This window comes from Chaetodon trifascialis, chromosome 3 (assembly GCF_039877785.1).
Source record: "Chaetodon trifascialis isolate fChaTrf1 chromosome 3, fChaTrf1.hap1, whole genome shotgun sequence".
Classification (NCBI taxonomy): domain Eukaryota; kingdom Metazoa; phylum Chordata; class Actinopteri; order Chaetodontiformes; family Chaetodontidae; genus Chaetodon; species Chaetodon trifascialis.
The window spans coordinates 9264990-9337078 of record NC_092058.1 but is presented as its reverse complement, the minus strand read 5'-3'; the positions used below and the strand labels follow the sequence as shown (position 1 = coordinate 9337078).

The window sequence follows — 72089 nt, the reverse complement described above, 5'->3', positions numbered from 1 at the left end:
CTCGGGGCCAGACCTGTAACCCTGAACGCAGCCTTCACAAACAGGCCCTGAGAACACAGAAAACCCACAAGCTCAGGTTCTGTCTCTCTCCTTCCTCCCCCCTGACTCCCACTCTCTCTCGCTCTCTCTTCATTATATCACTGTGCTCTGCTGCTGTAAAATGACCCATAGTTCAACCTTTTTTCTGTCCACCGGCCAGTTTTCATATCACTTCCCACCGCTTTTGTTTATCAACAACACAATGTCACCTGGTTCATTCTGATGTGCCTATTTGGTGTTGCTATGAGCTAAATTTAGAACACCTGGGAATTATATTCCTGTGATGCAACGCTGAAAACCTGATCTATTTGTTGTTGAATTTAAGAAATTCTTGAAAACTTAAAAGACGTGAAAACTCAAGGCAAAAATCACTCTCATTCAATCTCAAATGCTCTGCAGCTTTTTTTCAAGGTGTTTTAGAAATCAGCCGTAACACCTGAATATCATTTTACATCACACAGTGGTATTCTGTTATGTCTCTGATATAATTAATGCCTTTTGTGACGGAAAGTGTGGAATGTATGTCCTCTAGGCAGTCTACTTGTCAAAGGACATGAATTTCTCTCTCTCTCTCTCTCTCTCTCTCTCTCTCTCTCTCTCTCTCTCTCTCTCTCTCTCTCTCTCTCTCTCTCTCCCCATGCACCATGGTTGACCCTCTGCAGACCTTAGGGCGAGTATTTGACTCTGCATCGCATGAGAACACTGCAGCTTTTCCACCCTGATTAAAGCCACTGCCAGAGTGAGTCAGAGCCAGACTTACTCTGTGTGTCTACACCCTCCCTCTCTGCCCTGAAAACTCCTCGTCTTTCTTTCAAGAAACATCTAAAATGGGTTAAGATATACTATCAGCTGGGCCGCCCAGTCAGGTTCACTTAGCAGGAACATGAGGAACTGTATTCACAGTGTTCCACGAGGAACTCGGGAACACCTGAGGCAGCAGAGAGGAATTCTTAATGTCACAAATGAATATGCAAATATCACCGAATGTCATAACACATGCCTTAGTCATGCTGTGATCCAAGAGCAGCCAGGATGCCAGGCAGCTATCGTTGCACCAGCGATGCCTGCAAGAACACAAGCCTCGCCATGAACAAGTGAGAAATGAGAGCTTTCAGCCAGAAACGTGCACGTGTGGGATTTGCAAAGATCGTTTCGACATTCAGGAAATCAGAAAAAAAAAACAACTGAAAAATAGCTTGTCAAAGAGCAAAAGTGTGAGAGACAAAGCAAAAAAGACAAGCAAGAAAAAGACAGAGAACTGGTCCAGCATACCCCCCCCCCTCCAGTAAAAAACGACTAAGACTCTCACCCATGTCACGAGCCTCTGGCAAAACAGATTCATCACCATCACCATCAGTGTATCCCCTCGGGACCTCTCTGTCCCGTTTCCCATTACCCTGAATACAGGCCTTCCTGTTCCAGTTGCTTCATGGTGGCAACTTTCAACCTGAAATGTAAAATAGCATCATTAATCGACTGGAGAACCGCAGTGCACCAGATTGTGTAACACTGACAGGTCTGAGCACCGCGATCTGGGGACACACCTGCACTAACTGTCTGTTTGAGGTTCCTGAGAGTAATGAAGAACAGAATGACTAACGCATCTAACCATTAATATGTTTGACTGCTTAATTGCTGGGTTTAATATCGAACATTAAAATACATTGTGTGGAAAATCAGTCTGTTGGGATGCTGCCATTTTCATTACACTGCCAAGCAGCGAAAGATCAGAAAGATCGTGGTTAAGGTTAATAATGAAAATCATTTGCCGGGCTGTGACAGGACACAGACTGCAGTCTCCTGCATGAAAGTCAGATGTACTACACACCCATCCACACCCTTAACAGTCCACATCACTGCATAAAGGTCACACGACTTCCTGTATTGTCAAAGAGCGTCAGCATTAGATGTAAATCCTAAGGTGCAGAATCATCTACTATGGGTGTAATTCCTTCGATCCTGGGCTGGGTGTTAAGTTTCTATCAGGTTAATGTAAACACACTGCAGGTTGTGTTTGGGATTTAAACTTCTTCTGAGGACACACTCTTTATTTTATGATAAAAAAACTTCATACACACGAAGAAATGTTAGTTATCTACACCAACGGTCACCTGATTTAAGATTTTGTGGACATGTTTCTTTACGGCTCTGCTTATTGTCATATTTGATTCACTCGCTGTCTCCATTCAGTCCGTCATGTGTCTGAATGTCATCACCTTGGCAAAGAAACACTGCTGTGTTTGTTTCTGTCGGTTGCGGCTGCAGGTTTCTATAAATCTTCTGATGCTCTCAGCGGCCACTTTGCAGGAACATCGTGTGGGAACGTTCAAGGGTTAATGCAGAAAGAAAGAAAGTTAAGTGGGCATGTTTTCATTCTGTCTGTGTTGCAATATGCACGGTTGCAGTGACAAGGGCGCACGCACGCACGCACGCACACACACACACCATGGCTTGCACACACAATCACAAACATGTACACACTCTCTCTCACATGTGGATGGAAGTAATTAGAGTAGAACAAAGCTGAAAAATTAAAGTGGGGAGGAAATGTTGAAAACACGAGTTTGGTAAATGACCTCATAAACACCCAGTCTGCTTTCTCTCTCTCTCTCTCTCTCTCTCTCTCTCTCTCTCTCTCTCTCTCTCTCTCTCTCTCTCTCCCCCCCTTCTGTCGCTGTTTTACAACAATTTCAGTTTGTTTTTCCTCCGTTTTGTTGTGAGATGTAAATGAAGGACATCAAAAGACTCTCCCTCCAACCCTTCTTGTATCCCCCCGCCTCTCTCTCTCTCTCTCTCTCTCTCTCTCTCTCTCTCTCTCTCCCACTGTCAGTCCTGCTTGGCCGCTTACTCTCTTCATCTGGTCCTCATATGGGCTTCATTCCCCCCTACTGCAATCCAGCCCAAAACTATTTCCTCTTTCAATTTCCAGGGGAAGTTGTTAAATGGTTTCTGAACCAAACAAGCCTTTTTTTCCCTCTCTCTCTCTCTCTCTCTCTCTCTCTCTCTCTCTCTCTCCCTCCCTCCCTCCCTCCCTCTCCCTCTTTTCTTTCTCGGCTACTTTTTGTACAGCAACTCATGCAGGGCCCACAATCAGCCTTGTGTTGTTTAGTATGCAATAATGAACTACCAAGCAATAAAGCTGGAGGAGAAGAAATAAACATCTCCACGCTGAAATAATAACAAATATGGGGAAACTTCCCATTAAGAATTCTATTCGTCCACATAAATACATTCAGTAGGAATGCTGACAAGGAAATAGACTCATTGCCAGAGTGAAAACTGAACTGTTAAGTAGTTGGAGCATCCTATGTTGCGCTCAAGCTCGCACACACACATGTACACACAGCCTCTTTGTCCCGAGTATGCAGTCAGGCGGGAAGGCGAGCTATAGCCACAGGGCCGGAGAAGCATGCTCATCTGAAGGACAAACGCTAACCAGGCAGACTTCCCTCATTGCCCTCCATCCCTCTCCCTCTTTTCCACCCTGCTGTCCGCCTGCTCTGTGCCCTCTAACCTTGCTACCAGTACGGAGAACAGTGAAAGAGGGGATCTATAAATCCACCCCCTCCGCCGCACTCCTCTCCATCCCCCCATTTGTCGGTGGCAGAGGCGAGGCGAGGCTGGAGGTGGTGTGTAGCAGGTCTTCAGAGTAAGCTGTGATGACAGGTGTCACTGAGTCTCATGGGCGGACCTGTGACGAGTGTCCTGCTCACTTACAATCCTCACTTTGGCGCTTTTCACAAGTCACGAACTGATGAGTGCCAAAAGAGGTGGTACGAGGATTCATTCGCCCGATTTGTGTTCCCTTAACGCTGGTGTGTGTTTGCGTGTGCGTCGGACGCATGCATGAGCACGCGCAGATGGAAGCGCATGCGTGCCCATGATGCAAAGCGTCTGAAGGCCCTCCATCCCCGCACAGGCGAGCTCAGATGCAGCGTATGTGCACGAATCCACACACATATGCGCACACATACACACGCAAACACACTCCCTCGAGCCTGGCACTACACACACGCCGGCTGCCAAGCCAGTTTAGTGTAGTCCGGGAGAGCTGCTCTGTCTCAGGGCAGGGACACTGCAAACAAAGCCTGTAGCTCCTCCATGCAGTGGGTAAATTAGATGTGCCGGAGGAACAGAGAGAAGAAACTCACAGGCACGTCTGTCTTGTTTAACGTGATGTACAAAACAGCTTTGCCGGGTGCAGAGAGGTTGTTCACACTCCTTAAAGTCTTGGTCCGATGATAAATGACGACCAAACAACTTCAATTAGGGTAGTTTGTGTTTCTAAGTGTACTGTGCGCGGCCTGGTGTTGGCTTTTCCGAAAGCAGTACAATCGGCTCCGTGAACCAAATTAATTGCAAAAAATGCAGCTTTGACTTGCTGTTGCCGCTGCTTTAGGAGGCAGACGTCGCTTGTTCTGTCAGGTTGTGTTGCTGTCATGTGAGATCACAGGACTTTCATGCTTTTTTTTTCACACTTAGCATGTGATGCAGGAGGGAAGGGTAGACGGAGGCGAACCGAATTCAGAAACAACAATCAACTCGCGCCCAGGCCAATCGAAAAGATTCTGTTTTTTCTAAAGAGAATGCTATTTCTATTTAAGATTTATAAACTAAGAAACAGCCCAATTTGCTGTAAGCATGAACAAGGTATTCCCTTTCTCAGATTTTAATAGGTGAATCTGATGCAGGATCAGCTGTTGAGGGCCAACCTCTGCATTTTTTCCTCTCCTAAGGGCCCCTGTGCTCCCAGTGATGTGATCACGGCAGGACAAGGGGACAAATACAGCCTGGGAGGAGCTGACCATTCATCAGATCATGGCAATTACTGCATTTCCATTTCACTTGGACCCCAGCAGGGATACACATACTCATGAAGACCCTCTTTTGTACCTGGAGCAGGGGCTGCCCTGCCTTCTTTTATCCTGCAGCCTCGGTTCGAGGAGGCTAATGAGCACAGGCCCGCTACCTCTATTCTCCAGGAGGGCAACTCCCATTCATCCAGCGGCCCCTCTGTGAAATCCCATGTATTTACCAAAGGCCAAGCCTACAGTCAGTCAGTATACACACCACTCCTCTGTGCTCGCTCTCCCCGCTGCGGCGCACAAACCGTCAAAGCCCAGTTCCACCTTTTCACACTGTGCCGGGCTCAAAGGGAGGCTGGCGGGGGATGTGGAAAAGAGCTGTGTTTGCTTAAACATGTCTTTAAAAAGCGAGGGGGGAACTTGTTAAACGCAGGCCAGAGTGGCTCAGCGGCACACACCAAACACATGGAGGAGTGAAGCAGCAGCGCCGAGGCTGCTGCTGCTGCTGCCGCTGAAGGCCTTTTAGGTATCACTGCCACTCAGGCGCTTCATAAAGCCACTTTAAATGTCACCAGAGCTCTTTAACACAGATCTGTGTGTGCGTGAGTGTGCGCGCGTGCGTGACTGTGTGAGATATAATGATGAGTTGCATGTGCAGTCTGAAATTAAATGAACGTGATCTCCATCATTATTATGATTATCATAATAATAATTATTGTTGTTATTAAATCATGGTTCAGTGAACTACGTGAAAAATGTTTTTGTGGGTGTTTAGCATTTATCATTGAGTCTGTTTCTTCCCCTTCTCTTTTTCTTTGTTTTATACACTTTTATTTTTTTAATCAAGACTTGATATGAAATATGTTTCCCCACAGCTTATTTCTGTGGTTGTCTCATGCCATATGTTTGTTAACTATTAAAAAGGCCATATTTATTCATGTATTTATTTAGTTATTTGATAATCAAATGCACGTTTTTTTCTCACTGCCACTGATGACTTATGAAGTGAAGTGAACCCAGTATTTTATGGCCTTCTCAATCTGTGCAACATTTTCTTGCAATTTCCAAGAATAACTGACTTTGAGTTAATACAGCCAGTGACATTTTCACCATTCACTGAATGCAATTAATTTATGCCTCTGCAAAATGCCGAGCGAGTATTTACCAGCTGTGTTTTGCATAATATCCATGCAGTAAATTCTAATTTAGCCTATTTTTGTTCCAGAATTTCAACAGTGGCACAAGAGTTGTTTTTTTTTTCCTTTTTTCCAACTTTTTTTTTTTTTTTTTTGCTTCTAGTGTTTTTCTACCCAAATAAAAACATCAGCAGCTTCTAACTCTGTTTGACAGATTCACTGAAGATATTCATTTAGATTACATCTTCCTTCACTTTGAAACCCTCCTCTTTGTGTTGATGCAGCCTATGAGAGTAAACATGTGTTTAGTTATTTTGCATGTCTAACAGCGGAAGGTTTTCACGGTTGACTTTGTGCAGCAGTGCAGGAAGACGCAGCCTTGTCCCGTTTGTCACGCCTGGACTCTGTCACAGACTTGTCACAGCTTTGATCTGCGGCTGCTCAAGTGCCTCACAGGAACCTCCCGAATTAGGTTAATTTGCACTAATAACGAGGGTATTTTTAATGTCCTAATGAGGGCTGTTGACGTAGACATCGAGTGTTCATTGTCTCAAAATAATTAACGACGGGCCTGTCTGATATGCGTCATGTATGAGTGTTTGGAGAAAGGAAAGAAATAATTGATAACTGTGGAGTGTTTTCTATAATAGCCCGTGCGTTAGGAACATCTAATGTCCTTTTGCGTCTTATTGGTGACTTTTTGAGCTTGTTTGTGATTGTTTGACTAATTGCTAAAGATAATCCGTACAATTAAAAATTAGTCCGATTATAGGATTTTTTTTTATTTTATTTTATTTTTTTAACTATAGACCCACGCAACAAGAGTAAATCCATGCAATTCGTGCAGATATGCAGATTTTACACGGTGGATCTATAGCGTGTCTGCAAATCATTTTGCCTGCCCACTGTCGCTAACCATCTCCACGCACGCTCAGGACGCTCAAGAGGACATTTGCATTTATGCAGATTAAATTAATCTGTTGATCTCCGTGTCTGTCTAATGAAGAAGGCGCCGTGGTGTGTGGATATGAATGTCTGCATGCATGAGGAGGACGGGTTAATTAGGGAAACTGCGCCTGGGCCTCCCCTAAAAGGTCACACTTTGCCAAAGGCTTGAATACATTCTCTGCTCTTGACGTGCCACAAAGTGACAAGCGCAATGACAGATTTTTTTTTTTTTTTTTTTTTTTTTTACTTTTATTCAAGCAAAACAAAAAAAAAAGAAAAGAAAGAAAGAGAGATGTTGATGATGAAGGATGTTCAGTGGGTTAATTTTCTATACTTTATGTGTTCTAGTCTCATTAATACATAGCCCATGGAGAGTTCAACTTACTTCATTACTTCCATTCACTCAGGCTTATAATGTGTATTATTGACGAAGTCCACTCATTTGGACACACAGCCACAGTCTGCCTCAGATTTCACACTCTTTGTCTCATTTGGGACAGTTACTGCACATGTTGTGAATATTGTCATTCAGGACAAGTGTTGAAAACAAGACACTCTTTTTTTTTTCTTTTTTTTCAGAGTGCACTGAACTCATCACAAGACTCCAACATGGGTGTGAAACATTTTCCTTGCTTCATATTTTCTTTGGCTGTCACTTCCCACTCTAGCTGCGTGGCCTGATGGTTATTGCTTCCTTGTCTCATCAAATTATTCAAATACAACCTACCTAACAGCCACGGCCACCGGCTGACACGCACAATCCGCACATATTTGCGTGGCTTACTGCAGAGAGGAGGACGGCACAAAGGAATGGAAGCTCGCATGGACTCAGCAAAATGAGATAATGAATATAATATGGTACCACTTATAGGAGCTCTCTAAAATATGTGCAAGGTCTGTGTTAGACGTGTTTCGTTTCATTGTCCTCCAGTGAACCCCTTATCGTTACAGCATTAGAGCCATCAGGCCACAGTGGAGGTAATGATCTTTCCCTTTCTATCAGTCTATCTGTTTGACCACAAAGTTGCTTTTTGATCCGTCCTAACCATGCTGTCGTCACAAACGGTCCCAGAAAAATGTTGAACATCTTTCATGGTTTGATGTTCACAGCCACTTGATTGTCTCTAAAGACCTTTGACGGAGACAGAGACTTCTAAAAGTATCAGTTCTGGTCTCCTGCTGGAGGAACTAGAGTCATTTTGGTTTGACGTCTTGGCCCATTTCATTGTGTGATCTATCGCTGATCTTATTTAGTGCTTAAATGCTTGTTTGAATCCGAATCGGGGAAATTGTATTTTATCATGGTCTGACAAGCCTATTCACATTTTTCTAAAAATATCTTTCACACAAAGAAATAGCACAATCAGCACACCTACAAGATAGCATAGCCCTTTTTTTATTTCAAATTTAAACTTGAATGTTATGGTCATATTTTGTCCTGGAAACATACTTTATATAACACCAATTGTAAACAAAGAGTTAATTTATTTGACCATATTTGATGTGCACTCATTAGGTCAGATGAGGTAAATTGATTGCTATTATAAGATCCCATTTATTAGAGTTTTGCCAGCTGAAGACATTAAAATTTATCATCTAAATAAAATGACTAATACCCTATTTACTGACAATAGCTTTACAAAGTGAGCCCATGTAGTAATATCCTTTATACAATCATGTGTTCACAAAGTGGTGAACCTCGCTCCATTCTTGCTTGTGAATGACTCAGCCTTTCCAGGATGCCCCTTTCATACCCAGTCATGATGCTATCACCTGTAACCAATTAACCTGTTTACCTGTGGAATGATCCAAACAGGTGTTTTTGGAGCGTTCCACATCTTTCCCAGTCTTAAGTTGCTCCTGTCCCAACTTGTTTTTTGGCATCAAATTCAGAAACAGCATATATTTACAAAAATCAGTGTTGGTGATGAGGACAAACATTGAATATACTGTCTTTGTACTGTTTTCAACTGAGGATTAGCAAATGATCACATTCTGCTTTATTTATGTTTCGCACAGCATCCCAGCTTTTTTGGAATCAAAGATGTACAAATCATAACTTGTTGGAAACTTTTTTTATTTATTCAAATCTCAGGTAGCGTAGCTTTGCAGGAGTGATGATGCTCCACTCATCGTCCCACTCTGCTGTCACCCCGCCAGGAAACAAAAACACCTCTGCTCAGCTTCAGTGATGAGTGGGGAGCAGAGCTTCTCTTTCTCACAGCTGTACCGGTGCTGCATCTGCAAATGGACGCGATGAGATTTTCACACAGATTTTCTGTTGTTTGGGTGAGTAATAAGTAGTTAGTTTGGCTGCGCAACAAGTCATGACACAGAAACTGCGTGAGATGTTTGTTTAACGAGGTCATGAGGAAACTTGAGCGACACATTTTGCTTTGGTTTTGTAGATAATTAAGACCATGTCCTGCAAGAAAGTGCTTCAGTATTCTGGTAATAGACACAAGTTCTAATTCTAATTCTATAATAATACAAAAGCTTGCCATTGATGCAAAACTACACTCCTATTGTGAAGCTAATATAAGTTGGTAAATAGCATGTGGTGAAAATTAGAGGCACCATACAGAACCAGTGCCAGCGAAGCCACACGTGTCTCACTCTTTCCTCTACAACCTCTCCCTCTCAGGCTCCGTCTGTCCCTCATTTCCCAGCAAGCCAAATTTGCACCCTTTAAAGCTCGCCTCTCCTAAACACCCTCTAGTGCAACTGATTGTTGTCTTTTTCATAGTGCGCATCAAACAAATTGATTTTAATCAGCCACTCTGGTTTGTTACAGGATGAAACCAAACAAAGCAGAGACAGGGGACTCAGAGACAGAGGACTCAGAGGAGCTGTGACCGTCCTGCTGGGACAAACAGATTGACTTTCAAAAGTTTGGAGTACGAGCATGGCAAGTCAGAGGCCTGACAGGACAAGTGTAATTCAAATATGCAGAAACATACCTAAATGTATAAGACAATGTGTAAGTATACATACACAGATAAAGCACCACTATACTGGTTTTGCCAGTCAGCTTCTATTGTTGATACAGTCATGCACTTCAGATCTGAGATTACTTCAGCAGTGCATCACGATTGAACTCAGTGTTGACTTGGGAGTGCATTTCTATCAATCAGCCCCTGTATAACCACGTCAGGCCTTCTAAACAAACTTGTAATCATCCTTTGAGGATTGCTTTTGCGTATCATCGGCTCCCACCGAGCCTTGCGTCTAAAAGCTCCCGAGGGCTCAGATAATAGTGAGTGGGCTGGTATTAACAGATTTCATACCAGCTATTGTGGTGCACCGTGGCTCGAGATGAGCCAAATCCCTCTCCGGTCAAACCTAACCAAACCGCAGTGTCACACTTTGTTTGAATAATATAAAAAGAGAAGTTTGTGCTGACACTGAAAATGACACAAAGCAAACAAGCACAGTGCAAGTGACACAAAGGATCCGAAAGATAAACACGTATGACTGAATAAATGGATTACATGTTCCCCGTGAAAAAAAGTAGCTTTCTGCACCTCTGGGATTTTGGAGTTTGTCAAGTGTTGACTGCCACACCCGGTCAAGTGAATAGATTTGGAGGAGACGGTGTGCTGACTGATCCTTGCGGCTTCAGAGTCACTGTTTCCAGCTTTCCAGTGGTCATCAGATTGATTTTATCGTGTCGACACAAAATGTGTCAAATCTGACTCCACGGTCAGCTTGAATGCTTGTAACAACTGTTTCAGCAGGCTAGTTTTTAGGTGTTTGTTTGATTTGAACAAGACTCCCCCTGCATGGGACAATGTAAGGTTGGGCTTTTCATAGTAAAGAGTGGTTGGATTAGTTAGAAAAAGACTGCAAGTGACAATTACAACTCCTCAAGCTGCTGAATTTGTTAGAAGTAGCCAAATCTGCAGAGTGTGCAATGCGCATCGGCCCTGCTGTGGTGGTAAAGTGGAGATATTAGTTATATGGGAGTCTGTCAACGCTGGCAGCTCCACTGTGATGAGAGTAGGGCGCGCTGCAGCATGCCTCTGTTACACATGCATTATTTAAAGAACTGTGGGAATTTGACACAGGATCCGGCCGACTACAGTGCATGCTCTTTGTCGCTGGGTTGAGAAAACTTCAGCTTCCAACTTCAAATATTTAGAAAAGTAAATCGGCAGCTGAAAATTGCTGCATTTGCCGAGGTGCTGGGTTTGATGTGCTTCTCTGCGACAACCATGAAATGTGTTCTGCAAAATGGGAGCTGAGAATCAAATGTTACCAAAACCAACTCATCAAACTGAGCCAACACACACCTCTGATTGCACACATACACCTATACACACGCTCAGTCTGCAGGAAGATGCCCCCCTCCCCACTGTCCCTTTGAAGTGTGGACCTGGCTGTAAATTCTTGGGCTCTTTTATGCTCATTCCCATTTCGATTAGTGGGGTTAACAAGCCGCTGCAGCTCAGGCTAATGAGACTGTACCACGGAGAGGGGTCATCAGAGGTGGGGTGGGGGAGTTGAAGATGGATGACTCAGACCCCTTCCTACTGAGGAGTTAAATGAGACAGAGGGGAATCCTAAACATGTGTTGTTGTAACTGAAGAGCCTGTTTCAGGAACTAAATCATCGGAAAGTGACAAAATATAAGACGAGGAAAGGTTAAATCCACGTCGAAGGACATTACCTGCTCTCTGCACGGCCAGCCACATCATCATTACCTTTTAAAGGGAGTGCAGTTGCTCCTATCTTGACTGATTCCATGACTCCCAAGCACATCTCCCCTGCACAAACACACACAAATGCACACACACACACACATACACACAAACATACCTCCTCACTAACATGGGGGCCCTGTGCGGCCAATCCCGCTGGGGACAGATGGGCAGACAGAGAGGGGGGCCTCATTAAGGCAGGATGTACCAGGATGCAGTAAAACCTCTACTTTCCTTTCCTCTCCTTCCCCTTTTTTCTCCCCATCGCTCCCTCACAGCGCACAGTGCTCTTGGAGATCACTAACAGATGGAAAGGAGATAGAGTTAACGACAATGAAGAGACTGTCTAACTGTTGTCGATGTGTCACAGAGAACCTTTTCATTTCAGCGATCTGATCAGTTCTTGTTTGTAAGTCGTGCAAATATGTGAGACAAACAGTACGTTAACATGTGAGAAATACAGCATTGTGCCGTCATCCTGGAAATTAATGCATGGTTTCTCTGATTACTTTCTTTCTATGTGTGCATGCAGAGCCAATTATGATCAAACGGCCGGCATAAAAGGGCAATAACATAATACAGAATTTGCTAACATAAACAGCATGTATGGCACAAGTTTGAGGCAACTTGGCCGCCCCACGTAGCAGCAGATGGTAACTGTCTGAAAAATATAAACATTAACACTCAGAACTCTAGCGATATGACATCAGTTAACTGCACATACGTCTTATGTTTGTGAACAATGACAGTCTGTAAAGTTTCAAACAAAGAAGAGCCACAGGAGCAAACTTCCTCAATCTTTTCCAGCCAAAAACACAATTTTTACATCCCAAATCTTTCTTGAGAACTGAGAAAGAAAACGTGCTATGTGAACTTGAACATATTATTAATTCCATTTTCAACATTATGTGGCTCCAAACGGATGATGTCGAGATGATTTGATGTTTGTAGCCAATAGTGTTTATGTTTTAATCAAAAGTTATATTCAAACAAAACTTTAATTTTGAAATCTTTTGTGAAGTTGTCTGTGTGTCAAGTGATCCACAGTGTGTTAATGAGTCCATATTAATCTGGACTGAGAGGAAGTTTGCTTGCTGCTGTGAAAGGGGTTTGTTGTTGTTAATTTAATCTTCTACATTTCAATTTGAATTCTTAAATCATTGTTACATACCACAGCCTCCACAGTGATGGAGTGTCACTGTTTGTGTGCAGGCCTGCACATTTTATATGAAAACATTAGCCAGTGTAATGGAGCCTCGTGGACCAGCCCCAGGGCTCCTGTTTTTGCACGTAAACGCTTCATGGGGGTCAACGCAGACCGATCAGAGGCTCTTGCACGACTCTCCCACAGAGGTTAAGTGTCTCGACCAAAAGGTCAGGCCATCATTTAACAAGTATATCTGCATCCCATCCTATTCAGGTCACATGCTGGCGTGGAGATCGGTAGTGATGGCTGGCCAAGTGAGCAGACAAATGAGGAAATGATGAGAAGCGGGGGGCCTGTCTTGTCTTGTCTCCGGCAGCATCGGCCCTCCCCTCCCCTGCTGCGTCTGTGGCGTTGTCCTAATCAGGCCAGTCAGCGGTGACACACAGCATACTGCAGCGAAGCCCTGCACGGCCCACAGTCCACTAGCATCCCAGCTCCTGTCAGTCTGCGCAGGAGGGCAGGGAAGCAACCAAATCTTCAAAACCTGACACATGTTACGATACAGCTGTGACTTTTACTCCTCTTCTTTACATTTGGAGCCCTCAGTTCCTCTCCTGCGTCCTGTCATCCCTCCATCACTCTATCCCGCTGATTGAGAGCGAGACAGACGTTCCCTTCAGGTAAATTTGCAGACACAAAGCTTTCAAGCCTGTTGCTCGAAGCGATGGAATGAACATTGATCTCTGCAGAGAGAAAGACGGAGAGATGAGTGGAGGAGAAAGGAGGGTGAGCCTCCGTATCTTTCCTGTGGGGGTTCCTCCTTAATTTCATCAAGCAGGACCTTGGGGGGAAATAGCGAGGGCAAGAGGAGGGGGCAGAAGCAGTGGACATCAGGATAACAACCATAATTCAATTAAAAGGTTACTCACCTACTCGGTCACTCATGGGGGGGGGGATGAACAGTTCCAGGCCTATCACAGCACAGCCTAATTGAGGCCTGTGTGTATGTGTGTAATGACAACAAGGGGACCCTCGAACGCCTCCCAGGGGCTCCTCTCCTAATTGTTTAATTAATCCTTACAGAGCCTGTCTACAGGGCCAGGGGCGCTCAGCGCAGAGAGGCAGGGAGAGAGGTAGGGACAGAAGGCTGGGGGGATGGGGGGGGGGGGTGTGCCGGGAAGGGGAGCAAGTTTGACAATGACATCAGCAGCAACAGAGCGGATATTATCCCTTAAAGCGCCACATGTTTCTCACTAAATCGGATCCCACATTTTGACAGAATAGACTGTTTTCTTTAAGTTTTGATCACATCACTGTGAAGTTTTTTTCCCCTTTAACTCCCATCACTTCTTTATTTCTCTCATTCCACCCCTCCGTGTCTCTCTCTTTCTCTTACTCTTCTTTGTTTTGCAGAGAAGGGTTACAGTGGGCTGGAGGGAAGGGCAGCCATGTATAGTGCTGGATGATACTCACTGAAAGAGACAAGTATGTAATTTGCCCTTAGATGCAACACAACACATAATCCACTCTTGCATAATATGCTGGTTACATGGGGGTAAAATGAGAGTTGTCAAGAATATGTGTTATAGCTCCACTCAAGTAGGAGTGATACAAACTGGCCAAAGTATTTCACTACATTGTTAAAGAGCATTTTGCACAAGAGAAAGTAAATGTGTTTATTTCATGGAGTTTGAGTGGAGGCTGAAAAGCATTTTTCCTAACAAGGAGGATGTCTGTATTGACTTATTTGATTGTGTTTATTTATATTTGTTTAATATGATTTTTGGTTCAGATTTTTTGCACAGAATAATGTGTTTGGGCTTATTTCCTGAAGTTGTGGCCCGCTGCTGTTGAGATTTCAAGCTTTTTTTTTCATTAGGTGGAAGTCCGAGTGTTGTTCTGTAGCCACGCATCATTCACAGGATTACAACATTTTTTTTTTTTTTTGCATGTGATCAATCATGTTTCGTGAGTTGTTGTGATGTGCCACCTAGTGCTAATTCCTCTAAAACAACATGTAGTTGGTGTTTGTATTTGCTGCTCAAACCGTATAAATTTCCCTCATGTTCACAGGGAGGGAACAGCATCAACAAACGCACACCTGTGCACACATACTCAAACACATGCTCAGACACACACACAGAAACCAGTGCGCTCCAGGTTCAGATGCAAACCGGAAAATGCAACCCACACACAGTCTTTCTAGTATGTAGTCGGTGCGCAAACTGGTGTATGGGAACAGGTTCAATGAAAAAAGTCAAAAGAGTTTGATGACTGAGGGAGCCTGTACACACACTCTAATCCCATTCACACTGCCAGTAATACAAACACGTAATGAGCACACACAAAGTGATGGATATGCTATACATTACCAAGCACAGTATATCATCACCAAGAACCACAATGTCCTTTTCGAGGAGAGGTAAAATACTGTGATGCAAAAATCAAACAAAATCAAATGAAATGTTGGTCAGTTTTCCTCCAGCAGAAACCGCCTGTTTTCAGGAGGATGACAAGCTGAAACAAAAATGTTGAAAAATGTAAAGATACATTTTCTGCAGTGTAATCACGAGGCGGTTGCATCATCTAGAAGTCAACTATTTTTAACTTTACAGTCAGCAACTCTTCTGCGTGTGTGCAGAAAGAGAGTGAGTGACTTGGGGTGGGGCTAGGCAGAAAACCACTAAACTGCCCTTAAAAATGGCGGCGTTTGTATTTTAAGTCATCGCACAGATCTTCTTCTCCCATCCAGGTCTTTGAATGCAGTGTGACACAATATGCAGCCTGCGGGCCTTGGCACACACATCACTGCTGCGGCATCATAAATCAACCATCACTGCGATACTGATTTTAATTTTATGCTCAGATATGGAGTCTTTGTATGAGGCTTCAGTTGAAAGGAAAATCTGACTTTGGCTTCACACTTTGTTTATTAGTCAACTCAAAGTCAGGATGATGGTTTATATGCAAAACTTCCTTAATTAACACTTATAGGTAATATTTCTACTTTGATTTAAAAAAAAAAAACTGCTATAACCACAAATGGCCTGCTTTTTGAAGATTAACCCTTATTAATTCATGTTTAGCTCTTTAAGTATCATTAGGTATTTTTCAATCAGGTATCAACTGCTTGCAACTATTTGGTCTTATTTAAATTAATAGCTTGTAATCCTACTTTTTGTTTGTACTGTCTCTGTGCCACAATATCTTTTCCTGCAGTGTTTGCTTACCGTGGTATTATAAATGGTGGTGCAACATTTGTGATACTTTCCTCCCCGTGAATGTGAATGCAATCATTTGCAAATGAACCGTGTTCACCACAGTCCCTGAGCCCATGCGTTCACAAAGTGGTGAACCTTGCTCTATCCTCGCCTTTTAACGACTGAGCCTTTCCAGGATGCCCCTTTCATACCCAATCATGATGCTATCATCTGTTACCAATCAACCTGTTTACCTGTGGAATGATCCAAACAGGTGTTTTTGGAGCATTTCATAACTTTCCCAGTCTTTAGTGGCTCCTGAACCAACTTGCTGCTGCATCTAATTCAGAAACAGCAGATAGTTACAAAAATCAATGAGGCTGATGAGGTAAAACATTAAGTATATTGTCTTTATACTGTTTTCAATTGAGTATATGTCAGAAAGGATGAGCAAGTTATCAAATGCTGTTTTATTTACGTTTTACACAGCGTGCCAACTTCTTTAGCATCAGGGTTGTACGAGGGAAAAACCCTTGTCTGTCGTAGCTGAGATCTAAAGAGGTTCAGTAAGGATGAGCCGTTGTGGTGTACCAGAAAACATGGTCCAAGTCAAATCAAGCGCTTGTCTTGGACGAGTCCACCCCGAGGCGAGGACGAGCGCAGCGTCGAGCAGACTGTATGTGACATGACAGAGGTTTTAAACGAACCCAAATGGACACACACTGACTGCCCAGACAAATAGTGTGTTTGTGTGCATCTGTGGTCAGGGTGGCACTCCTCAAGCAGTAAAAGTTAGACAATTGCACATACATGCACATATGTTGTATTGTATGTTGGCTTGTGGAATATAAACACAGAAGGATGGAGCAGTGAAGCAGACTTGTTCCTTCTGTGCGCACTCCGTCCCATGACAGTGCTTCTCCCTCAGGCCCTTTCTAGTTCAGGTCAGGGATGTTAAAGTAAAACACATGTAAAGTAAATAGATACAAGTAAATGAAAGCAAACAGAACAACCAACTGTCATGTTCCTACTTTGGGAAACACTGGATCGTCAAACTTTCCATTGAATTTTCCATCAGGAGACGCTGGAGACAAAATGTGAAACATCTTGTCAAATGTTCCAGTTTTCTGTGTGTGTGTTTGTAAGCATGCATCTTCATGTGTGTGCATGTGGGTTCTGAGATTTATGTTGGCGTTCCAGTTATGGCATTGTGTGCGTGTGCATGTGTGTGTGTGTGTGTGTGTGTGTGTGTGTGTGTGTGTGTGTTTGTCTTGTCTCCTCAGACGTCAGGCAACAAGGCGAGGAGTGTCAGAAGTCATTTGGCCACGATGGAGCCGCACGGCACGCTGCCATTCACTTCGAATCAGCCGCTCACTGAGAGATCCAGCTCAGGCTGGGGGGCATGGCCACTGCCACACACACACACACACACACACACACACACACACACACACACACACACACACACACACACACACACACAGGCACACATTCACATACACACACACACACACACACACACACAGGCACACATTCACATACACACACACACACACACACACACACACACACACACACACCTCCATCACCCCACCTCATTCTGCCTCACAGACACACCAAACGCAAGATCCCAACCACGCCTCATCACCCAGCCCTTGGCCACCCCTCTTGACCTGCCTGGACACACACATGCACAAAAGAAACGCACATAAACACAGACACCTACAATCTCTGCATACACACACTGACACACAGGGATGTCAAGGAACGCACACATTTAATACACATGCACATGCACCAGACAAGCCCTGTCTCTCCTGTTTATTCTCTCTCCATCCTCCACCTTCTCACAGATTTCTTTCCTTCCCCACTGACTTCGCTGTCTCCCTCCTTCCTCTTTCCCCTCGTCTCTCTCCCCCCGCCCTCTCGGAGATTTCAGAGAAAATAGCTGAGGGCCAGATTAGAGGTTGGCTGCCTCTTTGCGTTACCAGCAAAGATAAATATTCCCAGGATGACTCCCATTGCCTAGAGGATGTTTATGTGTGTACATGCTGCTCTAGCCCCCCCCCAACACACACTGACACACGTATGTGAGCACATGTGCGTGTTCATAGACACACACTGTGCTGCTTTTCTTCTGCACTCAGCGTGACACAGTAGATTGAGCAGAGGGAGATCACCAACATTTGTCTGCCTGTTACCGTCTTAGCTCACTGTTACCTGTTGCCTCACTGGGCCAGGTGATAAACGCCAACAGCTGCTCAGTGATGTCACTGTCACAGGCTGTGGGAAGAAACTGAAGATGAGGTTGTGTGTTTGCAGGAATGTTCAGATATCGGGATTGACACACAGAGAAACAGTGTTTTCCACTGCAGTTAATTTACCATATTTTGTTATTAAGTGAGAGATTACAGATAATCTAAGAAATTACATCATATGTTCTAATTGCCTAATTAGTTGTTATCAGATTACTAAATTAAAGCAGGAAAATTAAATTGTTCTGGTCCTCATGTTATTCAAATGTGTAGCTCCTGTCAATGTTTTTTTTAATTATTATTATTTAATGTCCTGTTTCCTCACAATATTAACTTTCTACTTTTAAAGGACAGCTATCCAACTTTTGCTGAGCTGCGGCCTCTGTGGCTACAAGTTGTAATTACAGGAAGGCGGCACATTGAGAGTGAGTGAATGATTATAAAAACTGGGTACCGCATTCAAATATGATGCTTCAATGAAATAACAACAATTTTGCAAACATGTCTCTTATAGATGTGATCTATGAGGGGAATTGTAATAACCGTGAGTGGCAGCGACAAACCTGTCTCTCGTAATACATACATGGTGGAATTGGACCAGACGCAGAAAACAACAAACATGCCTCCTGCTGATGTACATGTATACATATACTCAACTGAAAACAGTCCAAACACAATATATTTAATGTTTGACTTCATCAGCTTCATTCATTTTTGTAAATATCTGCTGATTCTGAATTTGATGCAGCACAACAAGTTGGTTCAGGAGCAGCTAAAGACTGGGAAAGATGTGGAACGCTCCAAAAACACCTGTTTGGATCATTCCACAGGTAAACAGGTTGATTGGTAACAGGTGATAGGATCATGACTGGGTATGAAAGGGGCATCCTGGAAAGGCTCAGTCGTTCACGAGCGAGGATGGCGCGAGGTTATACTTGTAAAAGCATTTCAATCGAGGCACCCCGGTGGCCGTGGAGCTTAAGGTGCTGTCCATGACCTGCATCATTCCAAGTTCAAGATCTTTGTTGAATGCCATTTCACACTTCTCTCCTGCCTCAGTCCCTGTCATCAATCTGCTGTTAGCTTTCTACAATCCCAATTAAAATAAAAAGTTGTGACTCTGTGAAAAGCATAAATGAAAACAGAATGCGGTTGCACAAGTACAGAGGAGTCATGCGGGTGACAAAGTGACTCAGTAATACCTGTCACACAGCAGTATGCATCAAAAGCTTGTTAAACACTAGCTGCCATATACTGCTGGTTATACCACACCATGTAAGGCTGTAGCAGCAAAACACCTTGGTGTGTGTATTTATACGTTCTCTTTTAAATGTTGCCATGGTGTCACATTAAAGTATTTGCAATTTGATGTCATACATGATTTTTTGTAATTAATGTAATATAGCGTAACTTGTTCCTCTTCAAACTGCACCATAAATCTGTGAAAACACACTGTAATTACCCAACCCAGCATATCTGCATGCATGTGTTGTGAAAGCGCTGTTCACATCCGCATTTATGTCATGACTTTATTGCCATGTTTTGGATGCCAGCATTTATGTAGTTGTTTTATGTGCATGTGTATGCATGCATAACAGCAGCGGCAATACAGTATGCCTTGTAACCTCTTCCTTCTCCACTGTGGTATGTTCACCAATAAAAGACGAGTTCCCTGAGCCTGCTTCTCTTATTTTCCCACGAGGCGAGAACACTGTGAGTGGTGTGGATCTCATCCGTCCATTTAAACTCCAGTAAATAACAAGGTCAGCAAGGAGATATAGATTTTTTAACATCTAGCAAGGCCGAAGTAAATTTGGTGAAAGCAGCATCCATAGATAACATTTCATTTCACATTAACAGCGGCTTAGCCAGTTTGTTGCATGATCTTTACGGGGGAGCCAAAACATGCTTTCCAAATGTGTCTACTAATTTGCGATACAATGGATAACCTATTTTTTTCTGCAACATAATGGGAAATGTACACGTGATACGCCATTGTAAGTCATTTTAGCAGTATGATATTTTGACAGATGTATGACTGTTTAACTTTTTTTGCAGTGTGGGCAAAAAGAAAGAAACGTACACAAAAAACCAAATTACAAAACAGAATCACATTTTTACAGAAACATGATAATATACAGGCAAGAACAATACACAAAATGACTTTGTTATTGTACTTTGTATCCTAACCGCCATTGTTGATGTGCATATTCTCAAAAATGTACAATATGTTGGGGCTACACGGACAATAGCAGACCACAAGAACTCTGATTGGTCTCTTTGGGCTGCTTTGTGTTCTCTACAGCACATGACAATGAATAGAAGTCGTAGAAAGGCTCATTTTCTCCTCTTCAGTAACGCCGGACAAATTTGAATTTTGTGAAAGCCATTTCCAGAGAACGTTTTCTTCTCACCACAAACGACTTCTCTCTATTATAAACTGCAGCAGATACTGTAAACACTTTGGATGTACTATGGCTGCACAGCAGAGCCTGATAACACATCTCGGAACAGTCAGCTGTGCTACAACAGTAACTGGATTAAGTTCTATGCTTGATTGTTCCTCGGTTCCCTCACGCCTCAATGTGTCACCACCAAAGCAGCATCATGTAGAAGCATATTTCATCTTTTGGTATCTTTTTTTACATCTGTAGGGGATCCCCTCGAAGGGAATCTAACCTCACAAACCAGGCTGTCCTGAGCCTCGCCCAGGGTGAACCAACGTCTTTATCATGGCATCTTCCTAGAACGGTAATTACACAGAAGAGAAAGAGCTGGCAGGACTCAGTTCTGAGCCACTGGGAGAAGCCAGGAAGTTGTTAACCATATTTGACATTTGAAAGCACTGGTGGGATCTGATCACAGGTCAGTAAGGACACGTGTGTGGCTCCAAAGGCGGCAGACTTAACTGCTCCATTGTTTTTAAGCAAGAGAGGGGTGCCAAAAAGTGAGGGGAAGTTAGACCTCCTTTTAGCTTGTGGATGCAGCTCCACAGGCTCAAATATCTGCAAAGTTCCCCACCTTGCAAGAGTTGCTCAGGCAAGACAATAAATTCCAAGCGGCTGCAGGGGTGCTGCTCTGTAGCTCACCCTGACCTCTGACCTAAACCTATAAGTTCAAGTCTCATATCACTGTCATACCATAAGATTATATCATATCCTAAATGACGCATCAGGATAAACAGATAAAGAGCATGCACAGCGAGGAAACTGCTCTCAAGGAGACGCTCAGAGGAATCGTCTAGAGATTAGACAGTTCAGTAGATGTCTAAAGTAAAGAGAAAGGATGGTATGGTGGAGGGGATGTACAGTCATGGCATCTGTGAACAGAGGAAACGGACTTGTGTTGAAACTTTAGCTTAGTTTGCTAATTTACTTCCCTTTGGACATTTACCTTCATCTGCACTAATAGTGACATTTTTTTCTAGGTTTGTCTCCAAGTAAGGACTCTTCAAAACAGATAAACAAAACCTGATAAGTTGTTCTGTGTCTGTCTGCCTGCTCTTACTCACACATGCACAAAGCTTTGGTGTCACATCTTTTACCTCATCCTGTTTGTTTTCTCTTAAAAAATAAAGCTCCAGTACTATATATATATATATATACAATTGGTTTGACTCCATATAAATGGGAGCAAATTAAAAACAGCCATCATGTGACTTTTAGATCTTTTGAGTTGTCTTTTTCAATCAGCTGCTGACTTCGTTGCTACCGTCAGGCTGCTCAGTCGACAGCTGCGCTCGAAGCGAGGCGGTTGGTGCCGGGCAGAAAATGATGAGACGTGTCAGAACAAGACTGATATTTTCAAGCTGCACATTTTTCTCGCTGCTTGAGACTTCTGTCTGTCTGTTTGCACAAAGCACTAAACACACACAGACACACACAAGTGTATTCACACACGTATATGCATTCAGACTTATACACTAACACACACTTGTGTAATCACACGGACTCTTATTCATACTCACTCATGCGTGAACAGATAAGGACAAACACACACCGCACACACACAAGGCCACTAGATTCATTATAAGAGTGTCCACCTTTGTGTGTCTGTATTACATTTTTACAGATTATTGTCCACACAGTTGTGTTTTAACAGAAGGGATGAACATGTCTGGATTTCAGTATCATAAAAATGTAAAACTTACATATCATAGCACCAGAAATTAGACATCAGACATTGTTATCTGAGATGCGAGGCAGTTGTCAGATTGTATGCTGCATGAAAGGCATGTTACTAGATATCTTGTGTCTCATACCACACTCATAAACACACACACTCACACACCCAAAACAGGTGCTCTCACACACAGATGTGCAGATGGCAGAGTTTTATGGACTCCTCGTATCTGATTTCCACACACAGTGACAGGTCCTTGGTTAAAAATGAATGATGGAATGTGTCACTAACATCCTATTTTTCTTTCTCTGCTTTGGCAGAGCTGCTTCCTGTTAATGCAAGGGTTTCACGTGGACAAATATGGCTGAGGGTTTCTTGTGCTCCCAGGTTTGACACATGGTAAGACATATCTGTATGAACTGAACCAATTTCATCAGTATTCTGGAGGAACAGGGAGGGCGTTGTTGCTTTGAAGGGTGTTAAAATGACGTCTTGATAAGTGTGACAGCTCTGTTTCTCACCAAACAATCAGATAGTATACAGCAGCAGTTCTCTGAGTGTAAACATGCTGAGATATGAGCTTTATCACCCTCATATCACTGACATCTGGGATCTCTCTCTCTCTTCTTCCTCTCCCTTGTGCTCTTTATGTTCATATTTTTTTGCGCCTTTGACGTGCCAGCTTATCCAGCAGTGGTTACATCAGCAGAAACGTTCACCGCGACAGTCACGCTAATTTAGCTTCTTCTGTTTTTTTATGTCCTGGATAGGCAGGTGCATGTTAGCGTACACACAAACACATACTTCTAACGCTCTCGCTCACTCTCTCCCTCACACACACACACACACACACACACACACACACACACACACACACACACACACACACACACACACACACAAACTACCGTACACAAACACAGGAGCACAAAACACATCCCTAAGCAGAACAGACAGTGTATGCTCTTTGTGCTTGTTGAATAATTATGTTTGGAGTGAACGGATTTAGCAATTTTCACCACTGTTCAAACACCTAAAACAAGCACCTCTCAGCTCGTTCAAACATTTGAGATTTTATTCAAATGTGTGTTTGCCTAAATACAGCCTGGAGACATCAGCTTCATTCCTGCCGGTTCCACATCCAGACATCGGCATTTGCCTCTTTTTCTCCATCCAGTGTGCATGAGTAACAGTTTTCACTGCAGTGTGGTGAGTCTGTTTAATGCCTCTTCTCTCCACATCAAATAAAAAAATATAGAATTACTGGTGCACTGATTTGAGATGTCTAATATCAGAAGGTTAAATTCTTTCTGCATCCTTCATACCATCTGTGTCTTAACTAAAGCCACAGCGGAAAAAAGCTCCACTGTTTCACTTTCTTCCTCTCTCTCTCTCTCTCTCTCTCTCTCTCTCTCTCTCTCTCTCTCCGTTGTTTAAAGAGGAGGCAGGCCAATCCGACAGTGGACACTGACACCTTTCATCACCACCTTCCCTCTTTATGCAAAAGCAGCGTCGTGGCTGGATGCCACGGGCACGTACTGTAAACATCACTCCCTTTCTCTCCCTCCCACCAACACAATAGCGTCCAACATAATTGAGGCATGCAAGTCTGTGGCTGCCATATGCCAAACATGGGCTGGATAAGTTGTGGGGAGGGAAGGAACAAGCAGGGGGAGGAAAGAGAAAATGGCTCCGTGCCTTTGATTAAATCATTCATTTAAACTTACACTGAGTTCCTGTCAATCCTTAATGTTGGTTGTAAATGAAACAGCTAAAATCTGAAGGATAAAACCTGGCTCGAAAGCCGCTTGTTGCCATCCATTCATTTCTTATCCAGTAGCCATGAAGCTGTCACACTACTATTCCTAAAACTGTTACTACAAGTTGCTTAAGTATGGCCTTTCCCTGTCTCAGATGAGCGCATCTCCCTCTCTGTGCACTACTCTGCGCACTGCAAACAAGTCTGGACAGCTTTGTATCTCATCCCTCTTTGGATAAACACAGGCAGGAAATGAATGTGGTTTTACAGTGATTCACTCCATACTGGAAGCATTTGCTTTCAAAGAAATCCATTCAGAGCAGCTTTGGCTTCACATGTTTACTATTTTCTCTTGCTTTGGCAGATATGTATCTTTTCATTTGGCTATTTCCTACCTCTAAAATGCACCTTACCGTGTTTGATTTTTGCCCTCTAACTTGGATAGTTGTGTCTGAGTTTTAAAGAATTTGTACTGTTTTCAATAGTTTCTACTGAAAACAGGAAACAATACAAAACTCAAGCATCCTCTCCACTTATCTGTATTTCATTTTGTCTATTTCTTTTCTGTAACTTCTGTTTTTTCCATTTGTTTCATCCTCTCCCCATTTTTCTCCAGAATCCCACACTTCTCCATGTTTCTCTTCTGCTCCGCTTTCTTTATTAGTGGCAAGTCAAAGTGCCTGAGGCCACATCTTAAACCATGCAGTACAGCTGGTTAGGGACTGTCGGCCGGAGTAATGAGTTTTACCTTTAGCTGAACCATAAAGGCTGGTGCCTGCCTGTGGGCATTCCTGCTCTGAAGTGAGGACAACACACAAACACATGCACGTGTGCACTCGACGCCCCATCTCCAGTTGTAACGACTGCCATTCTCCAGTTTTAAATCATTCCCCCTCATCGCGTACAGCTGAGGAAAACAAGGCCCAAGCTGTTGCTGGTGGGTTCTGATTGTTGAGGAATCATCAGTCGTTGAGTCTTGACGGAGGTCAGTGAGTGCGATTTCAGATGTCGCTAAAGCCACATAAAACCCGTGCAGCCTGATGTCGTACAGCAGGAAGTAATGCACCGTGAGCTGTGTGATGAAGTGTCAATAGGGAGAGACGTATTGTGAGTTCACCAAGCAGAGCATGACAGAAGCGGTGCGGCATTCATGCTGATTTTGACATCTTGATAGTCAAGTCTTGTGATTGTTTTTGTGTTTTCCAAGGTATTCCATGTAATTTGTACACATCATGCCTGACACTCAAATTTTTAAAGAGTCAAACAACAGAGAAAGTACATTCATTGCTTGTTTGTTTGAGTCAGTGTCTTGTTTTTTCTTCCAGGGTTTTGTGCCTTGTGTTATAGCAGAGGTGGGCTGCCTCAGATGGAACCAAGACCTCCTCCGCAAACATCATAAAAAATCAATACACTTTAATTTACACCCAAATAAGCTTCAGGAAATGAAGAGCAGAGGTGCTGTTTCACACAACAAATGGCAGATATTTAATGAGCGTGCCTGTTGTTTAAGCTGTCATTGAATAAATGAAGTGATCAGGAGACAGGATGTGCAAGAATCTACGCCGCTTACAGCATCTGCTGAACACTTTCCTGAAGGAAACCATGACTGTAACGTGTCCTCTGCAGTACAGTGATCGCCAACCAACAAATGCTATTATATGGAGGCAGTTCTTTAGAATTTCCTTGTTATAAATTCACATCTGATCATCACATGTTGCAAAACCAGCACTATAATGGCAGCAGGTGGTTTCTGAGAAACTCTCTGTAATGCTTCGCCGACATGACGTGGCCAATACTGTGGCATTAACCCCTTCTTCACCCATGCATTTGGCTTGGGAATCAGCCATGTGTGGGCCAGTGATGAGACAAAGAACTGATGGACAATGAGACACAGACAGATCAATAATCCCTGCTAATCCATACTCCCATCAACAGTAGCAACAATAGGCAACAAATGTTACTTTTCGAGACTTATCCTTTTTCTATTGATCCACTTTTGCGTTATTTGTGTTAAACCTTTTGAGAAACAAACACCTGAGTGAGCGGTGACACTACGTATGTCGTCTTTTGCTGTTGCACCTCTAACCTCGTGATTCCTGACTCTGGTAAACCAGTAAAAAACACTGTGTGTAAAGCACAATACATTTTGTGTTTACAGGCCTGTTTGTTGACCAAGCAGCTTGTTCCCATTACCGCGCTCAGGCCTAGGTGAACAAGACTTGCTTGTACGTTGGTTAGACGCCAGATGCTTTTCATTAGACAGATCAGCGACGGCAACCATCCTGTGTAATTTATCTGTTTTTGTGTTAGGGTAAATAACACAGAAGAAGGGGCTCTTACTGGTGTTGCACTGTGTGCGAATGAGCTCGTTTGTGAGCCCTCCTCAGCAGCTAATCTCTTTCCAGTTAGCTAAGAGTTCTGGGATGTGGCAGGTTTGGGGAGAGGATTTTTATTTTGCAGCAGAGGCTGCAAGAGGCCAGCAAAGAAGACGCATGTTCCCTGAGAAACCTCGACATCTGTTGTCTGTGAGAAGAGAGCGCAGGGAGGAGAGCAGGGATTGAGTGGTCCCTGCAGTCCCGTCCACGCCGGCAACGGCTACACTGCTGACTAATTGGTAAGAGGCCTATGCGTGAGCGAGCAAAGGAGGGGTGTCTGGGTGGCAAGCCAAAGAGGAAGGAGGACAGGCCACCTCATTCCCACAGGATGGGGAGAACAGAGAAGAGAAAAAAAAGAAAACCAACCAAAATACAGAAAAGGACAGGAGTAATGGCTGTTTCCCCTCCTTCCCTTCCCTCTGTAGCCCTTCCAGACCCAGACTCCAGACTAGCCTCATCCTTGTAATTTAGATTAATTTCTTCCACATTTTCCTCCAGGATTAGGCTGCAACCACCACCCCCCCCCCAACCCCAAGCCCCCACCCACTCAGCTCACCCCCTACCATAGTCGCTTAATGCTCTCATTATTGAACTACGTTCCCCCCACAGCTACCCCACCCCACGCCCAACCTCCACACACACACAAACAAACTCAGAAATGCAAGCCTCTCAGCTCTGGCGAGTGTTGATCTTTTAATGGCATTAAATGATAGTGATGTGTTATTTTACTTCATTAGTGCAGCAAAGACTTCCTGGGAGTCAACTCAGAGTTTTTCTACTTTCAAATACTGTCACCAAATGTATTTTTAAGTACTATACAAAGCTACTTTTGGAATGGCAGCAATTATTGCCCTTAGTGGCCTGGATCAGGAGGATTTATTTATTTATTTCATTTTATTTTGTTTTATTTTGTTGCAACCTTTTTGCCTCATCTCCAAAGGGTTAGGGTTGGGTCAGGGTCAGGGTTAGGGTTAGGGTCAGGGTTAGGGTTAGGGTTAGGGTTAGGGGGTAACCCTAACCCTTTGTCAGGATGCTGCAACAATCCCTTCACACTGATCAGGATGGAAGGTTGGCAGCATCCTCCAGACTAAATCTAAGTCACTGTGTTCTCTGGTGGCTGGAAAATACAGCACAGGTTGAGAATACCAGCGCAGGTCACTCGCTGTAACTCCAGGTGTGTTAGTTCAATGACACAGGAGCGTACTGAGGACTGGGAGCAGATGTGATTCAAATGTTCCTCAAAGCAACAACCAAACACTCAAACTAAAATAAAACCAGGAATATAAAGCTAACATTTATTTACTTGTGCATTTTTTTTTTGCATTTTCTGCTTCTTCTTCTTTTTTTTATCAAATTCAAATGGGAAATTTACCTGCACTGTAGTCCTTATTGTGTACTTAACACCAACTATTATAAAGAAGACGCGCAGCCAAATTGGTGCACAAAAGCCTCTTAAAGCTCTTTGTTTTCTTTGGCATTCTCTTTATTTGCTTAGTTGTACACTAAATTCTGTTTCTTTTATTTACTGTCTTTTCTTTCTCTTGTATCCCCACATTTCCCGTTTTATTCTTCTGGAAAAGCGCTTTGTAACTTCTGCTTTTAAAAGTGCTACATAGTGAGTTAGTTACTGTATGTTATTTATTGTGTCATAATTACCCAGCTTGCACAGCTTTATTTAGACACCAAGAACTGTTTGAGTAGTGAAACATGAACGTAACCTGTGACAAATACTACTGCATGTCAGACAAAGAACTTTGTGAACTCTCCCGAACCTGATAAATAAAACCTGCCACAAAAACTGCTCCCTTCCTAAAACACAACTCGTGTTCACAATCATCCACAGGAGAGCTCATCAGAAATAAAGGAGAAACAGTGTAGTTGTAGTTGGTTGTGTTCCTTTGTGTCTGTAATTGTCTGACAAATACAACAAAAAAGACATTACAGTTACTGACAGGCAGTCCTTAAGTCATCATATAATGAGCAATAAAAGGAGAAATGGACGCCATTGTCAGTCTTGCCTAAATCACATAGCAATGTCTTCCCTTTCCCAGAGACCATTGGCATTTTTCTATACATGTCTTGTTTCTATGGCTTTAATGTACCTGATTAAAGATATTTGATTTTTGAATAAATTATAACCGGTATTTAAATAAAGTTTGCTTACTTGCTATACAGAGAGCCGAACGTCTCCTCCAGAACACATGGCGTCATCCACTTTTCTCACCTGTCAGAGAGGAGCGACAAGACGGAAATAAGGTGGTGATGAATGAGGAAATGTTGATGAGTTTGTCTGGGTGGCGGACACGAATGGCGACAATTAAACCAAATACGCACACAAAATCAGCCATACTGTAATATTTTTTTCTCTGTTTTCTGTCTGCTCATTTCATTCATTCTCCACCGACCTCTTCATCACTCCATCCAATCACTGAGAGGTGCAAATTTCATTAGCTGAAGATCGGCTTGTTCCTCTTTTAATGAGGGACACGTATTTTGAATTCAAGCCATCATCTGTTTCCTGTGTTTGCTGAGCGGGAATAACTTGACCTTGACTCTTGATTTACACATGAGAATCTACTGTCGTCGGCATGACTTGTCGCTTGTGACATGGGATGTTAAGACTATGGTTTAACTCATAAAGTGGTTTCGGTGGTTGGGAACTGCAACCAAGCGATTAGTCTGACTGCAAATGAGCCTTAATGTACAACAGATTTCAAAGGCAGTCGTTGAAGGGAAGTGGTTGGACTAAATGGAAAGGGTGAAAGTAAAGTGCTACAAGAATGTGGGAACATGTTGGGCAAAGTGCTGTGAAATTTGTAACTGTCGGGGGGTTTATTAACGTAAGCATCGTTTCAGATTGTAATGAGATTGATGTGTGTGTTTCTCTGCCTTTTTTTCACCTTTGATCAGCTGATAAACTGATGTCTTTGACCTGCTGTCTACAAAGTAATTAGAAAATTCAAAAATAAAATACAACCCAGTCAGACTGGAGCAACAGTTTAATGAATAAAACATGAATTGAGATTTTTCTCTTTGCCACATTTTTCCTCTTTCCTGACAGCTTTGTCATGTGACTCGCCGTGACCCACATAGAAAGGTCATTCAGTCAGAGTGCGCATGAAATACGAGCACAGTTCAGTGAATCTGGAGTTGACGAGCAGCCCTGGGCATCCTAATGAGATCAAAAGATTACACTAGCACGTCAGATATGATCTCTTAAAATAAGAAGTGTATGAGTTTCTTCTTTTTTTTTTCAATAAAGAAGAAGAAGGTAACAGGTAAGCTGAACAAGTCCACGCTCGCCTCTTTTTCCCAGCTTTATTAGGTGTGTCAGAGGTGAATTACTCACGCTGTCTCACAGTTGAGAGGAAAATGTTTGACCAGTTACTATGTTGCTTGTGTTTTGAAAAACACGGGATAAAGAATGACACATATTAAACAGGTGCACTGTGGTCAGACTGAAAACATTTTATAGCTATTTATCACAGGTACAGGTATTCGTGTTTTCCCACCCCACTTGTTTACTTCTATACCAGTTTACCTTGACTGATACCTAATTTGGAAATGCTCATAGACCTGAGATTGGACAGCTTAGATACTCACCAGGCACGCTCTAACCCAGCACACATGCTTAGATCAGACAGTGAAGGTGAGGAAAGTGAATGTTACATGTGTTTAATAGCTCACGGCTGCCAAAACAAAAGCCCTGCCACTGCCCTGCCACTCTGACGGAGCCACACACACACACACACACACACACACACACACACACACACACACACACACACACACACACACACACACAGGGCGGTGTTGTCTCAAATGTGCCCGTCAAAGACGCTCAAAACCAGCTCCTCTTCCCCCCTCCGAAAGCCGCCACCAATACCTCTCCCTCCTTTTCTACCACCTCCTCCTCCCATTATCTGTTCTCTCGGGCCCAAGCGTGGAAGCTAACATGAGTAACTGAAGGCAGTTAAAGTCAACCGCTGTGCTGAGCCACCAGGTTGACAGGTCTGGTTGAACAGGTTCTGAGGGGAGAGGCTGATACTTGTTTAACTGCTAGGTATGGCAGGCTCCTGCTGCCGCCGCCGCTGCTGCTGCTGCTGCTGCCGCCTCTCTTAACGTGAAGCCTGGCCTTTGTGAAACTCTGGTTTCACCTACTGACCTCCAAAGCAGGATGTAGAGCTAATGTAGCACACATTAGGAGAAATGACGGTCAATATATTGTTGTGGATCATAGATAAACTCATAAATCCAGCTGTGCGTCCCATGGAAAGGCACTAGCCTGGTGCTACTATGGCTCATACACTCACTTTAAGCTCCCGAAACACATAAACAGACAGACCACATGAATCAGCAAGGACTGGCTGGGCAAGTGATGATTAAGCAACCTTGCGCCACATGCAAATCCCATCTGCAGTTTTGCACTTCTTTTTGTTCTCACAGACATCAAAGGAATTGTCATCCGCGGCGTGAAACCTCCAGCACCGCATTTCCACAGATGAACGACGCGTCGGAGCTGTTGACGCTTTCTGTGGAAGCACACCTGCTCCAAGCGCAGGAACCAGAGAAGAAAGGGCAAATATGAGCAGATACGGCGAGCTCGGGAAGAGAGGGTGTTCAGGGATGGGCCCTGAGAACAAGCTCTTCACTATGTGTCAATAGATCTCTAAGTTTAAACATAAACAAGCCATTTGTCTGCTCTCAGCTGTGTGTCTTTGTTCATCACATGATGTACTTTTGAGGTCCCTGCCCTCGCTGAGCCACACAGCCTATTTGTGAAGCTAAGTGAGAGCAGATAATGATGGCCACTGTTCCCATTAGTTTGGGGATTTTTCTTTGCTGTTTATTAATAGAAAAATCTTCCAACACATGACTTAACCATCGACTGTGAAACACTGCTGAAAAGGAGGCTACAGAACAATTGTGCACAAAAATAAATGTGCGTGTGTGTGTGTGTGTGTGGCCTGAGCAACATCACTGATTCACTGAATCAGGCGCGAGTCTTTCACTTTATTTTTTTTTATTTTTCCTGAAACTTTAAAACAGTTTTGTTTTAAACATATTCTCAAAAAAGTATATCATGCCCACGTCCTAACCTCTACTTGATAAAAAACTAACCCATTTATAAAAGTTTAACACATCATCATAAAAAGTGAAACCATACACCAGAGCGATACCATTATTTACACTAGCCCATTAAATTACAACATAAATTAGAAAATATTTACATCCAGGACAAGACACTGGATAAAATTCTATGTTGGAATGGAATTTAATGTCTAATTAAAAACATTTGTAAAGAAAGAAATATATACATTTACACACATTCTCACGACATACATACACTCTGGCAGGATGAAACTGGCTGGTAGGTTGATGGTAACTCAGGGTTTTTAAATACTGAGAATGATGAATACCGAACATGGTAACGCGTTCTCCCTGCCAGGTTTCAAAGATAGAGTAACAATGGAAGCATTGCTACGCCTGTAATCCACATGAACACTGAAGAGGCTTCAAAGTCTCTGGTTTCTGACCGAACACAGACTGACAAACCAAAAATCGTCTTTTCTCATTCAGGCCTACATAAGATTCAAATCATCTCTCATGAACAAAGCACAATAACACTGGAGCCATTTTGAAGTGGTTGTACAAATCAAGCACAAGAGAAAAAAAAAAAAAGTGGATTTTCTTCTCTCTCTTTCTCATCTAAAAAAAAAATTGTCCTTTGCAAGTCCATTGAGACACAGGAAATCAGTGGATTTGCCTCCAGACAGAGCGGGGTGGGGGTGGAGGGGGCGGGGGCTGAGAGGAATTCACAGCCACAGCAACTCATCTTGAAATGATGTCCACTAGGGAGAAAAAAAACAGTCTGCACTTTGTTCTTTTCCTCCTCTTGTCAACAGAGTGCAGGTCTCATGGTTGGAGCCTCAGCACATTGGCAACTGTATGGAACTGCATAGTGGTTAGTGTGATTTGGTGTGTATTGCGCCCACACACGACGGGCTCCCAGCGGGACCGGTACACGCGCCTTCACCATTGGTGCCAACACAGACCGATTTGCAGCCAGCTATGACAAGTTCATCAATTTCTCATGAAATACGCTAGAAATTCAACAGTGCGAGTACACACACATACGCACACTCACGCACAAAGTCAGCTCTCAAAATGACAATACTTATCAATCAATATTGATTTTAAAAAAGTCCAAAAAGGGCAGACAGGGCAGCAAGATTAAGGGACTCAGGGGTTCTCAGGTTCATAAGGATTCTCCTTTGAGCTCTCATTTCCTGTGCTTGTCCATTTTGTCGGTAGATTTGCTTCCACTGTCTGAGGAGCCCTGGGTGTCGCTACCAGAGCTCAGGTACATCTTGTCCACTTGTTTGAGCGCCTCGTTCAGGTAGTTCTGAAGCGAGGTCATGGCGGCGCAGATGGCCGGAGAGCCGAAGCCGTGAGTGATGAGGCTGAAGTGGGTCAGGCAGCCTTGGATTCCAGGCTCTATGATGGGGGCCGGCCGAGAGTTTCCCAGAGGCGAACGGTCCTGAGTGAGCAAGTCAGTGAACTCCTTGCAGATTTGCCTGAGGGTAGAAGACGAGGGTGATTTAGGATGAGGGAAATACTTAGAGTGACTACATTTACTGATTTGTTCTGATCTGAGAACAAAGTCTGAAGGAAACTCAATCCGCAAATCCTCCAGCAATCAATGAATACTACAAAAAGCTCCAGATATGACAGCTTGCTACATCCTACTTTGCTAGAGGGGGTTTTCTATAAAAATTAAAGGCAACCATCCAAAAAAAGACACTTACTTGGCAGCGAGGAGCATGTTCTTGCGAGAGTTAACCTCGTTGCGTTCCACATGCGCCCTGCCCAGGTATTCAGCAATTGCCTTCGCAGGGAACTCTGTCTCACACACATAACCGAAGTCTCTTGCTAAATGCACAGCTTCACCTGAGGGAAGAAGAAGAAAACAGACCCTGTGAGAGAAAAGTCACCTCTAAACCCAAGTCAGACACTCAAAGCAAGGCTGCATATTTATGAAAATATATATGTTTTCCACGGACAGTATCACTGCATGTCCACTGACACGCCGGGCAAAGATCAAATGGGAAGTTGGCCGGCCTCAGCAAATTATCAATTTAGAGCATAATATTAGCCTGATCCACACAAGCATCAAGGCACATGAAGTGAAGCAGCTGAACTACAGAATAATCAGTTGAGCTCAGTCCTCTAGCTTGAGGGAACAAGAGCTAGTGAGATGAATATATTTCCGTCTTGAGGGTGGTTTGACTTGCATGGTCATAATGGGCTTATGTGGATAAATGCTAGCAGAGAGTGCCCACGGCACCAACAGCTCCGCTTATTGATAGATACACACATGACTTGAGGATACGGACAGCTATTCAGAAGCACAAGCTTTAAGGTCAGCAGGCCCTCCTGGCGAGCCGAACACAAGATAACAAGGCTTAATTCAGCTTTGAAGGTCTCTAAATAACACAAGCCTCGAGTCATTCTCCTGCACAGAATCATCATCCCGTTTCTAAAAATTAGGCGTGTAAGAGAGCAAGAGAGGAAAAAATATTCTACCTTAGCCTACAGGCAGGTAGATGTGATTAAAGTGATAGCATGCTCACGATGAAGCGTCACTGTCTGGCTAAGGTATGACTGATGTTGTTTTAATATTGGAGGCACTGAAAAAGGGAAGGTGAAGGTGTCATCATCATTGCTAGGTTACTCCCTGATATGAAGCAGATCCGCGGCTATGTGTACACCACGCAGACATTTGAAGGAAGAAAAATCAAACAATGCGCAGCTTAGAGTTCAGTGTAATGCAAAATAATGCAATTGTAACTGTGGTAGCAGAAGGATCATATCTGGTCTTGCGTCAGGTCTGCAGCAGCTTGCATTCAAACATCAGCTCAGACGCTCTGACGTGGTCTAAATATACAGAATCACCAGGGAACAAAAGGACTGCAACTGAAAGCCGGGTGAATGAAAGAGTTCCTCAAGAAAGCAAACTCTGCGGCCTTCACTGTGTCTTCATATAATGGAGTATTTCAACAATGAATGGTGTTTGGAGAACACACACACACTATGTGAATGAGACTGACGTTCTCACACTATCAGAGCGACATTCCAGCTGTCGCAAACAGTAATTACACCCGAGAAGCTGCAGTGCACCACTGAGTGACATGTCATACCTTCGACAAGTGAGGTAAGTAGAGTGACATTGGCTGCCTTCCTTCTTCCTGCAGGCAGGTTGAGCCCAATCTTATCCAGCTTTTCCCTCAGAGAGCGGCCTCCATTTTTTGATTTGGCCCTGCAGAAGGAGAGTAAAATACAATTTTTAAAAATGCATATCAAGCCTACAGTTGTGAAGTATTTCAGACAGATGACACAACCACTTTCACACAATGTGCTGAGGTCTGTGGAAAATAATAATCTCCTCACACAATATCGTGATTGTTTTCCCTTGTTTAGTATCTTCGTAAACGAAGATTAATTCAAACATTAAGAGGAACAAATAGATGTAAGATTACAGTGACTGCTGCAGATGTAACCTGTCAGAGGAGAGCCGACACTCACTCCTGCAGAGGCTCTCATTGTGAACTCTTGATAACAAATAAATCACACAAGCTGACCTAAAAAGCACCGACACAAATGATGCTTCCACTCAAAAAGCATAGCACAGAAATCACTCATACACACGTTCGCAGAAACGCTTTAACTCCCCACTTGCAATGGCCGAATCAGGTTTCCACATGACTGGCGGGGCAACCTCTCCCTCTCCATGGCGGGTGCATCTTTAGGGAGGCAAGTGTGTATGAGCGCCCCCACCCCTTCATCCCCGTCTCCCCTCTGTCCCTCTGCTAACGATCCCCCTCCTATTGCTATATGACCTACATAAAAATGTGATTGCGCGTATGTGTGTGTGCATGTCAGCATTAACACAGGCACATGGGAAGTGGCAAACGTGCACTCCAAGCACAAAACGCTCCAGTCAGGGTTGCCGGGTACACACCGTAACCTCACGATCCCTCGACAGACTGCCACACTAACATACGTGCCATAAGGTCAACTGCTCTGCCACAGATAAAGCTACCCATGCAGCAACCCCTGACAAACACAAAAACACACCCACGGAGCCTTCAGATTGGTACTAACTGTGTTGATGTAACCTATCCCCAGAGGAAGCACAGAACCAAAATTGCAGACCACACAAAGAATGTCACGAACCTTACGCAAAAAAACTGATGAGCCAGACCAACTGAGCCAAGCTGTGCTTTTAGAAAAGCCTTTCCCATGGGCTGCTGAGCTTTAGTCTACAGATCACTTGAGCTGGAACTCCTCAGTGTGATGATTATTCATATCTGAGACAATCAGACAACCTTGTCAACAGCTTGCAGATGACAGAGATCTTCATAAAAACGGATAGAAAATTTAAAAAAAAGGAAGTTGGGGTTAGCGACCCTCATTTTTTATGAATCTGTTCAACTGTGTTACGCTTTGGAGTTTTACAAACAACAACAAGGAAGCAGCATTAACTCTGGCCTGCTGTCACGTTGCATGAGTTGAGCTCTGACCTGCGTAAAACCCCTCCCAGGAGCGAGGCGTTGAGGCACTCAGGGGGTGACAGACGTCTCTGGACCTCGGCCACGGTAACCTTGTACTTGGATGTAGAGCTCAGCAAGGAAAGTCGGCCCGGTACGGAGCAGAATACCTCTGTTGGGTTTGACACCATGCCCAGCAGGGACTCTTTCTGGAAGGGGAGACCCAGCGCGTTGCCTTTAGGTAGAGTGACAGGCCCTGGAGGGTGAGGAGAAAAAAATGTGGGTAAGCTGAAGAGTGAACAAGTACAAAAGAAAACAAAAATCTTTCTGGTTTTGCAATAGATTTTGTTTATATATACACTTTTCCTGTGTATGCACATAAGCTCTAATCATCATAATCCCTTCTGTGCAACAGGGAATCTGTGTTTTCTTGTACGTAATCACAAGGAAGAGTGTGTATGCTGCTCTGCAAGACTGAGAAAACCAGTGTTTGCTGCAGGAAAGACTTTCGAAATATTGTGTGGCTTTCCAAACATTGAATGCCTGATGGTTAAACAGCTAAAATGCCCTCATGCCAAACACGATCCACAAACAGGTACACACATACAGACTGCCCCTCATCTAAGCCACAGATACACCTCAGTGCTGTTTATTATTTGGTCTCACAGGCTCTGGGTATTCTGGACACTGTGTATGTTTTATGCTGGTTCTGTAGTTAAACGGAATTTTGAACCCCCCACAACAGCACTGACAGGCATCGGACAAACAAAACAGTACAGCACACTACAAAAAATAGCTCGCTCCATCCTCACCCGCAAGAACGCCCCCCTGATAATAAGTCCTCTGTAAGCGATCAAGGTTCCTGCCACCTCGTAGTCCTAATACTGAGACAGAAATCACAGAGTCACATGAGTACTTAAAGGCTCCTCTGGGGCACATGGCTGGGAATGACATGCCATTGTTTACAAGTGGAAAACCTAGATTGCCCATAGTGTGCCCTTGAGCATGGGAACAATATAATGAGCCATCACTGACTTCCGTAACAAAAGCAGACTCTTTGGTTGGTTGAGCTGTGCGAACGGCTTTCTGTTTGTAGCTACGCATCGCAATATCGTAACACCTTTTTGCTATTAAGCTTTTGAAGAGAAATGCCCATATTCACTGTAAAATACCACATAAATGTCTTTGAATAAACCAAACTGCTGTGATATTGGTCAGGCATGATAATGAGAAACTAAAACACGAGGGTTCTATTTTAAAACAAAAGGGAAAACCTGTCTTTATGTGATTAAATATATCATAGTTTCAGAGATTTTTTGCTGAATCTGTCTATCAGTCTATCTGTTTGCCTGCGTATGGTTTGAATAACGCAGAAAGCTAAGCCATAGAATAATGTTGCTCAAGCTGATCTTCCTCTGACTCAAAGTCTGTTTAATGGAGCCCTGATGACAAAACAGCAGGAATAAGTTCTCCTTCAAAACAGTTCATGTCCCAACAAATTACTAAACTGTCCTTCACATGCAAGCCTAATGCCACACCCCGCCAAAAGCTGGTTCTGCAGAGCCAAACACCGCTTCGAGATCAACGCGTAATTTCCTGTTAAAGTGAACAGAAGAGAGCTGCAATTGCAAGCTTAACCAGCCTAAAGGTGATCCAAAGCTTTCCTCTTCTCTCACAGTCAACACCGAGGTTGTGAGATTGCCCAATTTTCATGTCTTGTCAATAGCCTGTCGTTTTTTGAAAGGGATCAGTTCTTTCCCACTGGGCATCCATTCAAACACCTTCGCCAACAGAATAGGCTATGGATCATATCAAGCTTAGATAAGTGCATCTCATGGCTACGAGGATTATCAGTGTATGCAGTGCAAGTACAAATACAAGACTCCTCCTTTGCTGTACTCTCACACTGAGTGCCCTGACACGCCACTATAGAAGTAATTGTTATGACAATTCCAAGTATGAGTGAGAGAGTGAAAAAAAAATACAGCCCTTACGGTAAATTTCCAGCCCTTGCCAGTAATTACTGCATCTTTATTTGGTTGTACAAAGGCACATGTACCCCAGGCAGCGTTTTCCAAAACTTTTTTTTCCCCTGGTGAAATTAAAAGAGCTGTGCTTCTCTGCCACTAAACATCAGATTAGTCCTGTGGCAAACTCACCTTTTTTGATGACTGTCTGATCTGCCATAATAATACTGTGGTCATCTACATGCTGATAAAAAAAAAAAAGAAGAGAAGCAGCAATAAGCCATCATTGTTAACAAAACAGCATTGTTAAAGCCACAGCAAGCTGAAACTAATTTCTGTCCAAATATGCAGTGTCTGTCTGGATGACTCTTTCTCTCCTTTTGCTTCCTTCATGCAAAACAAAGAAAAATATTAAAGGCTATTTCAATATGGAAATGAGATGTTTAATGACCTTTGGTTGCTTTAATCTCCTGTGTGATCAACACAATGCCCCTATTTGATTTACAATGAGGTACTGACAATAATTCTCTGTATTTTCTGCTTTAAAGGCATCCAAAAATGCGTGATGGCATTTGGCTGTCTGTGTCAGTGAGTGAGGACACGCACGCACACGCAGCAAACTTCCACACTTCAGTGCTATTTCAAGCATTCATGTCAGTCAGATCCACTCACTTGAACGTCCTCCAGTCCGTGGCCCATGTCGTGCATCCCCATGTTATCACCAATAACCGACGCCTCTATGCCGTGCGCGTGTGGGGGCAGCAGCTCCGGCCGGCGGAATCCTTCCCTCCTCACCCCGGACGAGCCTCCCTCCAGGCCCAGGATCTGACTCGCCAGGCCGCTCCTCCCGTGCGCGCCGAGCCCGTCCTGGCCCTGTCGGCCGGGCCATGGCTGCTGCTGGTTCGACGACGGCGACTGGTGTATGGAGTTGATGTTGAAAGGGTCGCCGAGGTGGGAGTAGGGGTCGCTGGACTGCGGGTAGGAGATGGGCTGGTAGGGAGGAGGGAAGTACGGGGGCTGGAAGTCCGAACTGGCCGAGTGTGAGAGGGAGGGAGACGGGCTGTAGAGGTGCTGGCTGACCGCTGGCAGGTGAGGCAGCCGCGGGTTCCCATTGCTGTTGCCGTCGTGCCTTTCCTGGGGGACGGAAGAGACAGGGCAGCTGTGAGAGATGACAACAAGATGGCAGGTAGTGGTGACATGTGTCGCCCCCCCCCCCCACCTCCCCCAAGGGAATCAAGTGTCTGTTACACACTGCCATGATGTCCACTGAAGGTAGTGTCTTACAGAAAGGCGTTTAGACCTTAACTTTAATATTTGCGTATATTTTATTATACTTCTTTAACGCGGTGAAGAAAGTTCACTTACTGTTTAAATTAAACTGCTCACTGAAATCATATTAAAATGTTGTCACGTGTTTGTTATGACCCGAATTAATGATTAAGGCCTATAATTTTATGGAAAACATTTTAAAAAATAACAACAATGGTCTGATAGTTATTATTATAAGTATTATTCTTGTGTCTATTTCTGTTGATGTTGCTGCTGATGTAGACACAATTATTATCCATTTATTCTGAAAACTGCGTCTTGCTTTAACTTGTAGGCGTCTCAACTTTTTTTAAAACTTGACATTTGAGGGGTTTTGGTGTTTTTTTGTTTTGTTTTTTTTCGTCCTGTTGTCGCTTGTGTATGCTGTCTGATTAGGATTTCCATTTCATCTTCATCTTTATCGTTAGCATACGATAAAAATCAACCCCTCGTCACTCTCGTCGCTGAATGTCAAAGTTCTGTTACTTAATGAAAAGGCACTTTTCCTTTTTTTTTTTTTTTTGGGATCGAAACTCACCTCACAGTCATCCTCATATTTCACGTTGTCGGCTAATTTCCACAACATTGTGACAGAGAAAAATGCTCTCCGTTACCCCGGAAAAAAGAGAGAGAACACAACAGAAGAAAAAGAAAGACGATTGTCGTCTGCGAGTTAATCCAGGTAAGAAAAAATGAAGAGCTTCCTGGTGGTGATCATGAACCCCGCTTGTTCTCCAGCTGCGGCGACAGGGCGAAGTTGCGGGTGAAGGCTGAAGGGGCGAACTGACCGACCGACTGACTCTCCAGCCACAGATATGAGTCTCCACAGCCGCGATGAGACAAAATGATCGTTGCCAAACGATATTTCCCCCCTCTCGGGTCAGTGTGCTCTGTGGCTGTGATGTGGAAGTGGGCGAAAACGGTGCTTATAAGAAACTTGACTCCCTCTGATGGACAAGACAGCGATGTTCAGTCTTCGCTACATAAGTTCTGTACTATATCTGCACAGGCGCTCCGAGGGGGCGTCACCCGCCCGTTGATGTCAGCGAAAAGGGAAAATGAAAATATTGCTGATTGGCGGGACAACGGTCCAATCAGACTTCTGTGCTTATGGGCAGTGTCAGACATTTAAACCCGGTGACTTTACTGGAGCGGGTTTTCCGCGGCTGGCAGTGGGCGAAGTCTCTCAGCACGCTCCTTGTTTGTGTTTGTTTATAAAAAAAAAAGAAGAAGATAAAAGTCCCTAACTTGTAGACAGCTTGTAAATGTGTAAAAAGAGAATCATGTTCTGTTTTAGAAGTAGGCCTACATCCCTTACAGACACACTGACAAAGAAATTCAAAGGTTTCGTTGTGGAAATATCCCTCCAGATATTAAGCGTATCATTTATTTTGACTTCTTGCTTTGTAAAAATGTCTTTTAATTTCATCTAATTTAATTTATTTTTTTCTTAGGACTTTGTGTCAGAACTCGGATTAAGTAATGTCGCAGTGGCGGGTTGCTAGGTTACTGAGTAGCACATGGTGACGTTATGACGCTCAGTGGAATGCCTCTCGGCCAATCATGTTGTTCGGTTCGAAATGTTCCAGAATGTTGATGATGTTCTGAACAACTCATTAGAAGATGGTTATTATGACAGAAAAACATACATTTTTTTTCAACGAGCAGTGGTTCTAAGTTATATATATATATATAGCACTGTTATTAAATTCAGGACATACCGATCTACCAATATAAATAATCATTCGCATTTTGCATTTTTTTTTCAAGTGTTTTTAATCACAGTACACCTATTCACGCCAAGTCGCCTATTATTTAGATAGTAATTGTTGTTTTTGAATAATAACTATAATAATAATAAATGATTATTGTTGCTGTTATTTTCAGTGGTGGCTTCACATTTACTGTTATCACAAATATAGCAGAATAAAAAGCCAACTGTATCTTCTTTAAGCATGCCACTTAGCTTGACTCAATTCTTGCCCTCAAAATGACTGCGGTTCACTTTTTTTGATCCGAAAATCAGCAAGATATTACAGCTCTCCGGTTTGAATGTCTAAATAGAATAATAGGTATTCAAATGAACCCATGACATTTTAATGTCGGTGTTTCACAGTGGTGGTTAAGCGCTTGTTGCAAACCGCAATGAGCCCGAGGGTTTAGCAGTCATCGTTCTCTCAAAAACCTCTAAGCTCGAAGGATCTCAACAAACAACTCTTTCTTAACTTCATTTACATTTTTGGTGGAGCTTTGCGATGTCCAAAACAAGGCTGCTTTGAAGCTTTGATATGCATCAAACTGAGGACAAAAGACTTCTTTCTCCCTTTTCTTAATTATAACGACCCAACTCTCCATATCTGTTTTATCTTTGCCTTTAAACCGTTTAAAATATCTTTCTTCAACAGAAAATAATGTCCGTAACTCGGAGGCCTTTCGTTTAATTGGTTTTGCATCATTTGACGAGTATTAAATGTCAGATTATAATTTGCGAGATTATTGGACAGACCTTTGTCTTTCTGGGTAACAGCCTGTGGCGTCCGTCCACCCACGCTGCGATGATCGGCTGTCCATGGGAACAACAGGACGTGGGCGATTGAGGATTATCTGTTTTGGTCCTTGGCTTGTTGTGATGCGACGCAGAAGTGAAATGCACGCAGATTAAATGTTATTTTACGTTGGAGGAGACACGGAGTAGACCTAAAGGACTTTAATCACGCTTGGCCTGATAGTGGACAATCCTGATGCTCAGCTTGTCTTTTTAATGACAGTCAGCTCATGTCAGGTGCAACGACTTCAACGGATCGACGGCCGGACAAATGAGAAAAGTCAGCCAAACCAGTGAGGGAGGCCATTTTAATGACTTTTCAACTGGTTGGTATAAATATAGTGTCCATACACACGTAGCTACTGTATGTAAGATATTACGCATTAAGACTAATTTACAGTGCAGTGTGACTTTCTTCTATAAATCTCATTGAAATCCCAAATTTGTACGAAGGTCACTATGATATTCATATCATATTCATATATCGTTAATGAATGTATATGTTGCTAATTATCTATATTACCCATATTACTTCAAATACATGTATATTAGCGTATGCTTGCATTAGTAACTTGAAGTTATAACCACATTCCCTTCTGATATACCTCAGTACCTGCTTGAGTCTTTTCTCTTATTTACTTTCTAATTAAAAAGAAAAATGCTGTGGTTATTTTACAGAAATCATAAAATCACGTATGCTTTTTTTTTTTTTTTAATTGTAGCCTAAGCATGTTCCAGTTTCGATCATTATCAGCGTCACCGTTTTGTAATCCGGTGGCCTCAAACCAAATTACTGAAAGTCTTTGAGAGGGTAAAGCCTTGGGCTCATTGGCATTAATCACAGGTTATTTAAAAGCGGCGCTGCGCGACTCCAAACAGGTGGTTACGGTGGAAAGTAAGCAAATAAATACAGGTTCGGCAGCAAAAGCGATAAACACGACGCAGGCTGGGTTAGAGATAAACACTCACCCTCCAGTCTATCCTCTCCAGTACAGACATCTGCAAAGATCCACCACAGCAATCCCACTGAGACGCAGCGAATGAGTGAAACCATGAGAGGTTTACGTTGCTGACTTCACCTGACAGCGGAGCAGTGCGCATGCGCCCTGCAGTGTAATACACCTGAGTGGGATAAATCAAAACAATCCGTGCGCAGTGGCTCAATGAAAACCCGCATTTATTATGGCTTACGTAATGCAACATGCATACTGAGATGGATTAAGGTGAGAAAAGGAGCGCGCCAAATGTATTAAAAACCATTATATGTTTATTTTAATAACGTAAGATTAATATACGACTCACGGGATTAGACCATAACCGAGATAGAATTATCGTTAATCTCATAATGATCTGCTATTGTTGAGTTTACAAAAAATGTCATACAGGCTAAAGTTTAAGAAAAGGTGAAAAAAAAAAAGACGTGAGGAAATTTCAAGATGAGGTAATTCCACCCCCAAAGCCGCATCGCCCCAGGCTGACCGAAAGAATCTGCTTTCAAAAGCCTCTGAAGCTTTTTGAGGCCTAAAACGGCTCTTGTTATCTGATCTCCTAAATACTTTAGCTTAAACTAATGAACAGATCAAAGTGTCTTCGCTATGTGGCTGAGAATGTAGCCTACATTTTATTCCAAGAACAAAACAAAACCTTTCTGATCCGCAGCCATGACACCTGCCAGAGGGAGAGCCTGATCAAACCATACCACTTCAAGTCACTGAGAGAAATCAAGGGAACAACTGTGCGCGTCTTCCGCGGAAATGTATAGATTTCTGAAACACATCAATCCTCATTCCCAGTGTCTATTAATCTATTGTGCATTAGTCGCAAAAGACCAGCTGGATGAACCACTTTGTTTCTTGAAAAAAACAAAAAAACATAATGAAACAGTTGGCCTGCTTCTATAAGACAATGATTTCCAACTTTATTTGACTCCCACGTATTTATTCCATATCCTCTTAATGAATTTCAGTGTAATATACACCTTTTTACAATTTATTACGACATTACAGTGAGTGCAAACGTTCAGATTAATATATTTAAAGATGCATTCAGAGACTGGACAACCTTCCTGCAGCGTATGGTAAATGGATCTTTAAGAAACATCTACGCAGGTCAGAATATGCGTCTTGGAGCCCCTAAAATTAGAAATCCATGGCAATGCTTTCATGAAATGCTCTTGTTAAAAAGTAGGCCTCAAGCAAACCAAAGGGCTGCTCGAAAAAGCGCCTGTCTTCCCTCCTGCGCAAACACAAAGAGTTTCTATGGTTCCTAAAAAGAGGTCAGTAAAAATAAAATATAAAAAAATAAAATAAAATAAAGCCCTTGCATGAGCTTCTGTGGTTCTTATTATTGATGCATTATTTCTTTGTAAACCACCTATCCATTGATCTAACGTGCGCAGAGAAATAAATCAACGACATAACAACGTCATAGACTGCAGCTGGATGAAGACAAGAGGACGCAGTGTTTATTTAAATTTTTAGCCACCATGATTGGATTATTTATGGTGTAACTTACATTTAATGAGAAGCAGGCAGACTCCACTTGGTAAGCTCTTTTTTCTTTTACCCTGCGACCACAGCTCGAGTCCATAAAAGCAGAGGGTGATAAGGAGGCCTCTGGGGCCACCTTGTGGCAGCAGCCTCACATTACCACAGGATTACCGAAGGATCAGCGCTGCGCAGTATTCATGCAGGCGCATCTAACTAAACCAACTTATTTAAGCACTGCACTCAAGTTTAAATATTTATTCAATTTGTACATCACATGAAGGAAATCGTGTACTTTTTTTTACTTAACTATTTATTTCAAGGCAAATTAAAGTTCAGGTTTTCACATCACTCGTTTATGATGAAAACTGGACCACGATCAGCTTCTAACCCCGCCGTGATGTGGCAGAGTCCAGTGTGTTAAACTGAAGTTAAAGGTGAGCACAGAGAAACTTTTCTTCAGTAAATGAATGTGAGCACATACACTGTTCTGCACAGTTCAGCTCAGACGTCCAAGTGTCCATAAGAAAAATGCATTTTGACTAGAAAGAGACTTTAAGCAACCTTTTCAATGTAGTTTATTGTAGTGATTATTTGGGGGTTTTATTGCCACTTTTCCTCAGCTAACAGATCTGCACCACTGGGCTATCTGTTTGGCAGCTGCGGCTCTGATCTCCTGCATCATTAGAGGACATCTGAGAAACCATATGCGCGGCAGCGACTGAGCAGCAGAATGATGTCTGTTCTAATAATGTTTATAGTGTTAGACGCTGCCAGCTGGGTGTCCCGATCAGCGCCCTGAACACTAAACCTCACAGCAGCTGTAAGTTTCACACCTTTCGTGTAAACATGTGTAAGATGCTGAATGGAATAAGAGCTTTTTATAGTTTGTTTTTGTTGGGAGTTTTCCCTTGAAGGGCACAACAGGGAGTTGTTGTTGCTGCTGTCATCACCAGTAATTATTGCCTGTCCTTGCACATAAAGCTTAGTGTAGCTAAGCTTTGTATTACAGGAGAAACACACAATAAAGTGTGCATCTTACTTGTAACAGGGGCTGCACAATGCACATATAAGGGGAATATTTAAAATAAAAAAAGATGTTAATGGGATTGAATAGAAATTTATTTCGACATTTGCTTGTTACATGCAAAAAAAATAAAATAAAGAAAAAGAAATAAGTGTCCTGTTACAAACAGGAAGAGTACATTTTAATCTCCTTTAAAAGGACTGTCTGAAGAACAGTGTGTAGTAAATGTGATCGTTCTATTTCACTACATTTTGCTGTTAAACTAGATGCAAACCAAAGACCAAAGACCTTCCAAGATGAAGAAAAACAGTCAGAAATGACAATACTGAAGCTTGTGATGCCAAGAATGAGGAAGAGAACTGAGCTAAAAATGTCTCCTACTGTCCTGGTTCATTAAATTTTATGTTTATCTTCCACTCAGTCATGAGCATCAGAATAAATAAGATGCTTTAAACTGTTTTTACCTTGTTAACCTTTTTTTTTTTTTTTTTTAAACAAACTTTTCAAGAAAAAAAACAAAAAACAGAACAATGATCACAAATAACTTGAAAGCATTCTGCTCAACGTGTTAATTATATACTCTATAAAGAAGAAACGTGAGCCAAGCCCATACCGATAGAGCTTACAGTGATCTCCACGTGTTCATCCGCAGACAGGAATCACACAGAAGTCAAGCTTTCACACTTTTTATCTTAACTGAGGAGGAAAATCAAGCCTATACCTGACCTGACACCACATGGAGATCAGTTTAAAAAGCTTCACTCTGTCCACTAGGAGACAGCAGAGTGACAGAGACGATAAAGTCGCCCTAGCATCAATTCTCAGAGCACCTGTGACAGAGAACATGGACGTGCTGGGGAATACATGAGGGAGGAATTAGGTAACAAAACAAAGAGTCTGAACAGCCTGGGGAGCTATTAACAAAACGTTGACAACACGTAAACACTGAGCTACTGGGGACTGATGGGTTTCCACACACTGGTGACACTGTCAGAGGTCAGGTGGGTGATGTGTGTGTGTCGGAGCTGGGCATGTAGAACTAGGTTTATAAGTCTTTAATGGGTCACAATTTCTGGAGCAATCTAAATACGGTGAGTGACGGTTACTAGAAGTGATATGGGGTGTGGGTGACCCAGTTGGATGTCTGCTCTTTAGTGCGCTTGGCAGAGCTGTGGGTGGTGAACAGGGATTTGAAGGCCTCCGACTTCTCCTCCATGCTCTGGATGGACCTCTTGGTGGCGGAGGTCGTTGAAGACTTGGCGCCTTTAGAGGAGCTGGAGGATCCCGAGGGTCCAGCCACATCTAAAAGGGCAAATGACGGGGAAAACAAGAGGCAAAAGAATGAGGAAAACTTCAAAAGGAAGGAGTGTGATGTGATGCTGCGATAAAAAACACTTGTGTTCTGACACAGTTTGATAATTCTTTGTTCGTTTGGTGTTTTTAATAAACAAGCGATCTCGTTGGTGTGACTCATATTCACTGAACATGTGACTGGAAAATGGATGTGTTGTGAACAAGAGGCCAACTGGGCATTAAGGCCTTCTGTGTTCAAAGTCAGGTGAGAGAAATCATGAAGAAGAGAAAGAGAAGCTGATTATAGAAACCACTAGATTATCCTTTTTCTAATATCTGGCAACAGCTCAGATAAAACCTGAGCCTTTTAAACTGTCCTCTTCCAGAATGACTGCCATACTGTTTGAAAGTGAAGACAAACTCTGCTCAGCAATAAGGCCATTTTCAAATTTAGACAGGTTGAATCTACATTGAAGTTTGGTCTGTCTATTTTTAATGAGAGAAAAGTGCGGTTAGCTACCTGACTGGCCGCTGTCGCCACCATTCTGTTGTGAGCTCCTCCCTGCTACGTCCACTTCAGGAGATTTTGTGTCATCTGCAGGAAGAAAGAGGATATAAACTAAAGACCACCTGCCTCGATAATCAATTACAAAACATTACATCCATACGTTGCATAAAAGGTTTCTCATTCAAGTTAAATCACTGTGAACTTTGGTGACAAACATCCTACAGGAGATATTACAGGAGATAACTAGAAACTATGTACCTACATGGAGATGTTAGTTTGTAATGCTGTTTGTTTTCCAGTCTTCTTATCTGCTGTGACTTTTCCATCCAGACTGAGCTTTGCAGAAGCAGGAAAAAGCTGCACTTTTTTATTGTTTCATTGAGTCTTTTCTCTTGAAGTTTTGATTTGAGTAACACAAATAAAGTTTCTCAGCCTGTTTGCTTGTGAGGTGAGAGCCGTGTGCTGTCCCGGGGACTAAACAGGAAGCCACACCTGTCCTCTCCGCCGGCACACAACACTGAAGGTCTCTGATCTACCGCTCGTAAACACGGGGCCACGCTGTACAATCACTGTACCTGCTCCAGTGACACCATTATAGGATTTGCATTTCTTTGCATGCTTGTGTAAACAGCCAATATGACATGGGGGGAAAAAAGAACAAAGTGATGCTCTGTCCCTCGCTCTCTGACCATCCACACAAAGCCACAAAGCCACTCCACCAGTCTGAGGAGTTTACTTCACAGAAGCACAAACACAGACACAGAGTTCAGCCTCTTTCTGAATAATTACTTTACTTATCTTTACTCTTAATGACTATGGGATCTGATGGTAAATGACATTCTGCACCTTTCTACACATCAGAGAGCACAAATTAGTTTCTTTCCTCTAACAATGACACCTCCCTGGCTCCGTATTCACGAGACTCAGGGAAGGAAACTGGGACAGGAGTAATACACATACTAATATTTACAGGAAATTTATGAAACTTGATGACTAATCCAAAATATTTCCCTTAAATCTTCGGTCACTGCATGATACATCTGTTGTTCTCTTGAAACGTTTCCAGAAACGGTCAGGTTACTACAAGTCTGATGCCTGACACATCTCTGCAGAACCACAAGATGAAGACGTGATGTGATCGGAGGTTATATGTAAAGATCATGAGATGAGTCAGGATCCAGGTGGCTCAACACAAGTGATTTAGATCATCAGCTTCTCCAAGCAACGTGCGAAGATAGCTGCAGTAGCTACAGACTGAAGTAATTGGGGGTTTTTTTTATAGTAAACTGTGTCACATTCTGCAGGATTGCATCTTTCAGTCTTAATGTTCAATGTACAGGTACTTCGTGAGAAGTCATGCATGTAAAACTTTTGAATAACTCAGCTTATAACACATATAACACATTCAAAATATTATCCAAGTGAAGAAGTGAGTCAAAAATAAGTAAAGGTTCTGGTGTTTTTTTTTTTACTGTCTGGCTTTGCTTATGTAAATCCTAAACAGGTTTGCCTTAACAAGGTGCGCGATGCCTCGAGCAGCCTTCACACAGACCTTTTGATTCTGATGGTGGGGCCACACTTTCAGCTGCTTTGCTCTTCTTTGATTTCTGAAAGAGGAGGGGGAAAAAAAGATTCAGAGACAAGAGTTCGACTGGATGCACTCATTTATAAAACAATGCAGACTTCATTCTAGTGAAGACAAAGACTGTTCTAAAGCTAACAGAGAACAAATCCCTCTCTAGAACCCAAGGAAACATCCATCCATCCATCCATTATCTATACCGCCTATCCCTTTCGGGGTTGCGGGGGGCTGGAGCCTATCCCAGCTTCAATGGGCGAGAGGCGGGGTACACCCTGAACCGGTCGCCAGCCGATTGCAGGGCCACATGTAAGGACAAACAAACATTCACACTCACACTCACACCTACGGACAATTTAGAGTCATCAATTAACCTAATGAGCATGTTTTTGGTCTGTGGGAGGAAGCCGGAGTACCCGGAGAGAACCCACGCATGCACGGGAAGAACATGCAAACTTCACACAGAAAGGCCCCGCCTGACCCGGGGATCGAACCGGCAACCTTCTTGCTGTGAGGCACCCGCACTACCTGCTGCGCCACCGTGCAGCCCCCCAAGGAAACATTTTACAGTTTAATCAACCCCGACCACCAACTCCATGAAGTCATCATCGTAGATTGGCTGTAGTTCTTGTTAAATGAAAACCCACCTTAGTTTTGGCTTTGGACCGCCGCTCGTCCATCTTCTCCCTCAGCTTCTCCACCTCGTCTTTGGTGCCGTTGAGCACAACGACGTCCTCGTCTTTAAACGGGTCCCCACACTGAAGCAAGAAAATTACAAACAAACAACAGAAATAAATATTGTGGCTTTTGCTATAAATGTATTTTGTGTGAAGTAATGCACAGCAGTCAGTTTGACCCTTTAAGACATGGTTATGCATTTAGTTGCTGCACTTACTGGAACAGTAGACAGTGTTGTCCTACCCTGCCCAGAATTACTGCTAATTACTAATTACTGTTAACTACATCAGAACATACTAATCTTTAAGAAAACACTGTTGACTGTCTCGTGGTGAAACCAAGCTCCACTGCAGCCTTTGGTATGAGCTAACTGCCTTTGGTAAACTGTTTTATAATGGTTTTTTGGGCAGTCCTGTGGTAAATCCTTCTATGCTACCTATTTATACTATGAGAATGAGAAGGACATTTAATGCGTTCAGAGGATTTTTCCTGTCCCCTTCCTTGAAACATACATATCACAGCTATACGTTTCACTGAAAAAGTTAACCCGGCTCCTAAAAAGCATCATCTGGATACATCTGCACAACATCCACGATGTGTAAGCATCTTTAAAAACACACAAACACACGACATGAATGATATATGATTAGGCGAAAAGTCCTGATTTCAGGTGCATAACAGGCAAGGAGATGTGCTCCTACTTTGACTTGCAAAGCAATGTTGTTTATGAGTTATCAATGGCAGAGTCAGATGCCCGGAATGGCAGATAGGAAAATAAGTGAAGCTATTTCCATACCAAACTGCATAAATTTGTTTTTGTTTGCTTGTTTGTTTTTTGTGTGAAAAACAAACGCAACGCGCTGAACACTTATATGAGCGCACTCATGACATATCGACTTCCACATCGTCTCCCCGCCACACCACTTTCCCTTCGTGTTCATTTGCATGCAGGCTGCATTTGATTCACTGTGAGAGGAAAACCAAACTCTAAACACCGCGAAGCAGATGGAAACAGGCAAATTCAGACAATCAATCACTCAAACGGACACACACTGACGGATGCAGAAACTATTTTCAAACATTGTGACCTGCCAAAACATCCAGCCAGGATCACAATATTGTCTGTTCTGCTAACTACAAATAAACATGTGTATTGTTGAATCCAGCTTGATGACCCGGGTATCTTACGAACTGAATATCTGCTCGACATCTTTTAATTGGCCCTTTAAACTTGTGCGGCAGGACTTTTCCTTATAAACAGAAACTGGTCACGTTTGATAAACAAACGTCAGCAACTATAAAGTATTTTCACTAAATAATAAAAAAAATGTTTGCTGCAGACTAACTGAATTATGGTGGGTACTTAACATGAGTTTCCCCTTCGCATGCTAATTCAGCACTGAAATGGTGGATGTCATATTTGATTTATCCGGAACAGTTTGTAAATTGTTTACAGAAATGAAACCCATTGAGAAATACTGAAAAACTGATCGTTAAACATTGTTGCATATCTCTTGTACAGGCTAAGCCAAATATAGACAGGCAAATATCTCTAAATAATAATTTTGTGCATTGTTTAGAAATGATACTTTCATAAGCAGCTGCTTCAAAAAAAGGGAAAACACACCCATATACAAGCACAAATATTAAACCCCTGAGTAACCAGCAGGGGATCTATTGTGTTGCTGTAATGCAGGCAGTGAACTCCGGCCATGTGCTCTGTTCAACACAAGAGGGATAATCTCAGGAGCTGACCAAGCAGCAAACAAACTCTGTGGCTGCTGCTCTGAAGTCAGTCACTCTGCTGCTGCTGCTGCTGCTGCTGCTGCTATTGCCACAAACCACACAGTGAGCTGAGCACCTTATCAACAAGTCAGCAAACAGGTCGACCAGAATCTGGCTTCAGCACCAAACCGGCTACCCGGCAAGGCAGCAAGAAGGCAAACAAGAACAGAGAGACGGCGCTCAGTGGAGAGACACTGTGGATAATTCAACATGTGCGCCTGTAACTGGACAGATGAGCTGGAACTGAAACGCATTTGAGAGAAAAAAGAAGGGAGGAACCTGACGTGGAGGGGCTGCGAGGGACAAATGATGGCAAGCGAGAGACAAAAAAAGAAAGACGCAACGCACCATTGAGTAGGAAACTGTACGAGGGAGGAGAGTGGAAAAAACCTTAGGGAGAGAGAGTGTGAGATGGGAGTGTGCTCCTGTGCGGCAGGTGTGTGCGTGGGTGTTACTGCTGGTAACCAGGCAGGGACGGACCTCGTCTCGTGGGGATGTGGCGGGGGGGCGCGACTTAATCAGCAAACTGCAGAGAAACAAAAAACGTATACACAAAGCGCCGTGTCTCACTCGGACAGGGTCTCCAGCTCAGAGCGCAGCCTCCCGGGTCACCCGCTGCCAGAAACAACAAGAAAACAATCCTGACGACCGCAGAACAGAAACCCCTCCTGCTGCCGTCGTACCCGGTGTTCCTGTTGATGGTGGCCATGGAAATGACTTCCGCTCTCCGTCAGGGTCTGGATAGATTTTAGGAACGAGCTTGGAGAAGCTGTTTAGATGACAATGATCGGTACAGTGTTGCACTTCTTCACCTTAAGGACTACAGACTGAACTGCCTCAAAGGTAACTGGCTCGCCTAGCTTTGGTATTCTGTCTTTACATCCTGTCTGTTTGATCTAGCCAGCGAACGCAAACATAAAAAGATACGATCCTGAATGAATCGTTGAATTGTAGAACGATTATTAGCTAAAGCAGCAGGCCTGAACAAAAAAAAAAAGCAGCAAGCTATTCTTTACTTACATGCTGGGTCAGAGCTGTTTTTCCTGTTGGGAAATCTCGGCTAATCTCCACAGAAGATAAGAGGCGTACACATTTCCATGGGAGCCGCCGTGGATCTTAGGTGCTGTGCTCAAGAACAACACGGCTTTCACGGCAGGGAGACTCAAGTGAGGAGGCTTCACTGACTAGTCCTCAGGGAGATGCTCTCTGCTCTGAAGAGGGCACTGGGATGTAAGATCCATGTTTTCTCTAATACTCTCTAGTCTGCTCATTTAAGATATTCTGCAACTCAGATACTGCAAAAATATGGGCAATGCACTCAGTAAAACTATGACAGCTTCCATTACCACACCAGCTCATTTTAGTCTGTTTTGGCTCAATGGGTGGAAATTATGAGAAACAATTACATTAAGAAAAAGTGGTACTTTCTGCAATAAAAACACCTCTATATTCAGTACTACTATGCAGCCTGTGAGGGTTAGATCATCCCAGGCTACTGCCCTTCTGCTCTCAACTATTCTCCAGTCAGTCTGAAACCTTTCATCCTCATATCTGACCAAAATGCTGTTTGTTTACTGAATGTCATCTGTTGTACCTTGTACATTCAGCTCCTGAAGAATCCCTGACTTTTCAGATGATCCGCCAAGACTTACTCAGTGAGTCTCTTAGAATGTTTCAATTAAAGCTGCATTTGCTTTCATTGCTGCTGATTATCTGCCAGCTGGTTTCCTGTGAATGAAAATGAACGGCATTGTTGCTCAAGAGTCTGCAAAATGTATTGGCTAATTTTCTAATATAAAACATACAAAAGCAAGCTATAACCAGCAAGTCTCTCTTATTTCTACATGATAACCAACTGATTATCAAAGTTCTAACACATTTTCTATTGATCAACTGGTTGCTCGTCGTTTCAGCACTGGTTTTAATTCATGATCCAAGCACAAAGGAAAATATTTATGGCAGAAACTTCCATGACTGCATTTAAAAGGTTAACTGAAGTCTTAAAAAGATGAACCAGAGACAATCTGTTGCCAGTTATGCATCACATCTCAGATAACAGTCATTAATAGACTGAATTCGTTACAATAAAGTCCATCTCTTGAGCTAAAAACTGGCTTCATCAATTAGTGCTAACCTACATATTTAACCCTATTTCACATCCCTCACGGGCCCCGGACCCTCCTGCAAATAACCAATCTGGATGTCTTTATTGCAGGAGTTTTATCTGTGGTGTTGCTGTCTGAATACAGTGAAGCGGGGCTATTATGCACCAGCTTGAAAGGACAAAATTCAGCTTCCTGTTCTGCCTGGGGATGAGTATTATTATTTCTTCAGTCATTTACTTGAAGACCAGGGTGCCATCAGAGCTCAAGCCCTTAGAGCCTCAAAACTGCAAGCCCTTCTCCCCTGAATGTAAAGCTTTTTTGCCCAGCGTGGAAGACGGAGTAGAGTGGTACCACCGCGACTGCCAGGTGTGTAGTTTTATATATATATATATAAATAAAAGTGCTTTTTTACTGCATTTCTAAAAACTAAGTTAAGGTCTTTACACACCAGGGATGTGAAGAATAAACAGCAAGAAAATGCAAATACTAGCCTGCAAATATTTCACATCATAACTATTCCAACCAGAGCTTTCTGATTTACCAAATGTGCTCAGTATAGAATATAACACATTAGCTTATGCTAGCCAAACTTGCTATGACTCTAGTGTTACATGGGTAACTATGTTTTAATAACATGTGTAGCGTTCGCTTATCTTTATTTTCTGTCTACAGGTGGAAAGCTTTATTCATAACAGTCACCTGCAGTGTTCCAATCTGACCAGAAACCTGCACTTCATCACAAGACCTCTGAGCCGTGAGGAGGAGGAGTACCCTTTAGCATTCATTCTGACCGTTCACAAGGAGCTGGAGCTTTTTGTGCGCCTGTTGCGGGCCATTTACATGCCACAAAATGTCTACTGCATCCATGTGGACGCTAAGGCTCCGTGGGAGTACCAGGCGGCCGTACGGAAGCTAGTCAGCTGCTTTAAAAACACCTTCCTCTCCAGCCGAAGCGAGACAGTGACCTACGCTGGGTTTTCCCGCCTGCAAGCAGATCTGAACTGCATGAAAGATCTAGCCAGGTCCACCATCGGCTGGAGGAAGGTGGTGAATCTGTGTGGACAGGACTTCCCCGTCAAGAGCAACCTGGAACTGGTGCAGTACATGCAGGGCAAAGAATGGAGGGACAGGAACATGACGCCTGGGGTCAAGCAGCCGGAGTCGATGAGGCACAGGACGCAGCTCCAGCACATGGAGATCACAGGGTCACATGTGGCTCTGAAAGGGGTGGGACTAAAGAAAGGTCCCCCGCCACATAATCTGCAAGTTTATTTTGGAACAGCCTACTATGCCCTCACGAGGGCTTTTGTAGACTTTGTTCTGAAAAGTCCAATAGCTCACGACCTGTTGGAGTGGTCCAAAGACACATTCAGTCCAGACGAGCACTACTGGGTGACACTCAACCACGTCAAAGGTAAGCTGCCTGTTTCAAATGGGTATACAGACATGGAGTAACCTCCACTACTGCTGACATGTCCTTTCTTTCATGCTTAAGCAAAAGAAGATGAGTTGAGGTGAGCTGAGGTGAGATACAGAAAAACAATCAAAGCAGCAAGATCAAATATCATATCTGATGCTTGAACCATTCGAACTGAACTGACTTTGCTTTTATGGCACAAGTCAGAATCTGTTAGTTTACCTGAACTGTGTGATCTACAGCAAGGTGTTGGTAAGACAGAACACCTGCTTTAAACTCCCTTTAAGTGTCATCTCTCACACTTGAGTGATGCTTGAGTCAAGTCTCATGAGGCCACGTTTTCCATAAATTGAAACTGACTGTTTTCCTCCTACACCAAAAGATAAACACCTTAGTTAGGAAATACTGCATTTACAGCATACTGCAAATAAGGAACTGACCTTAGAAAGAAATTAGGTTGCCTGTAAAGATTGAGGCTGAAATGAAATGGGCTTTGCGTAACAAACTGCACTCTTCTAGCAACATATGTTGGTTGAAATCCTACTGCACTGGCTGTGTACCGCTCTTAACTGGAGGTGAGAAGGTTAGACATGTCAGTGAGGTGAAGATGATGCCATACTGGAAAACCTACTTGGACAAGCTTCACAAAGATGACATATGGTTTGGTATTGGTTTCAGTTTTTACAAAAGAAAAGGCTTAAAGGATGAGAACTGCAAAACACACATGCGGTGAACTTCCCCACATCCAGTAAAGAGCGGCACACAGCCGCTTCCCTCAGCTTTTCTACGGGAAGCACCCGCGATCGTCTCCCACACAGTGGTTGAGACGGTCTCAAACAGCGCTAAGTAAATCCTTTTAATTCAGTTACGTCGCAAGATGATGATTCATTTTGTCTGGTTATGTGTTTGAAGAAGCTCCAGGTAGCCACATAGACGGAGGCTGGGCAGGAGACATCCGGGCAATCAAGTGGAGGGATCAAGAAGGAGGAGCACACAGTGGCTGCAAAGGTACGGCAGAGAAGTGCAACTACTGTGGAAATGCCTTTGCAATATTCAGAATTAGGCATGTAATTCACAAACAATGATTTTTTGTGGCCAAACTCACTACTACATACACAAACAAGCAGTAATTAATGTCTAATCTAACATTAGCTAAGCTTGTACTGTCCTTACTCCATGTCTTATGCTCTTGACAGGATTATAGGAAAAAGTACCAGCTCAGGCAAGTCAAGATTTACACAACAAAAGATGATAGCAGGACTGATATGAGGATTTATCTGATATGATGTACTCTCCGACAGGTTTAGTCTGTGTTTTATATGACCTTTAACAAGATTAAGATGAAAAGCAGCAGCACACAAACCTACTGACAAACACGCACAGCATCATCAAAGGTCTAAAATTCACAATCCTGTGTCAAACTGACTAAACTCAGGTCTGATGTCTAATATACAAGCACAAGACCAAAACTGCTGTCACTTTTTTTTTTTTAGGGTATTATGTCCGAGATATCTGCATCTATGGAGTGGAGGACCTGCCATGGATCATCAACAGGAACAGCATGTTTGCCAATAAGTTTGAGAGTAATTCCTTTCCAGAGGCACTGGACTGTCTGGAGCAGTGGCACAGGAACAAAGTGTTGAGCCAGGCAACTGTTCCCATTGAGCCATCATGGCTGCTGGCCATACAGAGAAACTCAAGCAGCAGCTACTTCAACAGCAGCGCCGCAGCATGAAGCCGCTGCTGCTACCCTCAACAGAAGTCGGGCTACATGCAGTTCAGTTTATTTGCACTTATTAAGAGGCTGCGGATGTTAAAAATGTGAGCAGGAGAAAACTGAATTGAGAACAGCAGGATGATGCACTGTGCACCTCCTGACTGCAGCATGACCACGGCTCACAGATGGATTTGTCTATTTATGAAACTGTAAGATGACTCTTCTTTTTGACAATCAGAAGACACAGTTTATGTCAGATGACTAAAAGATCTTTACAGTAAACCAATGCAGTTAAAGGAAAAGTACAATGTATCCAACATGAAAAAATACAAGTAAATATCAGTGACTATTTAAGACAACTACACTTGACAAAGTATTAAATAAACTGCTGAACATACATTTAATGCTGTTTAATATATTAAATGTTTAATATTGTTTAATTTAATATTGTTCAGTGTGTGGTCCAGTTAAAATAATATTATTTAATAAAATTATGGTCTGTTTCACTTTTTTTTCAATGAATTAGGGAGCAGCAGGCATAAACAGACAAATAAAGAGAACGATGAAAAAAATTCCCTTCTTCAAACAGGATTGAGTCTCTATCCATGATAGCGGGTCTATGAGGCTGCGCAGTGAGCAAAATGCTAACATTGGCATGCTAACATGCTAGCAATTGATAAGTTCCCCTGCACTTTTAATGGTAGTTTTACAAAAGTGACTTGCTTAGGCAAAGAGCTGCAGGTACTAATCAGTTTATGAGACCTTCAAACCTCTAAGACACAAAATTAAGATAAACACACCAACTTAGGGTGTATTCAGACCACTAACAGCAGTGGAAACAAAGAAGTGTGTATGTGAGGGCGCACTGTTTCAAGGTACAGGTAGAAGTTGAAATACAAACCAGGAAGTCTACTGTGATGGGTTATTAAATGTGTAGAAATTAAATGACGCAGAGAGGAACTGGGAGAAAGACAGAAAGAGGCCTGATGTCAATGTCAAACCTACGACCTCAGCCCTGAACCCTCAGACTATTCAAGCCTCATCCTGTCCAGCAGATAACTTACATGTGTCATTTCATGGTACAGATTACCAGGATGGACGTCAAAGAAATGCTCTAACATGTTTGTCAAGTGTACCAATAACTGTCTGCAATATGGCAGCCAAATAAGAAGCAGTCAAAGTCAAGAAAGTGCGTATTGCCTAATAAGCCTATCTTAGCAAAAATCTCCGCAGTCAGTTTCCCACAAGAAGCACTATAACTTCACTTATGGTTTCAGGCTCTATTTCTGGCAAAGTCAAACAACTGATCTGTGCCAAGATGCTTTCACTGCCACAGGAACAACAGCAGAGACTGGATAGCATCTGCTGTCTGCTACCTCATAATAGCCTGTGCATGAGAAGTTACGGCCATAGCTATAAATTTACTTAAAACTCACAGGTCAGGACCCAAAAGCGCCCTGTCTCTATTTCTGTGAGGTTCCCATGTGGCTCCATTTAGGTCACTGTCAGAAACGGCTCAAAAAGAGGAACAGTAAAGCCTACAGATGTCTACAGACGCTTGACGAAAACTAGACAAGAATATGTAACGTCTTTAGGTTAGCTTGGTCTGTGACCACTTTCCACTTGAAACAAATCCAGAAATAACACAAAACTGTATTTAGAATCGGGTCAAATTGGAGTAGACTGTAAGCCACTGAACTACAAAGGGATCTGTAGCAGGTATGAGCAAACTATACGTCCTTCTGGACCAAACAAACAAAAAATAACTTTAAAAACTGTTACTACTAATGTGTTTGTTAATGTTGCTGCTACTGCGTTGTTTTTTTTTTGTTTGTTTTGTTTTGTTTTTTGGGTTTAACAAATTATGATTATGTTTGCTTGATACAATGTCACTGTAAAATAAAGTGAGAAACAATGCACATATTGTCCTCAGTTTTTCAATTTAGATTTGTAGCTGTCATTTTGGACACCTATAAAGACCAGCAACACAAAACTGATAAGCTAGCCATCCATCTATATTGTATTGTAAATCATGCTATAAGCCCATAAGACATATGCAAAATGACCACCCTTCAATTACCCCCAGGCTAACTGGACGGTCCTTAAGCTAACAGTCTGCCACAGCAGTCAGACTGCCTCCTCAGCTAGATAAACTTACAGATGTTCACAGTTCACTACTTTTTGACAATTTTGAGCATTTCTAGCCTTTTAAATAATGTAAACAGCACAAACATATTTTGATTTCAAGCTGACACAATATTTTCAACCAGCGTACAGTGTTTTGAAATGTCAAAACTTCCCATGGGAGTGTTAAAACAGTACACTTCAGAGAGGCTGTTTACACCTGGCATTAATATGCATCTTGGGACATTCGATCACAAGTACACAGCTCTTAGTGCGTCAGTTCATTACAGAAAGTCTCCACGTGTCTCAAGTGGCTGCTTGTGATCGGATCTCACTTCCTCACTCTATATGAAAACTATCACATAGATAGTTCCCCTTTGCAAAATTAATGTTTTCTACACAAAGAAAGAAAGAAATTATTTGCCAAATTGAAATGAGACCCAAATAATTAAAGATTTGTTTGTTTCTATTTCAACAACTTACAAAATTGCAAGACTTCCTCTCCATAGGTGACAAAGAATTAGTCAATATTGGTTACTGTTTAAAATCTCCTGTGTAACGTTAATGAAATGTCTTCTGTCATAAATTTAGCGTAAATGGCAAAATCAACTGAAACAGTGTGTTCACAAACACCTGTTGCTTAACTGAGCAGAAGGAGAGCCAAAATAATGTGTTAATTTTGCATTACAGTGAACCAAACGGAAATCACTGTGTCGTTACACAGAGGACATTAGCTGAGCGGGCGGTCTTTCAATGTCACCCAGGACACATTCAATCATACTAAAAGAATGTGGTCATATGCAGCCCAGACCACCTCCGGATGTGGTCCGAGCAATCGCATCTCATTACGTGCTCTATGCATTGTCAGTGCATTCACACCCGTAAATCAAGCTAACCGCTTGTGATCAGGTCACCAAAGATGCATGCTAACTCCAGGTGTAAACAGGGCCACATTGTTAACACACATTGTGCATCTGGAATCATAGCAATACCAGACTGCTATAGTGTGTTATCTGCATTGATATTAAGGCTGTTTATTTACCAAGCATTAGCAGCGAGAGAACTCAGAATGTGAATAAAAGAAGCAGAATCACTGCCACACATTGAGAGGTCTGCAACGGGGAGCAGTTTATTGAAAGGAAAGATTAACATTAGGAAAATGTAATAGTCATAGTTGGCAAACATCAAAGAAAGTTGGAATAGAGTGACGGGGGGAAAAAATGTGAAATACTGCTCACCTTGTGGCAGATTTCTGTCTTGACCTCCTTCATGGCCCTGTCGGAAAATACGCAGCCACAGGTCTGCAGGTAACAGAACCTGAAAATGGAAACCACAGGCCATATAATACACATCTTTTCCTTTAAGTTCCTCAGCCACTTCCTGCACAAATGAATGGTCTTGAACTTGTCAAAAGTCTCATAAGTACTTTAAGCATCACCCAGTAAGTACTACACTACAGCCAACTAGATGCACAAAATTGATCTTCAGAACAAATTGATAACCTTTTTAACTATACTTGGTGCATAATAGTTAACACAGTGAAGCATCAGCCTGTTTGTTATACTTGTGGTTGTGGATCCTTTACTTGTTGTTTGTTACCTGTGCTTGCCATTCATCTCCAACCCAACAACAGGGCAAATGAACATGCCGCAGTGGATGTCCTCATATCTGTCCCCTTTAGCATTTCTTCTCTCTCCCTCCCACTCAGGGTTATCAGTCAAGTTCAGTTCCTTTATATCCTGCAGAGGGAATAGATCAACAAACATGCCAATTATCCTATGAAACCAGAGACAAATGCACACAAGCGCAGACAACTTTAGCGTTAACATACCTTGATTCCACGGATATGAGTAACAGCCTCAGCATTGGGTCTTTCAGCAGACTTATCCAGAAGGAATTCAATGACAGCATCTTTGTTATACAACCTAAAACACAACATGGACAAGACTTTAAGAACATACTGGGCTGTAATAAGTGAATACTGATGGATGAATGGGTGGACGGGCTCATTCGCATGAGAGTTGCTGTAAGTTTTTAACACAGGTCTGTGAAACTAAGACAGTATGTTCACTCAGTGTCACATCATCAAGGCACCCTATCTCCAGAAGGGTACCTCGGAAGCCTGATCGATGATAGGCAAACAGAAAGCCAACTCTCACCTTCCCAGTTCACAGGCAACAATGGGACGTCTGAGTTTCTCCTGGCTCAAGGCACAGTATTTCCATTTGGCAGCCAGCTCTGCATTTTTATCAACCTGGACACAAGAGTAGATATATAAGAGCCCAATTTACACATATGATATCAGTAAATTGTCTTTGTCTTTAGTCTATGGTGATTAAATTCACTTTTCAGGGTGGGTTACCTGTCCTATTTTAATAGCTAACGTTAGCTACTTAGCTAACAGTCGAGTCTGTTAGCCAGCCTACATGTACATAACGCAGCCCCACACAAAAACCTTGAGTGTTAAATATATCTTTGAAAATAATTGAATTAGTTATGATTACTTACTTCTAGTTAGCTGTTTAGTTTTCAAGAGAACAAATGTCAATAAATAATGTTAACTGGCTAACAGTTAGCTTAGCAACGACTGACAGCTTTCGATAACATCGCTAACAGTGGTGAATTTGAAAAGGAAGAAAAATAACCGTGACCAACCTTCTCGACTTTTTTGGGACCTTTCACCAACTCGTGTCTTTTGGGAATCGTTCCTCCATCACATCCCATCTTGAAAGCTGACTTTTAAAGTTCAATTACCGAGTTGGCTTACTAAGGACAACGCTACTAGCAGACAGGAAGTTCCCAGGTTGTAAACAAACGACGAGAGATCTGCAAGACTCGCGGGATGTGCGATTAATTTGATGTCGCCCCCGTGTGGCCGAATAGAGCACCTCAGACTGGATTGAGCAAAATTTCAAACTTTTTGGTGTATTTTGTAGCTTCAGCCACACTGTGGAGGCATAACTCCAAATATCAATTCAAGTTTCTGTTCAGCATGCAGCCCAGATGCGAGCTGCCAGAGGAATGGGACACAAATGGAAATTCACCATTTACCATAAAAAAAAAAGAAGAATATCTTTCTCTGTAGTTATTCTATCAAAATTGTTTGTTTTTCACCAGCATTTTCATTAGTTTTCTAAAGCACCTTACAGTATTGTAGCCATGCATTTAAACATGAGGAAACATACCCCAGAGGACTTCACTCTTACTGCCCATCTATCTATTAGACATTTTTCAGTCAGCCATTAAACCCAGAACTAGTAAGTGACATTAGTCTGGCTTTCAGGGTTGTTGTTAGAGTGGTCTAAAGATGAAAGTTTCCTTGGAAGATAGTTCAATGAGTGCTAATGAGATCTGTTTCCTGTGCCTTGCAGGCTGCAGATTAGTTTACTATCGATGGTGCTGTCCAAGAGCGACCATTAGTTTGGGGAATACCTCAGTGGAGACATCTCTGGCGGCATGACTAATAATCTGGGTGGAAAAGAAGACTGAATAAAAACACAGCATTGGACTTCATTTTGGCTGAGAAACTAGATTTCAACCTCTTTATGCTCACCACACACCAGCAGCCGCTACTGTGGTTCCCAAAATGCAGCAAAATGAACAATATAAACAAAAAAACGTTTCTCCATTTTGCCTGTTTGTTCGATTGGTTCTTCCTGTAATTTATAAATTGCGTTATGTGTCTTATTGAATTTCCCCCCTTTCTCACACAGAGCTAAATGTTTAGTATGGATTTTCATTAGAGGCAATGGAGTGAAAGCTCTGTTAGCAAACTATCTTTGAGAGAGTGCAGCGCCCCAGGCTGATAGAGCAAACCAACACCTCAGGAACACACAATGCACAATGGCCACTGGACAAAAGGAGACAGAACAATGATCTTCTATCCCTGTCTTGCATGTTTTACTGTTTTCCAAACCGCAGGGCCAAATAGTTTTTTTCCACGATTTATTACAGTTTTGTGTATTCACGTTGGCTTGTATCTGATGCACCTAGTCATAAAAACATGCTACAGAGATCTCTTTAGTGGAAATTGGCAGAAATCTTAGGTTACGCATTGCTTTATTTTGCGCCTGTGCTATGCAAGTTACAAGTTACTTCACATCTTCTTAGTCAGCTATAAACAGCAATTTAAGAATAGTTTCAAGTATATCAGGTAAAAAATGCAAATATCTACAACCGATCATCTCACTGTATTTTGGTATGCCAAAGGTAATCCAAGAATGTCTGTTTTGAAGGTTTGAGTAACATAAGCTGGATGGTTAAAAGCAGAGGAGCAGGTTGTTTACGACTTGTGATTTACTCTAACCATTCAGACATCACAGCTTCCATGTAACAGACATACGTGTGTTGTCACAGCTCAATTACCGCAGAGGTATCCTGAAATCACAACAAAATGAGGGCAGTGAAAGTCTTTTCTCTGTAGGTTGCCAAAATGCAGAGGTGATCTCTCACTGCGGACCTCGTTAGTTTTTAAATGAATGTTCAGATACTTCGGAGACGAGACGGCAGTGTAAGAGAAAAGGCTTGCATTTCATTTAATTTTTATCAGATGAGATTTAAAACAACTTGAAATTGCAGAAGGCAAAAAAACAAAGCACCCTGCGTCATTTCTGACGTGACTGCAATCGAAAGCCACAGTGCGCCTCCGCCAGCATCAGTCAGTCTCCACTGTTTTGATCACCATCTTCTCCAGTTTTACAACTGAATCTGAAGACTCTGCACGGCTGAAATGCAGCTTCCTCTTCCCCAAATCTCCCTCTCTGATTGACCTCACTACCACACATATCTTCCTGGCCTGCTGTGGTGCTACCCAGCACGGCTGACCCAAAGAAAACCCCAACCACCAAGCGCCCATCCAACCTCATGTTTATACTTCCATGATGAGTCCAACCTGCCCAATCAGACTTCCACTGAATGGCCTTGAACTGAAACTGTATACATCTTAACCATCCCAGCCATCCGAAGCAGCCAGCGGAGACCAAGGCTGCATTAATTGCACGGACCAGCCCTGGTAGTGCACCGAGTCCAATGCATTTAGCGTTTCTAATTGGGAAGGAACTGCTGTGTTTACATTGGCGCTAGTTGATAGAGTTGGACCCTTAGCCTTCTAGCCAACCGAGCTAAAGTCCTCCGAAGGAAAGAAACCAAACTGCCTTGTCCCTGAAATCTCTCTGGACAGAGCTGGAAGGAAATTATTTGGAACAGTGAAGAGGAATATTTACACAGATTTATTAAGGGGGGTGGCAAGGAGGTGAATCCTTTTTCCCCTCAGATTTTACCTTAAATCTATAGTGCACTCATTTGATTAGTGTCAGGTGATGCCATACTGTGAGGGAATTTTCTCCCAAAGGCCTATTTTGCCTCTAAAATGACTCATTTAAAAGCACTGGGGTGAACGTTTCGCATGTACTAGAGAAAGCCTATAATCTCCACCACGTATTCAGCTAAATATTTTCATGGTCAAGTAATCTGTACGTTTTTTTTATTAAATCATTTATAGTTTTGTCAGTAAAATGTTAAAAAATAGTGATAAATCTCCATCACTTTCCAGCCTTCCAAGTGACGTCTTTAGATTAAATTACTTATTTTTCCGACTAGTAGTCCAAAAACTAAAGATATTCAGTTAATAATAATGTGAAACTGGGCTTCACTGATTTGCCAAAATTGCTGTCAATTAATCCTATAATTATAATTAGGGGTTAGGGTTAATTGACTAATCTTTTCAGCCCATCTGTCTATCTCCACATCACACATCTCTCCCTTTTAATTTACTCATTATCATAAAAAGTATTCCATAAAAAGTATTACATTGATTAAAGTATTATACTACAAGAATTGTCAAGACCTGGAACCCAAAAATCCAAATTTCAAAATGTATAAAGGCTGTTGTGAAGACCTTTCATAACGTCCTGTAACAACTCAAGTGGATGAAGTGACACCATACAATGCGCAAGCAGTCCCACGTCAAAAAAATTCAATTACAAAATTACCGTCACCACAACATTTCCCCTCAATAAAACGCCTGCTATAATAAAGAATATTTTATTTGTGATTTTAAGTTGAATAGGGAACACCACTGTTCACCACGCAGCTCCAACACCATGTACCAAGCCATATGCAAGTTCATGTACCTAGCATATAATGAGAAATCCAAAACCCTGGAAAAAGCACACCACATCCAACATGAGGACTGCAACGGGTTACCACACACACCAGTCGACCACAATTATTTTCTCATTCCTTTTTCTGTTTATGTTGAAACTCACATACCTAAAATTATGTCAGTTGGAAACATTGCCCATAACTAATTTTTCTATCCACTTGGTCTGAGCAGTATGAGTGTGATTAACCCACTAGAGCTTTGCCACATACTGATATAGATTTGTGATAGCTCGTACGGTCAAATATTCCATGCAGTCTGGCATGAAGTCATGAACGTAAATCAGAACTGGCGTTTTATTTTTATTGTCATTGTTTATAATGTGATCAGGATAAAATTCCAAATTTAAAGGATTAGGGTTTATTATTGTAGGTGATTCCAATTAGATTTGGAAACATGATAGATGAGTCAGCAGCAAGGAAATCAGGTTTTGTCGGTATCTCTCGGCTTCCAGGGTATGACTGATGAAGAAAAACATGCCCGATGTTGCCACAATTCCTCCAGCAGATGATTGCGGAACGTTTTTCCTCGTTGCACCAGCCTGTTGTGCGACAATTTTAATCCATCGGCTGCACCAAAGTGTACAGCTCAACATTTTATTTACCACAAACTTCATGAGGCACCGGGACCTTGTGTGATCCTAGCCAGGCTGAGACGCAGACCCATGCATCAGCACACACAGTCCACCTGGACACATTTTTACCAGCAGCCAGTTTATGATTATCTTTTCCACTGTGGCAAACCAGCTCTGAACACCCGCAGACACGAACGCCCTAACGGATAAATGGGTACATACAGGCCCACATGCATTCACAGTACGCACACAACCATATGACTCACACACACACACACACACACACACACACACACACACACACACACACACACACACACACACACACACACAAAAGATCACGGTCCCTCCTCGATGCCTGTGACTAGAGAAGGAAAGTCTCCATACATCAGTGGAGGCTATATGAATGGAACAATTGCTTGTGCGCTGGCAGCACAGACTCAGTCACATCTCATTAGCTTGACGGGATACCCAAAAGGTTCTGACAGGCTCCTGGCTGTGATTGGTGTGGCCCGGGGTGATGGGGACATACCTGCGGCTGCCTTGTGTACTCTGTGGGCACATGGTGAAGACTAAGCACACGTAGCAGCTTAGGCCTGGCAGCGACGGTAGCGTAAGGTTCTGGGTGTCCACGCCAGCCGCCGCCTCACCATACACGTCTTCAGCAATAATAAAACTCACTCTCACTTTTTTGCTTTTTTTTTTTTCTTACTCTCACTTTCACCGTCTGTCTCCTGCCCACACACACTCACATTACACAGACATGAGGGGAAACAGAGGGCGATTCTGTGTAGGCTACCGCTGCGCCACGATGAGCTCAGCGCTAACTTTGAATGCTAACCAAAAATCCATTTGGAGTGGAGTTATTATTTTGAGTTTATTAGGCTAAGTTGTTAGCTTTTTGGAATCGTTTGGGAATAGTTTAAAGGAATGGCTTGACACTTTGGGAAAGTTGCTTTCTCGCTGAGAGTTACATGAGAGGATTGATAGCAGTCTTACATCTGGCCTAATAGTACACAACTACAACCAGTTAGCTTAGCATAAAAACAGGCAAAACAGCTAGCAGGGCTCTGTCTGACAGTCAGAAAAAACACCTACTTGCACTTCTAACGTTCACTAAATGATCCGTTATATTTTGTTTGTTTAATCTGTACAAAAACTGGAATTTTTTTTATTTTTTTTAAAGTATTTTGTTGGAGTTTTTCTTTCTTTCTACTGTTCGGAGCAGTAACTTCCTGAAAACTTGTCATCACCATGAAGTTGCCAGCCAACTGGCAAGCTTTCAGGAAGTTACTTCTCCAGAGCGAGAAGAACACAAGTTTGTGTTTTGTTTGGAACAAAAAACAAGATGTAACATGTTCATTAGTGAGCTTTAGAGGAGCTGATTTTGTTACCACTGAACAGAGCTAGCTGTTTCCCCCTGTATCCAGTCTTTTTGCTAAGCTAAGCTAACCGGCTATTGGCTCCGGCTTCACACTGAACAGACAGATATGAGAGCTCTGTCAGAAAGTGAATGAGTGTAATTCCCAAAATGCTGAACTCGGTGTCCTCAGCTACTTCTTTGCTCTGTCAAGTTTGTTCTGTGTGTGTCACTTTTGGCATGTCCAAGTGTCGTTCAGGACAATGCACGTTTCTTCAATGATGTGCTGAAAATGAGCCTTCGGTCTGCACTGTTTTTATTCAGTCCCCTCCTAGATGTCTCTCTGAGGGGTCTTTGGAGGAACACATGTTTTTAATAAGGGTCTTTACGTCTGGCCTTGCATAAATGTTTAGCAGCGTTCCTTCTGGGAACTGGGGCCTGTCTTTACAGTGGAGGCTAATCAGCTGTAAATTCTGTTTTAAAAAGGAAAAGGAGGGCATGGAAGGAGTTAATCTCCAAGGCCCAATGCACTCCCTTTATTCTCTCTCTCTCATACACACATGCACATACAGTACACACACACACACACACACACACACCTCCTTCCAGAAAGTGAAAGCAGGGGATGATGACAAAAAGAAAAGAGAGAGAAGAAAAGCTTGAGGCTTTGACAAATGATCTAATAAACGGGTAGGGAGATTACAGGCTAGGTGCCCGCTGGGAGAGGAAGTGGGGCAGTAAATATTTTTTAAAAGCTGTCAATAAATTTGTAGTGTTGAGTTGAGAGAAGTATCCACAGCCAGAGCCGAGGAGATTGGGCTCCTGTGCTGGGTGGGTGCTTGTCTGTGAGAGCTATTGGTTAATAGACTATAGGCTGAAGGCCAAAATATGGTTTGAAGGGAAGTGCTGGTGTATGAGTTTAGAAATGTGCAAAATTTATTCCGGAATCAGAATCACCTTGTTTGACAGGTAAGCTGCGATACCATCAAATAAAAATGCTCTCGTGCTGTCAACATGCTAACAGACATGTGCAGTAAAAGCAAGAACTCAAAGAAAGTAATTTACGATATATCAATAAAGTTAAGATTGAATGCTGCTGTCTTTGGGGGAAAATGAAAATGATTACTGTCTTTACTGCCTTGTATGTAGCAGAAACATACAGATAATCTCTAAATTTATTTACAGAAACTAATGAAAAACAGAAAATTTGGATGGCAGTCAGAGACTGACAATGTCCTCTCATGCTTTGTTGATTTTCATCCCTTATGCAAATTAACAAGTGATGATAGAGAGACTGTTATCGCCCGCTCTGCCCCTGCAGTTGACGGGGAGTCTGTCAGAGCCCCATAAAGTTCACCGACACCAGTCTCACTTTCCCACACCTTTCAAACGCGCTTATTACTCTGCAGTCCAATTAAAGCTGATTTAAGGGTTCACCTGTGTGCCTATGGGGAAACGCTCCCCTCAGGGCGGTGCTTCCGTGTGATTGATGGGTTGATTAGATAATGACAGACAGCCACAGGTCTCACCTGTGGTCGCCTGTTTTAGCGCCCTGGCACTGATTGGTTGATATGTGGGTAAGGCGGATCCTCTCGAAGCCTGTAAAGGGAAAGGTCTCTCTGACAGTAAGATTAGCATGAAGGAGGACACAGTTGTAATGAAATTTTTACATGGCGCTGTCATCTCGAGTTGCTGTAAAAAGACTTCTGTTCTTGCTGACATCATTACCTTTTGACAGACATTGTTATTATCAGAGTTATTATTCTTGACAGGTCTAATTCACCTCTATTAGCATATTAAATGTCAGCTTTCCCTTACAGTCACAGTGGATAATTGCTGGATTTGCAAACAAGCGGATTAAAATTCAAGACCAAAAATCATGTTTAAACGCTGTGTGTAACTTGTGGATGGGATGAAGTAATATCTGGTTGGAAAATTAAACAATAACTTTACTGAATGTTGAACTGATTGCTCTATTTCTCTCGTTAATAACAACTACAGGAAATTCAATTTTTAGACCTCCCGGTCATTGGACAAAACAATAGAAAAGCATGGTTTTAATTCCCCTTCAGTCCCTCCCCCACTTGGCAAAAGATCACCATTAGTGGTCATTCTTTCTGAAATAAAAACTAGCTCTGTCTCGTGTTGGCGATGATGGGCAGTGTCAAATATTTTTCTAAGACCAGGAAATCTCTCACATGCACACACAGTCTCACGCCACCGCAAACGCAACAGAAGGCCCTGAAGATATGCGAGAAGTTCCAGGATATTGATACCTTCTTTAACACCTTCCTCCTCCTCACCCTCAGAACGGATCCTCTTGAGTTTCTGTTTAGTAAGCAGAGAGAACATCCTCGAGTCGCTCCTGTTTTCAGCTCCCCAGCTGGTTTCCCGTCCTGCGGATAATGTTTCACTGATCCCCTGACACACTGTGCTGCTGCTGCCAAGGTGTGGTGGCCAGAGGTTCAAGACCTCTGAGCCAATTAAACACAACACAGATAACGAGTTTGTCTACTGCATGAGGTGTTAAGCATTTCAAGCGTGGTGTTACAGTGAGGCTGCTCTCAGAGGGTGTACAATAGAAATAGCTCATGCTGAGATGTAAGATGTTGCTTGAAAATATCATTCATGTCATGGTGGAGAGAGTATGGCACAATTAATTAGAATAACTATTTGGGAAAAAATCAAATCTTTAAATAAACCCTCTTAGACTTGATTTCTATATACACAAGTATTGTGTTACAATTACATATATCTGTTAGATCCAGTAGAAGTTAGAAAGTAAAGGTAGCCTGTGTCACAGCCTCCGGATAAACACATTGCTGGCCTTCTCTGGCATTTCAGGAATCAGCTTTTTATGTTAAATAATGAATTGCAATACAATACAAATTAGACATCTGTAAAAATGTGACAACATTTCTTACTGTATTTTTTGGCATGCCCATAACATAAACTGTCAAATGTGCCACTGTTTATGTTTTAAGTCACCTTAAGTTACACTCCAGCAAAAGGATAATTTTTAAGATCTGGCAGAAATGTTGCAAAGTATTTGAAATATCAACTTTTATTCGAACAGATAAAGCATTTAGTAATAACGCCCGTCTGAACTTTATATTGAGTTAATATTATTGTTTTGAAAAAGCAGCTCAGTCCAACGCTTTCTCAGAATTTAAAAGAAATGTTTAGTAAGCTTCATCCTGTGCCAGCCAATCCAGCTCAGTCTAATGCCTTGTATAAGCAGCAGCCTTACCTGGTTGCCCTTAAGACAGCGTTGGCTAATAAACGCCACTCTTAATCATTCTTCGATCCCTCGCACACTTTTGGGTTTCAGTTTGCCTCACTGTGCCAGAGACCAAGGTTCAAACCCCTCTGACATTTATGCAGCTGCCCTTGAAGCAGAAGCAGCAGCTACCAAACAGACATCACTTCCAATCATCATCACGACCTCAGAGCCCTGAGAGAACAAGCAGCCTGACTCCAGAGCTCCAGTTTCACCTCTGAAACTCTTCAAAACCCCACCGGCCTCACCAGTATTCCCTCGGATTCGCGTTCCCTCTGACCCGCAGTATCTTGAATGCATGTCTTCTCACCCTAACGATAATTGAAAATCAGAGAGCAGAAAAAAATCACCGCTGGATTTTTTTAAGGCATTATCTTTTTTTGATGGGCAATTGACTTTGGGAACGGGGGTTTATGGTGAGGGGGGGCGGGGTGGATTTCGTCTGTGCTTGCCAGGCAGAGCTCCAGGGCCTCTTGCCCTGTTCTGCTGTGATGCCTGCGTGCTGAGTTTGGCTTGGCTTGAGTCTCTGCACTTGATGGTTTATTCATATTCAGCGGTGCAGGACACTGTGCCATGAGGTTCCTCTCACACTCAATATGTCTGCAAAGAAGTAACAGGAAGGAGGTCTGAGTCCCACTTTTGCTGCATGGGCGCTCGAAATGTTTTGCTCTCGTCTTGAGATTGGAACAACGATCATTTTCAAAGTCGACCAAACGCCGCACATTTTCTCCGTTTCTCTCCAGAAAGGCAGATGCTTTACAGCTGTCAAACAAGGATTTTCACTATAATTCTATTGTGTTTTACGCAATCTAATCTCATCTGTTTCTTTTAGTTTTTTTAGCTTGTTTCTTTAGTTCTCTCCACCTCTGTTCCTTTCTGCTCCTCTGTAGAAATCATCTGTTTCAGCCTAGTTTAGTTTCTATTCTTTATTAGCATCAATTCCCTGAATTCCAGCAGTGTTTTGAGCTCCTAAGCGACTGGAAAAATAACTTTTAACAAATATAGCTCATGTCCTCACATCAAAGAGAATTACACCGAAGAAAGGTTTGGCATTTCAATGACAAATTTATGCTTTGTATATATTCCAGCCCCCACCACAGCCATCACCCATTCCCACAAATACATGGTGTACTTGTACGTGCGCAAACTGCGCATAAACGACGGATAAACACAACGGTTTCTAAAATGCCTAATCTCTGCTCAGCCATTGTGTCCATGGCCCGCATTCATCAATTAACAAGCCACTTGCTATTCAAAAACAAACAGCATCAACTTCCCCCAAAAAGCCCAGTCAAAACACGCGGCAAAGGCTGGCTTGTCCACACTGCCCCTCTTAATCAAAGCCAGATGTCTCCTCAAAAACTATTTCTCTCTTTTCCTCACTGCACCCCTTTCTCCAATCGCTCATTCTCCCCTTCTCTTCCCCCCACATTCCCTTTCCTGTCTGAGATTGTGTAGACGGCTGGTCCTCAGCAGTCGTGATTTGGCACTCTTGTCGGCTCTCTGTCTGTCTTTCTCTCTCTCTCTCTCTCTGGAGCTTTCTCTCCCTTTCCTTCTTTTCTCTCTTCAGAATCAGCATCTTGTCAAGCAGGCGTGGACCTATGTTGACCCTCCGCAGCACTCACAATCATTCAAGGTGAAAAATTAGACCCACATGGCAGATGCCGCCAAAGAAGTGGCTCTTGCAGAATAACTTCCAGTTGATCTGCCTGCCCATTTGATGTGATGGCAATTTTGAAATACATGCCACTGCCTGCCTGTCTAACTAAGAGCTCTAGACTTCTTTTTGTTTACTTTAGCATGAGCCATGTCCCTTTAGTTACAGCTCCTTGAAAGGAGCAGTCTTGTGGCTGTCGACACACCATTCTCAGTTCGTCGGAGTCGGAGCCAGGCACAGAGTGAACGCTAATTTACTTTTCCACCTCAGTGCCGAGAGAAAACACCCTTTCCCGGAGATGCTAAACAATACGGGCAGTCCTTTTCTGCTAACTGCTCTTCAGGGGAGAAACCTCTAGAGCTCCTCTTCCTACTGCTGCTGCTTTCAGCCGGCTATCTTGCTCAACCCCTTTAATCTGAGAAGCAAATAGCCCCCAGTGTTGTCCTTAGAGCTCAGGCACAACTCAGGACGGCTCAATGGGT

The 72089-nt window shown here is 42.8% G+C and overlaps 3 protein-coding genes across 4 annotated transcripts; 1 reads left to right on the top strand and 2 right to left on the bottom strand.

Moving 5' to 3' along the window:
* Nucleotides 1–32262: 32262 nt before the first annotated feature.
* tfap2c (transcription factor AP-2 gamma (activating enhancer binding protein 2 gamma)) lies at nt 32263–40261 on the bottom strand. Of its 2 annotated transcripts, XM_070958807.1 has the most exons (8): nt 39851–40261; nt 38677–39138; nt 38197–38248; nt 36850–36921; nt 36071–36293; nt 34688–34806; nt 33296–33437; nt 32263–33064 (listed from the first exon to the last, which is right to left on the bottom strand). In XM_070958807.1, exons 1-8 carry the CDS (start codon nt 39896–39898, stop codon nt 32770–32772), a joined length of 1413 nt encoding a protein of 470 aa, XP_070814908.1. In that variant the 5' UTR covers nt 39899–40261; the 3' UTR covers nt 32263–32769. The 2 variants fall into 2 exon arrangements, with proteins under 2 accessions (XP_070814908.1, XP_070814909.1); XM_070958808.1 differs by lacking the exon at nt 36850–36921.
* Nucleotides 40262–45447: 5186 nt separating this feature from the next.
* On the bottom strand, nt 45448–61392 carry rtf2 (replication termination factor 2). The gene is made up of 9 exons (XM_070959806.1): nt 61232–61392; nt 60736–60830; nt 60408–60501; nt 60176–60315; nt 59815–59893; nt 49398–49508; nt 48724–48778; nt 47184–47258; nt 45448–46672 (listed from the first exon to the last, which is right to left on the bottom strand). The coding sequence occupies exons 1-9, from the start codon at nt 61298–61300 to the stop codon at nt 46476–46478; spliced, it is 915 nt and encodes a 304-aa protein (XP_070815907.1). The 5' UTR covers nt 61301–61392; the 3' UTR covers nt 45448–46475.
* gcnt7 (glucosaminyl (N-acetyl) transferase family member 7) lies at nt 51615–58132 on the top strand. Its single transcript, XM_070992687.1, has 5 exons — nt 51615–52056; nt 53429–53684; nt 53991–54732; nt 55648–55743; nt 56229–58132. The coding sequence occupies exons 2-5, from the start codon at nt 53478–53480 to the stop codon at nt 56468–56470; spliced, it is 1287 nt and encodes a 428-aa protein (XP_070848788.1). The 5' UTR covers nt 51615–52056; nt 53429–53477; the 3' UTR covers nt 56471–58132.
* Nucleotides 61393–72089: the final 10697 nt, after the last annotated feature.

Coding starts and splice junctions, on each gene's coding strand:
- tfap2c (XM_070958807.1), bottom strand. CDS start 39,898: ATGTTGTGGAAATTAGCCGACAACGTGAAATATGAGGATGACTGTGAG. Junction 36,922..38,196: donor TCAGACAGTCATCAAAAAAG/GTGAGTTTGCCA, acceptor TTTCTGTCTCAG/TATTAGGACTACGAGGTGGC. Junction 36,294..36,849: donor TCAGGGGGGCGTTCTTGCGG/GTGAGGATGGAG, acceptor CTCACCCTCCAG/GGCCTGTCACTCTACCTAAA.
- gcnt7 (XM_070992687.1), top strand. CDS start 53,478: ATGCACCAGCTTGAAAGGACAAAATTCAGCTTCCTGTTCTGCCTGGGG. Junction 53,685..53,990: donor GGTACCACCGCGACTGCCAG/GTGTGTAGTTTT, acceptor TTCTGTCTACAG/GTGGAAAGCTTTATTCATAA. Junction 55,744..56,228: donor AGCACACAGTGGCTGCAAAG/GTACGGCAGAGA, acceptor TTTTTTTTTTAG/GGTATTATGTCCGAGATATC.
- rtf2 (XM_070959806.1), bottom strand. CDS start 61,300: ATGGGATGTGATGGAGGAACGATTCCCAAAAGACACGAGTTGGTGAAA. Junction 47,259..48,723: donor CCCACCATCAGAATCAAAAG/GTCTGTGTGAAG, acceptor TTCTTCCTGCAG/ATGACACAAAATCTCCTGAA. Junction 46,673..47,183: donor TGGCGACAGCGGCCAGTCAG/GTAGCTAACCGC, acceptor TTGCCCTTTTAG/ATGTGGCTGGACCCTCGGGA.